The sequence below is a fragment of the Oncorhynchus keta genome, chromosome 6, assembly GCF_023373465.1.
Source record: "Oncorhynchus keta strain PuntledgeMale-10-30-2019 chromosome 6, Oket_V2, whole genome shotgun sequence".
NCBI classification, from domain to species: domain Eukaryota; kingdom Metazoa; phylum Chordata; class Actinopteri; order Salmoniformes; family Salmonidae; genus Oncorhynchus; species Oncorhynchus keta.
Genome location: NC_068426.1, coordinates 14,842,084 through 14,914,172, shown reverse-complemented (window position 1 = coordinate 14,914,172; position 72,089 = coordinate 14,842,084). Strand labels below are relative to the sequence as shown.

General features: G+C 42.7%; 2 protein-coding genes across 3 annotated transcripts; both read left to right on the top strand.

The window, feature by feature from the left end:
- Nucleotides 1-12,282: 12,282 nt before the first annotated feature.
- On the top strand, nucleotides 12,283-19,109 carry LOC118385029 (transcription factor IIIA). 2 transcript variants are annotated; one of them, XM_052520830.1, is made up of 10 exons: nucleotides 12,283-12,709; nucleotides 13,220-13,320; nucleotides 13,400-13,505; nucleotides 13,629-13,721; nucleotides 13,940-14,021; nucleotides 14,122-14,205; nucleotides 14,334-14,563; nucleotides 14,762-14,812; nucleotides 15,013-15,124; nucleotides 15,534-19,109. In XM_052520830.1, the coding sequence occupies exons 1-10, from the start codon at nucleotides 12,593-12,595 to the stop codon at nucleotides 15,716-15,718; spliced, it is 1,161 nt and encodes a 386-aa protein (XP_052376790.1). In that variant the 5' UTR covers nucleotides 12,283-12,592; the 3' UTR covers nucleotides 15,719-19,109. The 2 variants fall into 2 exon arrangements, with proteins under 2 accessions (XP_052376790.1, XP_052376791.1); XM_052520831.1 differs by having other exon boundaries at nucleotides 12,286-12,709; nucleotides 13,629-13,720; nucleotides 13,948-14,021.
- Nucleotides 19,110-49,561: 30,452 nt separating this feature from the next.
- LOC118385634 (GS homeobox 1-like) lies at nucleotides 49,562-50,991 on the top strand. Its single transcript, XM_035772855.1, has 2 exons — nucleotides 49,562-50,016; nucleotides 50,156-50,991. Exons 1-2 carry the CDS (start codon nucleotides 49,641-49,643, stop codon nucleotides 50,506-50,508), a joined length of 729 nt encoding a protein of 242 aa, XP_035628748.1. The 5' UTR covers nucleotides 49,562-49,640; the 3' UTR covers nucleotides 50,509-50,991.
- The last annotated feature ends 21,098 nt before the right edge of the window (nucleotides 50,992-72,089 follow it).

The following is a 72,089-nucleotide window of genomic DNA, read 5'->3' as shown; positions in this document are numbered from 1 at the left end:
TCCGACTGGCGAACGCTAGCACTTCTTCAGTGCCAAGTCCAGTCTGTTGGACTAGGACAGCACCAAGTCCAACATCACTTGCATCAGTGTAAACAACAAAAGGGCAATCAAAGTTGGGATGACCTAAAATGGGAGGTGTGACGAGATGTCGTTTCAGGGTTTCAAAGGAAGTCTGGCACTCTGCCGTCCATTGGAATTTCGCTCCTTTTCGCTTCATCGCGTTGAGGGTTCTGCCACCTGGGAGAAGTTAGACACAAACCGATGGTACCATCCAGCCATACCAAGGAACCGTTGAAGGGCCTTGAGTGTGGTTGGCACAGGGAAGTCTTGTACAGCCTTTGTCTTTTCAGGATCCACATGAATGCCGTCGAAAGACACAATATGGCCAAGGAACTTCAGGGAGGTTTGGCAGAAGTTGCTCTTCTTCATATTTAAGGTCAGACCAGCTTCTCTTAGCTTGTCCAACACTGCTTGAAGATCTTGAAAGTGTCTTTCTCTGTTCTGAGAGTAGATAATTATATCGTCCAGGTAGACGAAACAGATCTTCCCTTTGAGCTCACCTAACGCAATCTCCATGAGTCTTTGGAAAGTGGCAGGGGCATTCTTTAATCCAAAGGGCATCACCTTAAAGGAAAACAAGCCCTCGGCACAGACAAACGCAGTCTTGTCCTTGCTTTCCTGGTCCATCTCAACCTGCCAATAACCACTATTGAGATCAAGGGTAGTGAACACAACAGCGCCAGACAATGACTCCAGGATCTCATGGATGGTGGGAAGAGGATAGGCATCAGTCTGGGAAACATTGTTGGTCTTCCTATAGTCCACACAAAATCTAAGACCACCAGTCTTTTTTGGGATGAGGACAACAGGAGCAGCCCAGGGAGAGGAGGAACGTTCTATTATATCTTGGGTTAACATATCATTTATGAGTCCCTTTTGGATGATTAGCTTCGCTGGGGACAAACGATATGGCTTTTGCTTGATCGGCATTTCCTGTGTAAGGAATATTTTGTGCTTCAGGAGCCCGGTGCGTCCTAGCTTTGAAGTACATACATCAGCATTATTCTGCAGCTGCTCCAACAGCCTTAACTCCTCTGGCTGTTCCAGCTGAGCTCTTCTCACAGCCTGTAAAAGGAGATCATCAGAAGGATTATCAAGGGTTAGTGGTACCGGAGCAATGGCAGAGAAGACTGCCACATTTGAACCCCAATCATGTAACTTTTTAGCTTCCGATTGGTGCGGTATTAACTGAAAGGAAGGGGATGTCGATGGGGGGCGTAGGCAGTGACTCTTGGGGTTTCAGCTCTGGTTAAAGCACCCAGAGAAGGATGGTCATTCCTGCGAAGAGAGTTAGGTGTGTTGGCCTGTTGTGATTTGTGGTTTCTGGAAGGGTTTACTTGATACGGTCTTGGACATTCAGAGGTGCCAGCTTGGCCCTCAGTGGTCTGAACTGAAGTGGACACCAGGGAAACTCTGTGTAAGGAGTTGTGCCTAATGGAGGCCATGTCCACAGACACGTCATCCAACATTTTAACACAATTAGAGTTCTGTCTGCAAGTGGTCTACAGTGTTAACCATGGGAGAAAAACAGAATTAACATCCTTGAGGACCTCAGTGTGGTGATGTTGCAGGCGCCATTGGAGAGTGGCAGTGAGTTGGTTTCGTTGGTAGTCAAACTGCCTGTCCATGGCACCAGTCATTTCCCGTCTTCCACTCTCACTGAGCTCTTTCAGCGTGTGGGTTAGAGTGCTCAGTGAGTTTCTGAATTCCATGGCACTCTGTTGTTGCTCTTCCCTCAGACATTTGAATTTATGGTGGATAAGAGTTTGGAGATGTTGTTGAGTCCGACGAATATCAAGGATGTCACCTTGAAGTTGTAAGACTACAACCTCTGGAGATAAACCAGACAATGGAGGAAGGTTGGGTGTCAGAGGGAGGACTAGCTCAGTACTTCCACACAGATCCATGTCAATAAGTGAGTAACTGGTTAGACCGCCTGTGGCCTGTGGCTCAGGCCGAGCATTCAGATTCCCAGGGCTCTGGCCCAAATCAACTCCATTATCTCCATTCACATTATGATTTGTATTGTCAGCTTGATGGTCAGAATGGCCCTGTGTATTCCCATTGACAGGTATGACATGGATGAGCACATTATCTTGGGGTGAATCCATTGTTTTAATTCCACACAAAATATTTGCTTTGGTTAGTTCTCAATGTTGAGCTGTCCCATCTGGGGTGCCATTTTTTTTGTAACGGTTTTGACTTGAGGTTATTATTTATAGGGGTGCCAGGTAGGTTGTGCCTACCAGAGAAAACATTGGTTTCTCCTTTTAGTTTGGGTGGGAATGAGTCCCATCTGGTCCGTCAAGTCTACACCAATACAAAGGACTTATGTAAAAGTCAGGATGGAAATAAACTTTTCATAAACCCTTAAAACATTGGAAAGAACTTAAAAAACAACTATATTCTGTTGCGTGGGTTGTATTAGCAACAACAATGATTACACACACACATATAATAATATCACAATGAGTTCTGGTTCCTCCAGAAATGTCCTGTACCTCGGGCCTAAAAGAGTCCTGCCCGGTAAAGGAGTTCAGTGAACTCAAGTGACTTTTGTCACGCGATGTTTGTCCGTTCATTCAGTGTAGCGTAAACCCAGTATTAAACATACAATCAATATAACAATTACTTTACCACAGAACTTTAAAGCGGATCAACTCTTACTTAAGTCCTCAACTACCACTAACTACACAAATCACAGTATACATCACATCCAAACAAATGAAATACCGTATACAAAAAGGTGGTAGTCAGTCGGTCAGTCAGACAATCCAATCCGCCAATAGATCTCCAGCGGAGAAAGGCCACGAAGAACGGAGAGGTGTAGTCCAGGGACGCGATGAGTGGATCCGATCCTGGGTAAACTCTCTTAGGCTACAAAACACACGTTTAACGGCAACAAAACAAACGGAATAGAGAAGCTTCGGAACTGAGGGTTGAACACATCCTCATGCACGTCTCCATCACAACCCCCCTTTCCCACAGCTGATGCTGGCTATTTAATTGGGAATTAAAGGGAAAGCGCCCTATTGCAAGGAGCTGCACTGAGACGGTTCAGAAAAATTCAGGGCCGTCACAACGTCTAGGAGCAACAACGGCTCAGCGGCGAAGTGGTAGGCCACATAAGTTCACAGACTTGTAAGACTTAGCCTAATGGCGCCGAAGGAGATGGCTGCCGTTTTACTATCCCGTAACCAATTGTGCTTTTGTGTATGTTTTTTTGCATTATTTATAACTTTATTTAAAAAATAATCCTTCTGCAACCGTGTCTTGTGACCAAAAAGAGCTTCTAGATATCAAGACAGCGATTAATCACCTCATACTGGTGGAATACTTTTTCTTCAACGAGTCGGACGGGAAGAATTTACTTCAGATGCCCGACAAAGTCCTCATCCCCATAATTCGCAAGAAAAAAGAGACTGAGGAGACTGGAGAGACTGGGTGCCTTGTAAGGTTCTGGGTGCCTTGTAAGGATCTGTCGCCGAGAGGGTAATCTACCTTTACCGTCGGTCCTATTAGCCAACGTACAATCAGTCGATAATAAAATAGACGAACTACGATCATGTACATCCTACCAATGGAACATTAAAAAATGTAATGTCTTGTGTTTCACTGAGTCGTGGCTAAACGACGACATGAATAACATGCAGCTGGCGGTTTTAAGTTTTTTGGCAGGATAGAACAGTGGCCTCTGGTAAGACAAGGGTTGGCGGTCTATGAGCTGTATACGGCCATAAGCAAACAGGAAAACGCTCATCCAGAGACGGCGCTCCTAGTGGCCGGGGACTTTAATGCAGGGAAACTCAAAAATGTTTTACCTAATTTCTACTAGCATGTTAAATGTGCAACCAGACGGAAACAACTCTAGACCACCTTTACCCCACACACAGAGACATGTACAAAGCTCTCCCTAGCCCTCCATTTGGCAAATCTGACCATAATTCTATTCTCCAAGCAAAAACTAAAGCAGGAAGCACCAGTGACTCGGTCAATAAGAAAGTGGTCAGATGAAGGAGATGCTACGCTACAGGACTGTTTTTCTAGCACAGACTGGAATATGTTCCAGGATTATTCCGATGGCATTGAGGAGTACACCACATCAGTCACTGGCTTCATCAATAAGGGCATTGATGACATCGTCCCCACAGTGACTATACCTACATACCCCAACCAGAAGCCATGGATTACAGGCAATATTTGCACTGAGCTAAAGGGTAGAGCTGCTGCTTTCAAGGAGCGGAACTCTAACCCAGAAGCTTATAAGAAATCTCGCTATGCCCTGCGGCGAACCATCAAACAGGCAAAGCGTCAATACAGGACTAAGATTGAGTCGTACTACACCGGCTCCGATGCTCGTCAAATGTGGCAGGGACTGACTGAGTCTGTAATACCAACATGTTTCAAGCAGACCACCATAGTCCCTGTGCCCAAGAACACTAAGGTAACCTGGCAAAATGACTACCGACCCGTAGCACTCACGTCTGTAGCCATGAAGTGCTTTGAAAGGCTGATCAGGGCTCACATCAATACCATTATCCCAGAAACCGTAGACCCACTCCAATTTGCATAACGCCCCAACAGTTCCACAGATGATGCCATCTCTATTGCACTCAACACTGCTCTTTCCCACCTGGACAAAAGGAACACCTATGTGAGAATGCTATTCATTGACTAGAGCTCAGCATTCACCACTATAGTGCCCTCAAAGTTCATCACTAAGCTAAGGACCCCGAGCCTAAATACCATCTGCAACTGGATCCTTCCTGACAAGCCGCCCCCAGGTGGTAAGGGTAGGTAACAACACATCCGCCACGCTGATCCTCAACACGGGGGCCCCTAAGGGATGCGTGCTCACTCCCCTCCTGTACTCCCTGTTCACTCATGACTGGACAGCCAGGCACGACTCCAACACCATCATTAAGTTTGCTGATGACACAACAGCCTGATCACCAACAGCGATGAGACAGCCTATAGGGAGGAGGTCAGAGACCTGGCCGGGTGAAGCCAGGACAACAACCTGTCCCTCAACGTGATCAAGACAAAGGAGATGACTGTGGACTACAGGGAAAGGAGAACCAAATACTCCCCCATTCTCATCGACAGGGCTGCAGGGGAGCAAGTTGAGAGCTTCAAGTTCCTTGGTGTTCATATCACCAACAAACCAGAATGGTCCAAACACACTAAGACAGTCGTGAAGAGGGCATGACAAAATCTATTCCCCCTCAGGAGACTGAAAAGATTTGGCATGCTCAAAACGCTCCACAGCTGCACCATCGAGAGCATCCTGACTGGTTGCATAACTAACTGGTATGGCAACTGCTCGGCCTCCGACCGCAAGGCACTACAGAGGGTAGTGGGTACGGCCCAGAACATCACTGGGGCAAAGCTTCATGCCATCCAGGACCTCTATAACAGCCGGTGTCAGAGGAAGGCCCTAAAAATGTCAATGACTCCAGCCACCCTAGTCATGGACTGTTCTCTCTGCTACCACAAGAAAAGCTGTACCGGAGCGCCACGTCTAGGTCCAAAAGGCATCTTAACAGCTTCTACTACCAAGCCATAAGACTCCTGAACAGCTTCTACCACCAAGCCATAAGACTCCTGAACAGCTTCTACCACCAAGCCATAAGACTCCTGAACAGCTTCTACCACCAAGCCATAAGACTCCTGAACAGCTAATCAAAAGGCTACCAGACCACTCTTTTACACTGCTGCTACTCTGTTTATTATCTATGCATAGTCACTTTAACTCTAACTATATGTACATATTACCTCAATTACATCGACTAACCGGTGCCCCTGCACATTGACTCTGTACCGGTACCCCCTGTATATAGTCTCGTTGTTTTGTTTTTTGTTGTTGTTTTTTTACCTGTATATAACTAGGCAAGTCTAAGAACAAATTCTTATTTTCAATGACGGCCTAGGAACAGTGGGTTAACTGCCTGTTCAGGGGCAGAACGGCAGATTTGTACCTTGTCAGCTCGGGGATTTGAACTTGCAACCTTTAATTATTTGTGACTTTTATTTTCTATTTTTTACTTTTCTTAACTTCTAAAGTATTGTTGGTTAAGGGCTTGTAAATAAACATTTCACTGTAAGGTCTACCTACACCTGTTGTATGTGGTGCATGTGACAAATACAATTTGATTTGAATGGTTTGTTTGCATCCCAATATAACACAACCATTTGACATAGAAACACCAGATTTTCAGCAGGTTTAAAAAAATAATTGTTATTAATTTTGATATTATTAAAAGTATTAATAACAATCCACCCATCAGGCCACTAGGTTATTTGGTTGCAGGAAAGAGCTGCAATAGGGAAAGGGAGCCAACATCTGTCACATACACTTTCTGACAACAGAAAAAAACAAAAACAAAAAACAACACTTCAACTACAATAACATTCTCAGTAACGGTTACAGTAAGTCTGTAAGTCGCTCTGGACAAGAGTGTCTACTAAACGGCCAAAATGTGAATGTAAAAATTAACACTTGCAAAGCATGCTGGATGTTATTCTAATAAGCTCCGCCCCAATGAAAGACCAAATTTGGTTGTTCCGGACAGGACCAAATCTGAACCAATCATAGACAACTACAGTATGTTTCACAAGTTTGGACAGCACAGTACAGATCAGCACAGTATAGTACAGTAGAGTGCAGTAGAGTGCAGTGCATTGCCATACAGTGCAGTACAATACAGTACAGTACAGTACACTATAATACAGAATGTTATACTGTACACTACTGTGCTCTACTATACTGTAATGAACTATACTCTACTTTTCTTTACTATATTTAACTGTACTGTACTCAGGGACTGCTCCAGAAATAATCAGTTGGAAGGGCATTTGATTTCCATGTTTCTTTTTTTCACGGGACATGCATTCACGTGTACACATTTTTATGGGTTTGTGGGTTTTATAGTAAAAACGTAATTGGACTGTAAAATTGTATTACATTTTAATGTGTCTCTGATGCTGTCTGGGCAAAAAGAGTGTGACATGCCATACTGTGGGCAGCAGGTAGCCTAATGGTTAAGAGCATTGGTCAGTAACCAAAGGTTTGCAGGTTTGAATCCCTGAGCCAATAAGGTAAATACATCTGGCAATGTGCCCTTGAGCAAGGCATTTAACCCTAGTTGCTCTGGATAAAAGTGTCTGCTAAAATATAATACTATTTTTGGCCAGACAGCATCAGATACATGGCTACACATACTGAGACAGAGGGGTGCTTTTTCTCTCGCTCTAATGCTTTATCTGAGATTGATTAGTAATTCTGTCGGCGTGTCTCGTTCAAATAAATTATCAATATTAAAATATTTTATTTGGATGGGCAAAGATGTACGGTAGGGAGGGCCAGGCCCCCTAAGGCCCACCCACAATCCCGGCCCTGACTGTACTCTGCTCTACTCTACTGTGCTGTACTGTGCTGTCCAAACTTCAACCAAACCTGAACCAACCATAGACGTCTAGATATGGGCCAATCCAAGTCCAATTCGGGTGTCTATGTATTTTTATTTATTTAACCTTTATTTAACCAAGTAGGCTAGTTGAGAAGAAGTTCTCATTTGCAACTGCGACCTGGCCAAGATAAAACAAAGCAGTTAGACACATACAACAACACAGAGTTACACATGGAATAAACAAACATACAATCAATAATACAGTAGAAAAATCTATATACAGCATGTGCAAATAAGGTAGGATAAGAGAGGTAAGGCAATAAATAGGCCATGATGATGAAGTAATTACAATATAGCAATTAAACACTGGAATGGTAGGATGTGCAGAAGATGAATGTGCAAGTAGAGATACTGGGGTGCAAAGGAGCAAGATTAATAAATAATTAGAGTATGGGGATGTGGTAGATTGGATGGGCTATTTACAGATGAGCTATGTACAGGTGCAGTGATCTGTGAGCTGCTCTGACAGCTGGTGCTTAAAGTTAGTGAGGGAGGTAAGAGTCTCCAGCTTCAGAGATTTTTGCAGTTCGTTCCAGTCATTGGCAGCAGAGAACTGAAATGAGAGGTGGCCAAAGGAAGAATTGGCTTTGGGGGTGACCAGTGAGATATACCTGCTGGAGCGCGTGCTAAGGTGGATGCTGCTATGGCTACCAGTGAGCTGAGATAAGGCTGGGCTTTACCTAGCAGAGACTTGTAGATGACCTGGAGCCAGTGGGTTTGGCGATGAGTATGAAGCGAGGGCCAGCCAACGAAAGCATACAGGTCGCAGTGGTGGGTAGTATATGGAGCTTTGGTGACAAAACGGATGGCACTGTGATAGACCTCAACAAATTGGATGCAGAGTGTTGGAGGCTATTTTGTAAATGACATCGCCGAAGTCGAGGATCGGTAGGACGGTTATTTTTACGAGGGTATGTTTGGGAGCATGAGTGAAGGATACTTTGTTTGCGAAATAGGAAGCTGATTCTAGATTTAATTTTGGAATGGAGATGTTTAATGTGAGTCTGGGAGGAGAGTTTACAGTCTAACCAGACACCTAGGTATTTGTAGTTGTCCACATATTCTAAGTCAGAACCGTCCAGAGTAGTGATGCGGGTGCGGGCAGCGATCGGTTGAAGAGCATGCATTTAGTTTTACTTGCATATAAGAGCCGTTGAAGGCCACGGAAGAAGAGTTGTATGGCATTGAAGCTTGTCTGAAGGTTAGTTAACACAGTGTACAAAGAAGGGCCAGAGGTAAACAGAATGGTGTCGTCTGCGTAGAGGTGGATAAAAGAATCACCAGCAGTGAGAGCGACATCATTTATGTATACAGAGAAGAGAGTCGGCCCGAGAATTGAACCCTGTGGCACCCCTATAGAGACTGCCAGAGGTCCGGACAACAGGCCCTCTTGACATACTGAACTCTATCGGAGAAGTAGTTGGTGAACCAAGCGAGGCAATCATTTGAGAAACCAAGGCTGTTGAGTCTGCCAATAAGAATGTTGTGATTGACAGAGTCTAAAGCCTTAGCCAGGTCGATGAATACGGCTGCACAGTAATGTCTCTTATCGATGGCAGTTATGATATTGTTTAGGACCTTGAGTGTGGCTGAGGTGCACCCATGACCAGCTCTGAAACCAGATTGCATATCGGAGAAGGTACGGTGAGATTCGAAATGGTTGGTAATCTGTTTGTTAACTTGGCTTTCAAAGACCTTAGAAAGGCAGGATAGAATAGATATAGATCTGTAGCAGTTTGGGTCTAGAGTGTCTCCCCCTTTGAAGAGGGGGATGACCGCAGCAGCTTTCCAATCTATGGGAATCTCAGATGATACGAAAGAGAGGTTGAACAGGCTGGTAATAGGGGTTGCAACAATTTCGGGCAGATAATTTTAGAAAGAGAGGGTCCAGATTGTCTAGCCCGGCTGATTTGTAGGGATCCAGATTTTGCAGCTCTTTCAGAACATCAGCTATCTGGATTTGGGTGAAGGAGGTTTGGGCGAGTTGCTGTGGGGAGCGCAGGGCTGTGGGGAGCACAGCCGTAGGAAAATGCTTATTGAAATTCTCAATTATTGTGGATTTATCGGTAGTGACAGTGTTTCCTAGCCTCAGTGCAGTGGGCAGCTGGGAGGAGGTGCTCTTCTCTCCATGGACTTTACAGTGTCCTGGAACTTTTTTGAGTTTGTACTGCAGGATGCAAATTTCTGTTTGAAAAAGCTAGCCTAAGCTTTCCTAATTGCTTGTGTATATTGGTTCCGAACTTCCCTGAAAAGTTGCATATCACAAGGGCTAATGCAGAACGCCACAGGATGTTTTTGTGTTTGTCAAGGGCAGACAGATCTGGAGTGAACCAAGGGCTATATCTATTCCTGGTTCTAAAATTTTTGAATGGTGCATGCTTATTTAAGATGGTGAGGAAGGCACTTTTAAAGATTAACCAGGCGTCTTCTACTGACGGGATGAGGTCAATGTCATTCCAGGATTCCCCAGGCAGGTCGATTAGAAAGGCCTGTTCGCTGAAGTGTTTTAGGGAGCATATATATATATAGGGAGCGTTTGACAGTGATGAGGGGTGGTCGTTTGACCGCAGACCCATTACGGATGCAGGCAATGAGGCAGTGATCGCTGAGATCTTGGTTGAAAACAGCAGAGGAGTATTTGGAGGGCGAATTTGTTAAGATGATACAGTATCTATGAGGGTGCCCGTGTTTACAGATGTGGGGTTGTACCTGGTAGGTTCATTGATAATTTGTGTGAGATTGAGGGCATCAAGCTTAGATTGTAGGATGGCCGGGGTGTTAAGCATGTCCCAGTTTAGGTCACCTAGCAGCACGAGCTCAGAAGATAGATGGGATGCAATCAATTCACATATGGTGTCCAGGGCACAGCTTGGGGCAGAGGGTGGTCTATAGCAAGCGGCAAAGGTGAGGGACTTGTTGCTGGAAAGGTGAATTTTGAGAAATTGAAGCTCGAAATGTTTGGGTACAGACCTGGATAGGAAGATAGAACTCTGCAGGATATCTCTGCAGTAAATTGCAATACTGCCCCCTTTGGCAGTTCTATCTTGGTGGAAAATGTTAAAGTTAGGGATGGAAATTTCAGGGTTTTGGTGGTTTTCCTAAACCAGGATACAGACACGGCTAAGACATCCGGGTTGGCAGAATGTGCTAAAGCAGTGAATAAAACAAACTTAGGGAGTAGGCTTCTAATGTTAACATGCATGAAACCAATTATTTTACGGTTACAGAAGTCAACAAATGAGAGCACCTGGGGAGTATGAGTGGAGCTAGGCACTGCAGGATTAACCTCCACATCACCAGAGGAACAGAGGAGAAGTAGGATAAGGGTACGGCTAAAGGCTATAAGAATTGGCCGTTTAGCACGTAGGAACAGAGAGTAAAGGGAGCAGGTTTCTGGGCATGATAGCATTGATTCAAGGCATAGTGTACAGACAAAGGTATGGTAGGAAGAGAGTACATTGGAGGTAAACCTAGGCATTGAGTAATGATGAGAGCGATATAGTCTCTAGAGATGTTTAAACCAGGTGATGTCATCGCATATGTGGGAGGTGGAACAACATGGTTGGTTAAGGCATATTGAGCAGGGCTAGAGGCTCTACAGTGAAATAAGACAGTAATCACTAACCTGGACAGTAATGGACAAGGCATATTGATATTAGGGAGAGGCATGCGTAGCGAAGTGATCGTATGGGTCCAGAGAGTTGTTGGGCTGGCTGGGGACACGGCGATTCAGACAGTTAGCAGGCCGGGGCTAGCAAGCTAGCAGCTAGCATAAGGGCTTTAGAGGGATATTGTGATGGGGTAAAAGTCTGTTTTTGCCTCCACGTGTGGTGGGGTCGATAGACCAGTCGTGGAATTAGTAGGGTTCAAAGTAGCAGGGGGGTCCAAGTCCAATTGGCAAAATGGGTATCGTGGTCCAAGAAACTGGCCGATGGATCAGCTAACAGTCCAATATGCTCTAGATAGCTAGCAGGCCACGGTTAGCAGAATGGGCCTTCAGGGGCCTGTTGGGATCCTCTGGAAGATTATGTCAGTATTTCAGTCGTGAAGGATCGGCGGGGTTCCGTGCCCCGTACCAGCAGTATTGTAGCCGAGGAGTGGGCTTCAGGAGTAGCCCAGGAGCCCTAGCTGGGAGTTGGGTCTAGCATGGGCTTGCTAGTTGGTGCTTGCTCCGGGACGGAAACGTTAGCCAGGAGTAGTGAACCTGGGTTGTGGTTAGCTAGCTGCGATGATCCAGATGAAAAGGTTCAGAGTTTGTGGTAGGAATTCAGGGATATGGAGAGAAAAATAGGTCCGGTATGCTCTGGTTTGAAACGCGTTGTACGAACTGGCGAGAGCTTTCAGAGCTAAAGGTTAGCTGATGACCGCTAGCAGTGGTTAGCTAGCTAGCTTCAGTTGAGGATTCCATGTTGAAATCAAGGCCGGTCCAGACCGGATAATGACATCTATGGACTTGAAATCAAGGCCAGGGCGGGCGGGCTGAACGTCTTTTCAACGTTCATGGACGTCGGTGTCAGAGGGTGCTCACTGGGGTGTCTCTTGTCTACTTCCTACTCTTAGACCAAAAACATAAAATGTGTTTACATCATTGGTCTCAATACTGCTTAATATAACAATCAATTATTTGAGAAACAATATACATTTGTGTCTCAAAAATGTGTTTAGTTTTTTTTTACTTGCGTTCAATACTGAGCAACTCACTCCGCATATGATTCCCGTCTCCACAGGCGCCGAGAATGCCGGAGTCAGAAACGGGGCACTCCGTCTACCAAAACAAGTGCAATGGCTTGCTGGGTCAGCCTATTTTAAACGTCGAAAGAAAAATACCCAAATGTGTCAACAAAACACAGAAACAACGTGTCCGTTTCGACGTAGTATTACAATTTTTAACAAAAATATACACTTTACTGACGCGATTGGTGACTGGAATAGTATTTAGTTTTCTTAATTTTACAACCCCCCTCTTTAGAGCCAACATGGTAGCGGCGTAAGGTTTTCTTCCTGTCAACGCCGCACGCGTGTGGGTCAACGCCACATTGTAGTCCTCGCTTTTTATTATTATAATGGAATTAAGTCAGCAAGTACCGCGCAAAAGTTTTATATGTTCATTCTCTGATTGTCATGCATCGTACAACAAAGCATGGAAACTAGATGCTCATATTTGCAAGCACACAGGGCTGGTGAGTACAGCTTTACTGGTCAGCTAACCGCTAGCTAGCAACATTTTGAGACATGCCATGGACACCGGCAAGTGAATTTTGTATTCCCTGTATTTGGTCTGTAGTTAGGCGATTCCGCTGCCAAAATAGGTTTTGATGTAATGCTGGGTAGTTAAAGCCTGAGTTCGTGCCTCCGCACAACTGCAGTCCCGCTACGTGGTTTGATAAAGCTCTTGGGGGAATTAAACCAGTCTCAAACTGATAGACTGTGCTGTGAATGCAAGGACTGGCAGTCTCTGAGATCGACGTTGTGAAACGTTATACAGACTTCAATGACGATATAAAAAAAACACCAGAGTAATACGTTTTTTTCTCGCTCAAATGAGACTAAACCAAGCTTAGTACAAAACTAGCTGCCTATGTTTTCTTGTTCTTCAAGAATCAATGGGTATTTATTGTAATGGCAATTGAACAGGAAATATCCCACGTTGTCCATCTACAAATGCTTCAATTTTGTTCTGTATTCTGCAGAAACCATTTGTGTGTGAACATGACGGCTGTGACAAGTCATTCTGCGACAAGTACCACCTAGCTCGGCACCAGTTGAGCCACAGTGGAGAGAGACCCTTTAGGTAGTATTTGTGTTATTTAGCCAGCTAGTGCGGACATTCCAGACAAATTGGCTACAAGTGGTGTTCTGTTTGTTGACAGATGTACAGTAGATGGATGCACAGAGGCCTTCACTACAAATTACAATTTGAAGAAACATGTTAATCGCAAACACAACCATGATGAGGAGAAACTGTATGAATATGTGGTGAGTTAATCTGACTACATTTATTGGTTTTAGTCAGCCAAGGTATTATGAAATGCAGTACTTAGCTAACAGGTGTGTAATTTGCATTGCTGCCTTAATTGTTTTACTCTTCCGTGTTTATAGTGTAGCTTTGAGGGATGTGGGAAAGTGTTCAGGAAGAACAATCAGCTCAAGTCACATGAGTGCCAGCAGCACACCAAACTACCTCCCTTTCAGTGAGTAAATTAAGCTGTTTGTTATGCTAATGTTATTACCCCATGTTGTTGGTTGAAAACAATGTCCTGGAGCGAATGTAAATTTATTTTTAAATGTGAAAGATTTGAGCCCTGTGAACTGAATATCCAGGAGATTGTAACCCAGTACAAAACATGCCTAGCACTCCGAGCTTTGGTCTAGAGAACAACACTTCTGCCTTTGTCTTTCTTGCTCACTGGCTTTATAGCTGTACCTTTGAGGGCTGCGAGAAACAATTCACTTTCCCCAACAAACTACGGCTTCACGAGAAGGTGCACAGAGGTAAGATTTATCTCCTGATCCTGCAGCTGGATTGTCTGGGAGTGACACTGAGCCCTGTAGGAGACTAACTGCTAAAATGTTGTTTTTCTCTCACACACAGGCTACCCCTGTGAAAAAGATGGCTGTTCTTTCATCGGAAAGACCTGGACTGAGTATACGAACCATAGGAGAGATGTACACAGAGGTATGCTGTCTCACACCTTTACGATTGACACATTGCTTTCAGAATAGTGTGTGTACAAAAACCATTACAACAATGTATGTCTCAGAGGTCAATGAAGGTCACTGCAAGGTGATTGTTTATTTCTCCAGCCCTTTTTCAGTGTAATGAGTGCAACAAGGTGTTTCGCGACACCTGGTTCCTGAAGCAGCACCAGCGTGTCCACGCAGAGGAGCGCCAGGTGTTTATCTGTCCCAGGGAGGGGTGCCAGAGGTCCTTCACTACGCCATTCAACCTGCAAAGCCACATCGGCTCTTTCCATGAGGAGCTACGGCCTTACACCTGCCCCCATGAAGGCTGTGGAAAGACCTTTGCCATGAAGGTATGGATACCTGACCAGAGTCTTGTTGTGTTGCTACCAGATTCACCTCACTCTTATTAGTCAAAATCAGCTTCTGTATCTGAAGGTCAGTTGTATGGGAGAGTTGTCCTCACAAATTTTCCTAACAGTGAAAATGTCAGTGATGACATGGATATATGGACCTATGTTCCCTGTAATAGAAAACTCTGTCTTTTGCAGCAAAGCTTACAACGCCACAGTGTTGTCCACGATCCAGAAAGGAAGAAACAGGTTAGAATAGGCATGCCATGTATGCTTGAATACGTTCATTTTGTTTGAACACACTTCTTGTAGCCAATACTTAAACCTTACATTTTGTGCTGTTCCTCACATCCTATGAAAATGGTTAATACATGTTATTGTTTATTGATTTGTAACTGTTAGTGTTTCAGCCCTGTATTAGCTAACGGATCAATTTTTCATGTTTGCAGAAGAAACCCCGACCCAAGCGATCCCTGGTTTCCAGACTGAGTGGTTACGAGCCCAAGAATAACAGTCGTCCAAAGCCCCATGCAGCTTTGCAATCAGAATCCATTGCAAGGGGTCAGTCAGAGCAAACGAACACTGTTGGATCAGAGCCTATTACCCTGGTATCCCTTCTTCAGGACACAGTCTTTTGCAACTCTGGTTAAGAAATCAAACTGTGACCATCTGACTGGATTTTGCCATATGGCAGTATTACTTTCAGTGCCAATTAGCGTACATTTACTCCAGACACCCCCCTCATAAAAACATGATATTGCCTTCGCTAGTCTAGTTCACTGTGCGTAGATCTTTAATTTGTACTTGAGCTCATGAGTTTACATGCACAACTGTTAACTTAATACAATCAAACTGAAGTGCTGTGAGGTCTGTTGGGAGAGCTGTAGGTGACGTGTTGGGCATGGTGGGCTGTGAGCTGGTATCAGGATGGTGCTGCGGCAACTGTTCATTTCTTTGACTTCCTTCGCAGGTGGACACAGGATGCACATGGCAGCTCTTCCATATTGGATGACTTTGGGTTTGGAAAGAATTCCTGTCAGCACCTCTGTTGCACTATCTGCTCCATGGTTGTGTCCTGCTGTCAAAATCATAAAAGTATGGAATGCGTTTGGGTCTTTGCGTGTCAAAAAAGATACATGTCGAATAACACTTTGACGCATTAAATAAGATTTTAATTTGACACGTCAATTAATAAGTAAATTCTATTATTTGCACAAGCGCCACAACTACTATCAGTAGCACTGTCAAAGTTGTACAAAAAGAGTGCAAACAAGCACACGCAGACCACGAACGATGCGTTTACAAGTACCGCGTTGGTAATAAGGCATTATTTGTTCGACCGCTACTTCTGGGTTACCAATACAACCAGCCTGAAAACAATGGCCAGTAGAAACTGCAGTCATTTAAATTATTCTTAACAATGATTTAGAAATCCTTGTAAGTATTAGCTTCGGTATCCAATTGTTCGCCTATTGAAACGGAATTTAAATTCATGAAAATAAATAGCTCGCCAACTACTTAATTAACCCTGTTGCCCAAAGCTAATGTTATAAGCAGCCAGTTAGTTTAATAATCTGGCTAGTAAGGCTCAACCGGACCGGGGTATGTGTTGTGAAGATAGCCACAATAGGATTAGGCACAATAATGGAATATGCTGTTTGCCTTCAAAATAAAAGTACCCCTGAAAGTGATGCAGAAGGTTACAATTGATGGAATCCTATCTTGTCTAATATTTAGACTAGATAATGTTAAACAAGGTTGGAATGTGAAGCAATGAAATGGGATATCAGTCTACTCTGTGACATCCACATAACACAAATGTGAAGAGTTTACGCAAATATTAGCATTGTAGCTCTTATCGTGTGACTGAAATCACCTCCCCGGTCAGCCTATTGTGTGTATTGAATTTCATATTGCTCTGTAGAGCTTTACCTAAGGATTGGGGATCAATGAAATTGGGTATCAGTTTACTCAATACCCAATTTTTTTTTTTCAATGTCCTCGAGTTATCAGACTCCAAAACATCCATGCAGTATTGTTTCTCCTAGGGAATGTTCAATACACATAGGAGGTTGACAATAAATGTGGCTCAATTCAGTTCTCTCGCAATAAGAGCTAATGTTCTCTGGGTGTCAAAGGAGTAGACTGATACCCCATGCCATTGATCCACAATCCATAGGTAAGGCTGTACTTCTGTAGCTCAGTTGGTAGAGCATGGCGCTTGTAACGCCAGGGTAGTGGGTTCGATCCCCGGGACCACCCATACGTACAATGTATGCACACATGACTGTAAGTCGCTTTGGATAAAAGCGTCTGATAAATGGCATATATTACTGTACAGTGAAACAAGTAAACCCCAATGCAAGTCTAATACATCCAGTGTTATTTCAAAAGATTTGTCAAATTATTGTATTTTGTTGACTTTATATAACATTCCAACCTCGTGCATAATGATCTATTCAATTATGGCATAATTATACAAGTTGTATTCATTTGTGTCATTGTCAATAACACTTTAATTCTGAAGGCTAACTGCAAAGTCCACTATTGTGGCTAATCCTTATTGTGGCTAGCTTCACAGGTGGGTCTCGACCACCATTAATCAATAAGAACGGTTTTATAAATAAGGGTTATTTTTGATGACACCTAGCTATAGATACTGAAACAGATGTCGTTTTGCTATGTTTTTGGGGAAGAACATTGTTTGCGTCATCAGCTAGCTAGCTTTTTTTAATGACCAGCACTGTAGGTGCGCGAGACAACTTTACCAGCATCAGAGCATACGTATTGATGAACCGTTGTGACATATCAAACACAATTGAGAGTGTAATGGATGTGTAATAACTACATACAAAATTATTGAACGTGTTGAATTGTGTAACGTGCAGTCATATTCAGGTCCTGATTGGTCAACAAGCTTATTTGACATGTTAAATAGTGTTATTTGACGTGTATCTTTTTTTGACACGCGAAGACTCAAACAGCGGTCCATATAGAAATACAACATTAACATTTGGCTTATTCCGCATTTGCACATCTCAGGAAAATCAACATGGAGTCCTTGTACAGACAATAGGGCACACTCCTTTTTCTGTCCAAAAAATACATTTTTATTTATTTATGCATGTCTGAGCCTAGTTTGTTGCTAACAAGTCTCTTTGTTCTGCCAAAGGAAAGTTGTTGTACATATACAGAATTGAATGTGTATTTTTGCAATAAAAATAGACTTAAAACCAACTAACTATTTTGCTGGTTTCAACTACAGAATAGTGAAGAGGTTTCGGGTTTGTCCAGGTTGACACATTTTAGTCTGAAATGGGAGGTTTATTGGTTGCAATACTAATGGATACCTGTTCTCTAGTTCCATGAGCTCGTTAGGGAGATGACGTACATGAAGATTGTAGTAGTCGTTATGCATACAATTCAGTCATCTCTACAGTGTCTTTGAAACAACAGAATGATGTGCATCAGACAGGTAAAGGTAAATCAATCCCTGATAGATATCTCACCAGTGGCTGTACATGTTCCATACATCCTGTTCTCAGAGTGATTCTGACACGGTGCTTTTTATCCAGCCAATTCTGGACCTGCCGCAGCTTGGTTAGAAGATCATGGTTACCAATGTCAGAGGAAAAGGTGAGCTCCTTTACCTGCACAGGGCCTCGGCTATGGGTAGTAGTTTTTGTTCTTATTTTAGATCAGAGGGGTATACTACAAAGCAGGTTCAATGAGTTAACCAGCTAACTTCGATAAACAACCAGAAGTAACTGGATTTTTGGGGGGTTCATTAAGAAGGCTAAACTCTATTTTGGATTTTTTGGGGGTTCATTAAGAAAGCTAAAGTCTATTTTCTTTTGGTTGTTGAGTCAGAGGCCATGCCCATTTCAAGCTTACCTTTCCAAAAAATAGTTATTTCAGAACATAGCTGACTAACTCATTGAACCTGCTTTGTAGTATGTATATACATCACTGTGTTTTATATAAAAATGTGGGTTGGACTTCACGGTCTGTGAGATGAGAACAACATGCTCTCGTGTTTGTCTATAAAGCACTTCTGAATAAACTACATTATTTATCATCACTCATCAATATTAGAATTAGAATTCCTAAAACCAGGTCTCAAGCATGGATTACATTTGAGGCCCATGGGATTTCCACAGAGTTGGGTTTGGCTGCCTTTTCCTGTTATGCTCCTTGCCTATGGAATAGCCTGTAGACTAAACTTAAACTTGAGACTCTTGTCCCCCTTGCCCAATTTAAATATTTATTGGAGGATTTGTATTTTTGTATTGCTTGTAACTGTTTCGGGTAATGCAAGTTCTAGTGCTGTTAGGGGAATAACCTATGTGTAAACGTAATCTGTTGCTGTATTTTTGTGTGTTATCTGTGATTGTTTTGTTTGTCTTGTGTAGTTTCTTAATCATTGTACCTAAACTGTATGTGTAAACATGTATACGGAGGGCCCAGCTGTAAAAGAGACATTGGTCTCAGTCTGTGTTCCTTGTTGAAATAAATGTATAATAAAATAATAATAATATCGCTCTTATAGGAGAAAAGGCATTTATTTTAGAGAATTCGGATACAACCATTGTGTGCAAGGTAGCGATGTACATGTGTCTGGTGTAAAACAGTGGTTGTATATGCTAAATGTTACACACCTGTCTTGGCATTCTGTTTCTCACCGAGTTTGAGCTGCTCCTCGTGGATATGTTTGCCAGTCATTAGACGGGTGGATCTTTTGTTTTCGTTGAGGCACCAGTTTTAGCCCATTCCCGTCCATCAGTCTGAGGACATCAACTCGATGCATGGTAACCATGTTCTGTCCTGTCTCACTAATCACCTGCAGGTGGCGCTGGTGGATCTTCCGGCCAACCTGCCAATGGCACGGGCTCGAGGATCCTGCTTCTTCTTGTATGTATGTATGTGCCATTTAGCAGACGCTTTTTTGTTAGGCACCTGCCCTTCTCCAGCTTCATCCACTGTGGTGGACAGTGGAGACCATCCAAAACAACGGTGCAGTTACACATTTCCATTGTATGATAGGAGTCCAGACCCAGAGGCTATTCTCCAGGAGCTGGGAGTACCACCACATGCACCTCTAGGTGCATGACAGAGACCACCTCAGACAAGCACTAGGCATTCTGGGCAGAACACAGAGTGGTTTACAAACGTGAACAGGTTACTAGGCATATTGCCACAAGAAATAAGCTGTCTAGAAGATATGTTTACAAGCTAGAAAATGCATGTGAAGGTCCATCGACAACTCTCATAGTTGACAAACATGGGAGTCTGGCTAGCTACTGCTAGCTAACTACGTTTGACAGGGAGAATTAGCAGCCTGTACGAATACATAGAGCGTAGGCACGAGACAATCAGCTTCCAGATCGAACAACAGGAACAAATACGTTTTTTTTAAGTAGCTTTTATATTGTATATTATTTTAAATACGTTTTCGCATTGTTTTACGAGAGGCTTTCTTTTCCATACTGAATGAAAATGGGGTCCTGTCTCCTTAACGGTTTTTGGCGCAGCATGATGACATTGTCGCAGAATGAATGATGATCTTTCTGTATTCGTTTTGTAGTTTTCTTTATTAGACGTTGTTGCAGTCACTTTCTTATTATGTTGATAGCTGAACTTGGGCTATAATTAATAATGGATATGCCACTGGCATTGGGGTACTATAGACTAGGCTACAGCTGCTGTTTATATTCGCCTGATCATGGGCTAGACTAATAGTTATCAAATGGTATTCTAAGCAAACCTTGTGATTCCACATCTAAGTTTGATTTTGAATAGGCCTAGTCATTTGAAGGCAATTGGTCTTTCAAACGAAAGAACAAATCTCATTGACATGGCATATATTTTAAATAAATTCCATTCATTTGGCAGACAATCGAAGATATAATGACATAAAGGAACTGAAATAAAAGCGGGGTCTTTAAAACAGACCAGTGCAAGCGTAGTGCGCGCACGGGTCAGCTTTCGCTCGCTCATCTGAACGTAACTCGGGTTGACACAGTTTGACCCGTCAATACCCTACTCTGCCAGTCTTTGTTTTGCACTTTCTTTCATAAGCACTACATTTTAGCCTTTATATTTAGCCAAATTGATGTTATATGCTCATGTTTATCAATACCTTACTATCTATTTTATATCCTTACTTTTTTTTCTCCATGTGTTCTTAATTTATTTAGTCATAGGAACTTGATATGTTCCGTGGGGCCTTTATTTAAAGAGTCCCTTTTATGTGTTTAATGTACTCTGCTAGAGCTTAGTGAGGGAAAAAAGCTGACTGATCAACAAAGGTGCTTTTCTATAGCTCTCAGAGGAGAGCACTTTGAAAGGAGGAGGCGGTCATGTTTTTGTTTATATTGCTTTGGATGTTTGCAAACATTGTCAGCCTATTTGCTAAATTAGCCTATATTTTCTTCCTTAAAATTCCACTGGGTAATGATCTGGATTGTAATTTCTGACACATACTTGAAGTCTGCAGTGATAGACTCATTGTCAACAAAGTTTTCGAGATGTTCAGTGGGCTCTGCGGTGTGGGGTTATCCCCTGCCCAGGCCTTGGTCTATAGAAATAGTAAATCGAGAGATTTTACAGTCAGATGAGCAGCAATAGATTAATTTGTTTAACGCTGCCTGGTACAAAGAGAGTCTAATCTTCGCTTTCTTCAATGGCTTTAACCTCAATGTCAGAGAGCGGAGCAACGTCTTGGAGACCCGTCTCTCGAAGGCGCACGCAGTGTCACCTGCCCAGCCACAGGTGCACCCCCTTCACTTAGGCTGCTTCTCAATGTTTTAGCTGCAGGAAATGCAAAAAAGCATAGGTCAGAGGTTGCAAGGGAGGCGGTTGCTATGTTATAGCCTGGTTTGAGGATAAGAAAGCGAGTGCTCGTTGGTGGGTCGTGAGAGAGGAGAATAGAGGCAGCGCTTGAGAAAGCTTTGGGGCTTCATTTGTTACAGAAAACACAAAAAAAGACTCAAAGTTAAAAAAGAGACCTCTGACAGAGCGAAATGTCTCTGTCACTCAATGCTGTGTTACTTATGTGTGTGGGGGTGGGGGGTGAGTGTGAGTGTGTAGCCTGTAGGGTAAGGGGTGTTGGAAATAAGCTACATTGCACTTTTTGTATATTTACAAGTTCTTGTCCTGAAGGCATGTATCTGGAGGAAAAACAAAACTTAAACACTTCTCGGCTTTGCCTGCCCTGTTTCACAATGATAATTTGAGGCCTCAATCTCCAAAGTTGTATATCCTTTCTACAAACCAAACCATGAATTTGTATAGACCTCTAAGTCTGGTAACAGTGTGAAACTTATTAGGAACCTATAAGCATTTTATGATGAGTAACATAGTAGGAGGCCAATTGCATATAGGCTGTTTGTAGTGCTGTGGTGTCTGGGCAGCTAAACAACATAATGATTGAGCTCAACCATTCAGCAAGCTGGGCAATGGTAAAAATGTAGAGAAACGTGGGGGTACTAACTGCCAATGTTAAAGAGAGGCCTATTTAAATATAATTCTTTAAAGGGGAATCTGAACAAAAAAAGTGCGTCGTTTGCGAGTAGCAGGTGGATGATTGTACACGGTTGACTGACTGGAAAGAAAGATGCGCTCCCCGAAAGAGCATTCATGGTGGAGAACGCGAGCTTCCTCATTTCCTAATTAGCGCACAAATTCTGGCACCCTGCGTTGCAGCGACACCCCAACAAAAAGGTAAGTTACCACAAGGGAACTTTTCTGTATCCCCTCAAAAGAGACTGTAACAATTCAACACAATGTTTCTTTTACATCTTTCTTCTGGTCTTCATCCCATTGGCCTTCTATGGGTGAGGCTGGTTTTCCCAAGGACAAACCTTCAACCATGTTTCTGCAAATATACAGAGATGTAGCCAGGCTGTGGTGCTGTCTAGCAACGGAATGAGTTGCTGATCAAATTAAACGTAGCATAACACCCCCACCCCTCTCTTGCAATTCATGTCTCAATTCATTCATACATTGCAAAAAACATGTATAGGTCTCTATAGCTTAGTCTACAGTAAATGGGAATGATTGTTATGTCCTTCTTGATTGGCATTTTTTTATTCACTTTTCAAACGAATTATTCCCTTTGTCGCCCTAATAATCCACCATTCAACGGATTAGTCTGGTTTAAGAACTAGACTATTCTCACTTGCGTCTATCAATTCCATAATCATTTATATTTTATTGTATGTTTAGTGATCAGAAGTTGAGGTTTGAAGCCACATGAAACAGGTCAACAATGTCTTAATATTTATTTTTAAGTATACATTTCAGTATAAAACCTATAGTCTATTACTACTGTAAAATTCTTATTCTAAGTAATGATGTCGGCTAATGATTTAGAAAATGATTTATATTATGCCGTAGTCACTCTATTGTTCTTCTGTGCTGCTATGCTACATGTAAGCTATGTACTGTATCTGCAGGTACAGAACAAACACAATGAACTCATTTATTATTGGTGTGTTATACAGGGCTCATCAGAAAAAGAGACCACGGTCTCAGCATGACTCCCTGTGAAAATAAAGTGAAAATAAAAATGTAAAGTAGGTATATTATATTGAAAGGAAACTTCAAAAAGCAGTTCGTTTACATAGCTGTTATTCGGCTTGTAAGTACATTGTAACAATTATTCTTTTGATGCATTGTACTTGTCAATAACCCTGATTAGACAACCCACTTGTAGGCTACTTCAAAAATAAAAATGACAGTAATAGGAATATTGTGTATTCTACATTTTGTCCAAATTCTGTTTCAAATGACGTTCTACTGTATATACTGTTAATTTATACAGGTAATTTAATTACACAATAAATTTAGGATTTATCAGAGATGGTATTTATGTTCAGAAATGATTTACATTATTTGCGTGATATTCAAACTTGGTACAAGTATTTTAATCCACTAGCCTGTCCTATGTATTCATGTAACACAAAACATTCAGACAAACTGTCCTCTTGTACCATATGATTTAATGTGTATGATGATTTACACCATACTCAACATGTTCAGATGGTTATGCATTGTGATCTACTTGAGCAATCTATTACAAATTAAACAGTCACTTCTTAAGCAAATATAAATAAGCTTCAAACAATTGTGGTTGAGACAAATTGTCTTGGGAAATGTTACAAATCATCATATACCTCAATGTTTTGTAGAAAACTGACAAAACAAGTGTCCAGATGTGAATTTATGAGCCATAAAATGAACCAATTTCAGAAACTATTGTCACTTACCACAATAGTTATTTTGACTTTATAGTTACTCAAATGGTCCTTCTATTTAGCACCACCGCACCACAACAAAATGTAACAAGATATATGAATTTGCATTTGCATTACAGTTTATCAACTTCATATATCCATACCACTAGTTAGAGGTTGAAATTTGTCTCAGGGAAACTCCTGGACTGTTAACCTCCAGGGTGTTTTTTCAGAAAAAAATATTCTCCTGACATTGTCTCTGTGCACTCTCACTTCGGTGTGTTTTCTAGGTGTTTTTCATTCAAATAAAATCAAGGCTAATGCTTCATTAGCAGTTATTTTTACATAATGATCATCATGATGTTAACGCAATTACCAGGCTCTCAGTGTACAGGGTGTGAAAGGTATAATTACCCTGTAGCATGCTGGGAAATAGTTGGAGGTGTCTTTGGGCAGGTGGTCCGGGAAAAGGGAGTCACGCACAGGGTATGCCGAGGCAGGCAATTACTAGATAAATGTCACTTTAATAAATGTTGAGGTACATTTGGAAATGCAGAAAACAGAGCTTGCTGCCTAATGGGTGCTGCACTGAATCCACTTGAACAAGGGAATGATCTGAAAGAGGGTTTAATTAACACAAGCTACATGATCCAGAGAGGGACAGACATAATGTTAGAGTGAGGGGGAGAACGCTACAGGGATAATGTGAAAATTAGAGTAGGAGAGGGAGGGAGGGAGGGAGCGAGAGATATGAAGGTGAGCATAATGTTTTGTACCACCTGTTTTCACTCGTTTATAATCCCTCACGCATATTTGACATAGACTTACATATCAATGACACACACATACAGAACCAGTCAAAGGTTTGGACACACCTACTCATTCAAGGGTTTTTCTTAATTTGTACTATTTTCTACATTGTAGAACAATAGTGAAGACTTCAAACTATGAAATAACACACATGGAATCATGTAGTAACGAAAAAGTGTTAAACAAATCAATATATATTTTAGATTTTAAATTCTTCAAAGTAGCCACACTTTGCCTTGATAGCTTTGCACACTCTTGGCATTCTCTCAACCAACTCCACTTGGAATGCTTTTCAAAACAGTCATGAAGGAGTTTCCACATATGCTGAGCACTTGTTGGCTGCTTTTCCTTCACCCTGCAGTCCAACTCCTCCCAAGCCATGTCAATTGGGTTGTGGTCGGGTGATTGTGGAAGCCAGGTCATCTGATGCAGCACTCCATCACTCTGCTTCTTGGTCAAATAGCCCTTACACATCCTGGAGGTGTGTTGGGTCATTGTCCTGTTGAAAACAAATGATAGTACCACTAAGCGCAAACCAGATGGGATGGCGTATCATTGCAGAATGCTCTGGTAGCCATGCTATTAAGTGTACTTTGAATTCTAAATAAGTCACAGACAGTGTCACCAGCAAAGCACCATCACACTTCCTCCTACATGCTTCCCGGTGGGAACCACACATGCGGAGATCATCCGTTCACCTACTCTGCGTCTCACAAAGACACGGCAGTTGGAACCAAAAATCTCAAACAGATTTCCACCGGTCTAATGTCCATTGCTCATGTTTCTTGGCCCAAGCAAGTCTCTTCTTCTTATTGGTGCAGTAGTGGTTTCTTTGCAGCAATTCGACCACGAAGGCCTAATTCACGCAGTACTTCTGGACAGTTAATGTTGAGATGTGTCTGTTATTTGAAGTCTGTGAAGCATTTATTTGGGCTGCCATAATATGGACTTGACCTTTTACCAAATCGGGTTATCTTCTGTATACCACCCCTATCGTGTCACAACACAACTGGTTGGCTCAAAAACATTAAGAAGGAACGAAATCCCACAAATGAACTTTTAACAAGGCACACCTGTTAATTGAAATGCATTCGAGGTGACTACCTTATAAAGCTGGTTGAGGGAATGCCAAGAGTGTGCAAATCTGTCATCAAGGCAAAGGGTGGCTACTTTGAAGAATCTCAAATATATCAAATATATTATATAAAATATAACACTTTTTTGGTTACTACATAATTCATTTACATTTAAGTCATTTAGCAGACGCTCTTATCCAGAGCGACTTACAAAATTCCATTTGTGTTATTTAATAGTTTTGAAGTCTTCACAATTATTCTATAGATGTAGAAAACAGTACAAATAAAGAAAAACCTTGGAATGAGTATGTGTGTCCAAACATTTGACGGGTACTGTACATATACACATACACACGTATACACACACAGGCGCACACACACACACACAAACACACAAATTAGCTAGTACATAGAAATTCCGATACAGCCACTGAATTTACATTATATACATTAAATATTGTGTAAAACCCTTACATGTATCAATGCTCAACTATATTACACTTATATTCCCCCCACAATACTTGTGCGTGTGTTTGTGTGTGTTTGTGTGTGTGTGCACGCACATATTATTATTGTGTATATAGAATTTCTCAACAAGCTCTTACATTCTGATGTCAAAATTAAACATTCATCCATCAAATTGTTTTAAATTGTTTTAAATGTCAATTTTAGAAGTGTTTATGGTTAGGTTTCGGCATTAACTCCCTATTTTTTAAGGTTAGGGTTAAGTTTAGGAATTAACTCCGAATGGTTAAGTTAAGGGTTAAGGTTTGGGAAAGGCTTAAGACAAAAATCTGAAAAACAACTTTCCATCGCTGGATTTGAATTTGCTCGCCCATTCTCAATCCCCGTCCACAACACCCTAGCAAAGTCGAAACCTACTTGGAGGTAACAGCGCTCACTGTTGCCCCTAGTGGCCAGTTTCCACGTCATCTCCCAACATCCTCAGACATGGATGGATGTCGAATACTGACTTGTATCACGGTCGACCTGGCCGGAATTTCTATAGGGATGTATGGTCCCTGAATATAACATTTTATTATATATTATCTTATTATCTTATTGTAGGCCGTCATTGTAAATAAGAATTTGCTCTTAAACTGACTTGCCTAGTTAAATAAAGGTTAAATATATTTTTAAATGATAATAATTTAAAAAATATAGTCCTTGCATACAAAGTAGTTTTTATACAAGTTGTATTTGTTATTCCATAGTGTATTGTGACGACCCTCCCACTCTGTCTGCCGTATTCTCTCTTTGTTCTTGTTTCCTTATTAGGATGCCTGTGGGCGGAGTTGAGAGGGTCGTCAGCTACATGGGAAACACCTGGGCCTGGTGTCTCCCAGGATTAACACACCACTTCCCCATCCATGGAAGAGACTCTCTCCATGCAGACACCTTGACAGATTTTGTTGTGTATCTTGATGGTTTATTGTCTATGTGTTAGTTGCCTGTGTCTGCACTATATATTTAACTTCAGTTTCTCGGTCACTTGGATTTTCTTTTTTCCTTGTCTTGGAAGAGAACGTGTGCCGGGTGCCCCATTCTCCTTGCGGAGATGGCGCAATATCCGTCAACGCGGTCAGTCCCTGGGATTGGGCTGGCCAACACGATTCGGTTTGCTTGGAAGGAAAAGGAGTTGGAGCCTTTAGGACGGGAAACTTTTGGAAGGATAATATTGATGGGGATTCTAAAGCTGACGGTGAAGGACGTATTTTGCTTCCAAGGCAACTCGTTGGAGGGAGCATACGACGTGGCACGACATACAGAGGAGAAACACGATGATATCCTGAGAAGGGCAAGAGCAGTGGGAGGTGAGAGGCTGATGTGCCACTATGAAATAACAAGCCTGGCGAGGAACAACTTTAGAGTTGTAACTGTCAACATTTACAACCCTTACGTTAAGGACGAAGAGGTGAGGGCCTTTCTGGGGAGATACATGGATAACATCTCAGCAAGGCACCTCAAAGACTCCCTTGGGTTTTGGAATGGGAGGAGAGGCTTCCAGGCCCTCCTCAGGGAGGACCCAAAGGGACATGGTGGCTACCTCCATCCTCCTAAGGCGTGCCATGGGTGTGGCTCGTCAGCACACCTGTGGCGGGGGTGCCCGGCTCGTCAGAGGTCATCTGCGGCTGGGTGGGGGAGCAGGAGCGGGGGATGGGGGAAGAAGAGGAGGGGAAGGAAGGACGCCTCATGACCAGAGTACAGGCCCAGAGGGGAAGGCCGCAAGGAAGAAGGAGGAGCAAGAAGTGGCGAACGGAAGAGAGAAGGAAACGGAAGGCACGGGAGTAGGAGAACCGGGAAGAGAGGAGGGAAAAGCGTCAGAAGAAGGCAAGCGAGTGGAGGAGCATGAGAGAGAAGAAAGCAGGGGCCTCCCGGGTGGTGCAGTGGTTAAGGGCGCTGTACTGCAGCGCCAGCTTTGCCATCAGAGTCACTGGGTTCGCGCCCAGGCTCTGTCGTAACTGGCCGCGACCGGGAGGTCCTTGGGGCGACGCACAATTGGCCTAGCGTCGTCCGGGTTAGGGAGGGCTTGGTCAGTAGGGAAAGTGCCCTGGTGGAAGAGATGAGGGGTATGGTGGAGGAGCTGGCGGGGGGAGGGTGGTATCTCTCCACTGCCGCCATCACCAAAGAAGAGAGTGAAGAGGAGGGTGCGATTGGCCGACAGTGAGAGGGAGGGGATGGCCAAGAGATCGATGGGGTTGCTGCTGCTTTCCCCAGGCCCTCAACTCCTGTTGGGTGGGGACCCACCTAACAAGGCCCAGGACTGGGTAGAGGAGGAGGTGGGGAGTTTTTTGTTTGGGGACTCAGCCTCCCCTATTTTTTCCCAAACCAGCTACAGCGGGGTTGATGAGATGGAGGAAGAGGGGGGGACGTCGGGAGTACGGATGGTGTTCCCACCGGTAGATATGGAGCAGGGGAGTATCGGGGGAGTCTCCTGGTTTTTTTTCTGTCTGGGTTTAGTATTTGAGTGAAATTTTTGATGTTTTTATTTTATTATTTCATGGGGTCTAATTTAACTTTTGTTAGTTTAAATGTAAGGGGTTTAAGGTATTTTGTTAAGAGGAGGGTGGTTTTTAGTTATTTGGGGTTTGATTTTTGTTTTTTACAGGAGGTTCACCTGAGGGATGGAGGGGATGTTAGTAGGTTTAAGAGGGAGTGGGACAAGGGGGAGTCGGTTGGGGTTATTGGGGGGTGCACTCATCGGGGGTAGGGATTTTGTGTGGGCACAGGGAGGTAAAAGTGGAGGGTTCTTTAGTGGTGATGCAGGGAAGGGTTATGGGGGTGGATGTTACGATAAGGGATTGTAAATTTAGATTAGTGGTGGTGTATGGGACACAGGTGGCGGCAGACAGGAGGGAGATGGTGGACTGTCTGGTGCCCCTGTGCGTCACAAATAGGTAATTAGTGATAGGGGCTGATTTTAATATAGATTTAGGAATAGGGGGGGATAGCAATGCAGGCGCCAACACCGGGCTAATGGCTTGCCATGGTCTGGTTGATGGTGGCCTGCACACTACTCCGACAATGGCTGGTCCTACATGGCGCAACTCTAGGGGGGTTGCGCGGAGGCTCGACTATTTTTGTACCCAGGTCTTTGGGTAAGTTGTCTGGGCGGCTGTTGCCTGTTTTTTTTTTTCAGATTACGATGGGGTGCTCCTGCAGGTGGGGTCGCCAGTCTGCCTCTTCGGTAGGGGGTACTGGAAGTTAGATCGGGATGTGCTAGAGGAGCAGGCTTTCGTTGACGCTTTTTTTAGTTTCTTTTGGAGGCTTGAAGGTGTCCGGTCCATGTGTGAGGGGGTGTTAGAGTGGTGGGAATTAGTTAAGGTGAGGATTAGGGCTTTTATAATAGGGTATTGCAAGAGGAAAAAAAGGGAGGAGAGGAGGGAGGTGGATCGTATCCAAAGGTTAATTGAACTCGAGTACGAGGCAGGCAACCTCGGCGGGTCTTTTGACTGGGAGAGATCCGCAACCCTAAAGGCGCAGCTCAGGGAGCTGCAGGAGCGGAAGGCTCGAGCTTTCCTGGAGCTTGCGCATAGTGGCTTTCTAGAACACAATGAGACTTGTTCCGTTATGTTCTTTAAGTCGGTTAGTGCCAGTCAGAGTAGGAAGGTAATATATGGCGTTAGGGAAGAAAATGGTAGTATAGTTAGAAAACCAGAGGAAATGGTCAGGGTGACAACTGACCATTTCCAACGTTTATTTAAGGAAAGGGAAATAGATGTAGAGCAGGGAAATGTGCAGGGAAGCGCTAGATCAGGCGAAAGCCTTTGATCGCGTGAATAGATCTTTCCATTCAGAGTGTTAGGTAGATTAGGATTTGGGGAGAAGTTCATAGGATGGATCCGTACATTATATGTCGGAGTGGGGTGCCGAGTTAGTGTAAATAGTCACTTGGGTGACGTTTTTGACCTCTCGTCTGGGGTCAGGCAGGGGTGCCAACTCTCGGCTCTCCTCTTCGTTCTGTTCATGGAGCCTCTGGGGGCTGCCATTAGGGCAGACACAGGGGTGGAAGGCTTGTTGATCCCTGGAAGTGGTGGGCTGCGTGTTAAGATGACGCAGTACGCCGACGACACTTCCTTGCTGCTGTGCAAGGATTCGTGCCTGACAAGGTCCCTTGCCATCATTGGGGATTTCACCCGAGCGTCGGGAGCGGTTCTGAACCATGTAAAGTCTTCCGTTAAGATTTTCGGAAGATGGCGCGGTAGGACGGATGTGCCCGTGGGGTTCTCTCTCTGCGAGGGGGCCCTGAGGATTCTCGGGGTCCATTTTGAGACCTCCGGCTCAGCGACGCTGAACTGGAACATGGGTATCGCAGTGGTACGGAGAAAGCTAGCGATGTGGAGGGCTAGGTCTTTGTCTTTTATGGGCAAGGTCCTGGTCATAAAGGTGGATGTGTTGCTGTCTCTTTTGTATTTGGCGTACATCTACCCATTGCCGGCTTGTCTGAGGAGGCCTCTAGTGAGGCTTGTGTTTCAGAACATGGTTAAGACAGAGAGATTGGGGGGTGGAAGGGATAGTGAGGAGGGTGGAAGGAGACTTGAGTGGGAGGATGAAGAAGGAGGAGAGGAAGTGGGGGCAGCATGCTGTCCGGGAGAGGTGGAAGGAGGGTTTAGGGCTGGGTTTCATTTAGATTTGTAAGGGGATAGATTAGGGATGGGGAGATAGGGAAAGGTAGTTTGTAGGATGACGGGAAGGGAAGATGCTCCCCTGAGGTTTTGTTTTGGGGTTTTTGTTTAGTTAAATTAAAATATAATAATAATAATAATGAATGTTATTGAACGTAATAAATTATTTTATTTTTTAAAACAAAAAAAACATCTTGGTGGCCTTTTGGTTGTTTGCTTTGGCACCTTTCAACACTCTGCATTATCACATTCATGCATGCAAAACACTCACTTACACTACTGTTTACTATTACACACACCATTGTATATTGTACTTAGTTTACTTTATTTAATAAATATATGTTTTGTTACTCCTTATCTCCACATTGTCTCCCTTTTGTTACAGGCTTTGAGCCGGTTCGTGACAAGTGGGCGCTCGTCCGGGATTTTTTTGAACATATTGGTTTGGGAGAATGTGGAGGTACGTGTTTGGTTTGCATATTTTGTTTGTTTTGAGTTTGATAGGCCCCGTATTGGTTGCCTTTGTTTTTTGGTTTGTGTGCTGCGTTGGAGAGATAATGGTTAGTTTCCAGGCCCTGCCTAGCCTGGAAACTCTTGTTCTACTTTCTGTTGGGACATCAGTCTGAGGAGGTGAGTAATCGGCTGTGTACCTCGGTCTGAGATTTGGGTAGGGTAGTGGAACTTGCTACCCGGAGCTATAGCTTTTGTCCCCTGATAGGTTTAGCGAAGTGTTTCATTTTTGGACATGTTGAGCATGGTTAAATGTTTGTCATTTTTGTGTGGTGTCAGTGGACTGAGCAGTTGTCTCGGGGGCAACTCCGTGGCTTGGTGGAATTTGCCAGCATGCTGGAGAGCTTTATTTCCTTGCCAGCTGGCTACAGTGTGTAAATACCCACCGCAAATCTGCATGAAGACTAGGGTTGAGTTATTGTAGGTTTTGGGGAAGCTCCGTATCTCATCTCTCTTCTGTGGTTCTCAGGGTGATTGGCATTTCTCTGGTTGTGGTCTGATGTGCTCAGAAGAGGGGTTGAGCAAGATTATTTACTTATGACTATGGTGTCTCATATAGACAAGTTCATTCGCTTTCCATCAGAGGAACTGTTAGAATTATGTACTACAGAACAGCTGTTGAAGATCGCTGAACACTACAAGGTTGAATGATTGAAATTAGTGAAATTCTGTTACGTAGGGAAGTGACTATGAATTGTTGGAAGTGACTATGAATTGTTGGAAGTGACTATGAATTGTTGGAAGTGACTATGAATTGTTGGAAGTGACTATGAATCGTTGGAAGTGACTATGAATTGTTGGAAGTGACTATGAATTGTTGGAAGTGACTATGAATTGTTGGAAGTGACTATGAATTGTTGGAAGTGACTATGAATCGTTGGAAGTGACTATGAATCGTTGGAAGTGACTATGAATCGTTGGAAGTGACTATGAATCGTTGGAAGTGACTATGAATTGTTGGAAGTGACTATGAATCGTTGGAAGTGACTATGAATTGTTGGAAGTGACTATGAATTGTTGGAAGTGACTATGAATCGTTGGAAGTGACTATGAATCGTTGGAAGTGACTATGAATTGTTGGAAGTGACTATGAATTGTTGGAAGTGACTATGAATTGTTGGAAGTGACTATGAATCGTTGGAAGTGACTATGAATTGTTGGAAGTGACTATGAATTGTTGGAAGTGACTATGAATTGTTGGAAGTGACTATGAATTGTTGGAAGTGACTATGAATCGTTGGAAGTGACTATGAATCGTTGGAAGTGACTATGAATTGTTGGAAGTGACTATGAATCGTTGGAAGTGACTATGAATTGTTGGAAGTGACTATGAATCGTTGGAAGTGACTATGAATTGTTGGAAGTGACTATGAATTGTTGGAAGTGACTATGAATCGTTGGAAGTGACTATGAATCGTTGGAAGTGACTATGAATCGTTGGAAGTGACTATGAATTGTTGGAAGTGACTATGAATTGTTGGAAGTGACTATGAATTGTTGGAAGTGACTATGAATTGTTGGAAGTGACTATGAATTGTTGGAAGTGACTATGAATTGTTGGAAGTGACTATGAATTGTTGGAAGTGACTATGAATTGTTGGAAGTGACTATGAATTGTTGGAAGTGACTATGAATTGTTGGAAGTGACTATGAATTGTTGGAAGTGACTATGAATTGTTGGAAGTGACTATGAATCGTTGGAAGTGACTATGAATCGTTGGAAGTGACTATGAATCGTTGGAAGTGACTATGAATCGTTGGAAGTGACTATGAATCGTTGGAAGTGACTATGAATCGTTGGAAGTGACTATGAATCGTTGGAAGTGACTATGAATTGTTGGAAGTGACTATGAATCGTTGGAAGTGACTATGAATCGTTGGAAGTGACTATGAATCGTTGGAAGTGACTATGAATTGTTGGAAGTGACTATGAATCGTTGGAAGTGACTATGAATTGTTGGAAGTGACTATGAATTGTTGGAAGTGACTATGAATTGTTGGAAGTGACTATGAATTGTTGGAAGTGACTATGAATCGTTGGAAGTGACTATGAATCGTTGGAAGTGACTATGAATCGTTGGAAGTGACTATGAATCGTTGGAAGTGACTATGAATCGTTGGAAGTGACTATGAATCGTTGGAAGTGACTATGAATCGTTGGAAGTGACTATGAATCGTTGGAAGTGACTATGAATCGTTGGAAGTGACTATGAATTGTTGGAAGTGACTATGAATCGTTGGAAGTGACTATGAATTGTTGGAAGTGACTATGAATTGTTGGAAGTGACTATGAATTGTTGGAAGTGACTATGAATTGTTGGAAGTGACTATGAATTGTTGGAAGTGACTATGAATTGTTGGAAGTGACTATGAATCGTTGGAAGTGACTATGAATCGTTGGAAGTGACTATGAATCGTTGGAAGTGACTATGAATCGTTGGAAGTGACTATGAATCGTTGGAAGTGACTATGAATCGTTGGAAGTGACTATGAATCGTTGGAAGTGACTATGAATCGTTGGAAGTGACTATGAATCGTTGGAAGTGACTATGAATTGTTGGAAGTGACTATGAATCGTTGGAAGTGACTATGAATTGTTGGAAGTGACTATGAATTGTTGGAAGTGACTATGAATTGTTGGAAGTGACTATGAATTGTTGGAAGTGACTATGAATCGTTGGAAGTGACTATGAATCGTTGGAAGTGACTATGAATCGTTGGAAGTGACTATGAATCGTTGGAAGTGACTATGAATCGTTGGAAGTGACTATGAATCGTTGGAAGTGACTATGAATTGTTGGAAGTGACTATGAATTGTTGGAAGTGACTATGAATTGTTGGAAGTGACTATGAATCGTTGGAAGTGACTATGAATCGTTGGAAGTGACTATGAATCGTTGGAAGTGACTATGAATCGTTGGAAGTGACTATGAATCGTTGGAAGTGACTATGAATCGTTGGAAGTGACTATGAATCGTTGGAAGTGACTATGAATTGTTGGAAGTGACTATGAATTGTTGGAAGTGACTATGAATTGTTGGAAGTGACTATGAATTGTTGGAAGTGACTATGAATCGTTGGAAGTGACTATGAATTGTTGGAAGTGACCAACAGGTGAGGTTGCTACAACCTAGCCTATGAATGAAAGTTTACAACACAGGCCGAGAGAAATTTGAGATGACGGTGACACTTGGACAGACAATACCACCTTGCACACTCTTGCCTGCATCTATCTTATCTAGGGTGTAATCATTAATCCAACAGTTGCAAACCAGAGTTTATATTGGAAAAATACAGGTATTGTTATCCCCGTTTCGTTTGCTTCTGTTTAAGAGAAGTTTTTCAACAGAATCGGCGGAATGAATACACCCCTGATCATTCATAAACACAGAGCTTTCATAGCAGCCACATTGTATTCCTTCTCGTCTCTATGCACTCTCCTCTCACCTTTGTTGATTTCAATGAACAACACAGCTGTATGTGACCAGGCGGGAAAAAAAACGTTCCAAGCCAAACCGTGTCATAACCGCTACACACAGCCCACATCGTTGTCCCCATATTAGCTAAAGTAACGTCCTAGTCAACATAGCTAATAGAACTAATGCGTTAATAAACCCACTATGATCATGCAGTGTATATTCAGTAAGCAGTTACACCGGCAAGCCCCGGTGGCGATAAATGAACCATACAACCAAAAGTTTACCTTGACTTGGAAGAGTTCCAGTGTTGTGTTGGATAGTCATAGCCACTTAGCTAACATACAGTAGCAACCCAGTGTTTGAGCTGGGTGTTTGACAGCTGCATTTGCTAGCTAAGTAAGGGAAACTAAATGTCAAAAAAATATTCTCTCTCTCTCTCTTCTCCATTTTTGAATACATACATTTTTTTAAAACTGTTCAACTATTGTCTTTCTCTTTGAGTCAACTAGCTAGCTGTAGCTTATGTTTTCAGTACTAGATTCATTCTCTGATCCTTCGGTTGAGTGGACAACATGTCAGTTCATGCTGTAAGAGCTCTGATAGGTTGGAGGACATCCTCCGGAAGTTGTCATAATTACCGTGTGAGTCTATGGAAGGGGATGAGAACCAAAAGCCTCCTAGGTTTTGTATTAAAGCTGTCCTCCGGCTACACCATGGTGCTACTTTAGACCTTCATTGAAAAACAGTGTTTTAATCAATTAGTTCGTAACGTGAATATATTTAGTATAGTTTTAACTAAAAAGGATAACTTTTCAACTTTTTAAAAAGTTTATTTTTATGAAATTCACTGAGGAGGATGGTACTCCCCTTCCTCTTCTGAGGAGCCTCCACTTGTGTATTACATGTGTGGCTTTGTGGGTTTACCATGTGTGGCTTTGTGGGTATACCATGTGTGGCTTTGTGGGTATACCATGTGTGGCATTGTGTGTATACCATGTGTTCTTACACGTGGGTAATGTAAAGCCTTCAATGTATGGTGTGTGGATGGTGTGTGTGTTTGAGTGAGTAGTGTAAACGTGTAGTTTTGTGTGTGTAGGGTGCTCCTAGCTGTGAGCGGCCTGGTCTCCTCCACTCTGCTGGAGCTAAAAGCCCTGAAACGGGACGGTAATTGCCCAATTAGGCCCCTCTCTCTGTGGGCCGCAGAGCCCTACGCGCCTCCACGCGCTCACAGAGTCACATAATTGAGCTGAAAGCAAACGAACGGACGGCAGACAAACAAGCTACTAGAAAATAATTACTTGGAGTGTTTCTTTTCAGTACCTGTACAGCGGATTTCATTATCGTCAATAGCCTCTAAAGCTGCTCGAAACGCTGGTAGTTGTCATTTTCATAGAGATTTGATAATGACATTAATTTGTCTTAATGGGTGGTTCTATTGTTATAAATAGTCAAATGAGCTGAAATTGTCTTGCCATGGCAGGCAGAGAGGACTTCACCGCGCTCCCGACAGACACGAGGAGATAATTTGGTGTGCTTGACAAATTTCCAATAATTTGTTATATGGAACATGAGTAATGCTAGTGCCATTAATGTTCAGTTTCCTTTAAATTCATTACTGACCCTTTTCCCTTTCATCTTTTACTGCCTCTGCCCATTTTTACACACACACACACACACACACACACACACACACACACACACACACACACACACACACACACACACACACACACACACACACACACACACACACACACACACACACACACACACACACTGAAGACTTGCATACACTAGCACATACTTCTGAACAGTGAACACAAACATCACATTTTATACATTGATTTATTCACCGATTTAAATTGATAGTTTCCTCAGTTCATTTTCCGTCTACTTTAATCAGTTACAGCCATGCAGCTGAGATGGGATTGAACTTCTAAGGCACCAGCAGTCTTGTAAAATAATGCAGATTTTGGTCCCAGTCAGGTTACCTCCCAAATTGTCTACAATCACCCCACTACGTATGGTAACATCATATCACTGAATCAAGGTAATTTGAGTAATTTGTAAATATCTAAATGTTCAAACATTGACAACATCCCATTGTTTTATGCTGTGCTTTTAACCCTGTCTCTTAAATCATTAAATCATTCACAAAGTGACAAGCTCCTGTAGTTGTGTGTCTTTTTGAAGTGACGAGTGAGAGTTTTAGAGTTGGTGATAGATCTCAGTCTACGTGATGAACAGTACCAAACAGCCATATGACGCAGAAGCAAACATCTTCAATGAGCTTTGGGATGCCTGTTCCCCATTGGTACTATTGATAAACCCTAATATCAAGTTCATATGTGAAATAACAATATGTTTTATGATAGATACTCAAACATTTGCTCAATTGTGTGCTTCATTACATTGATTGATATATGCATTTTCTATTATCTTGGTGTATGTGTGTGTCATTTGAGAGTGTATAGAATATAATTTCTAAGTTATCTTAGAGAGGGTCCATAGAGGTTGGGCGCAGTGACTCAGGAGCTGATTGGTGATTCAGGGATGAAGCCATACTCCTGCTGGTAGCTTATTGCGTAATGTTATCTCATAATAGTTTTTAAACAGCCCTCTTATAACTTTTCAACAAGCCTCGCAGCAGACCAGTAAATATACTATCATAGACATATGAGCTTTTAAGAATACGTCACTAGTAAGGGTGTATAAGCCTGTCTCACTCCCTTGCCACTGAACAGCACAACACCAGACTGAACAGCACAACACCAGACTGAACAGCACAACACCAGACTGAACAGCACAACACCAGACTAAACAGCACAACACCACACTGAACAGCACAACACCACACTGAACAGCACAACACCACACTGAACAGCACAACACCACACTGAACAGCACAACACCAGACTGAACAGCACAACACCACACCACACTGAATAGCACAACACCAGACTGAACAGAACAACACCACACTGAACAGCACAACACCACACCACACTGAACAGCACAACACCAGACTGAACAGCACAACACCAGACTGAACAGCACAACACCAGACTGAACAGCACAACACCACACCACACTGAACAGCACAACACCACACTGAACAGCACAACACCACACCACACTGAACAGCACAACACCACACTGAACAGCACAACACCACACCACACTGAACAGCACAACACCACACTGAACAGCACAACACCACACTGAACAGCACAACACCAGACAATAGAGTAGTTAATGGAGTGTAAATGAGGGTCAATAGAGCAGGGGAGAGGAGAGAAACTTCTACTATGGATACACTCATTTTTTTGTTGTGTTTTTAGTTGTTGTCTTAGTTTATGTGTGTGAATGTGGTGTGTTTCTGTGCATTTCTGTGCTGGCGTTGGTTTATGTGCATGCGTGTGTATTTGTGTGATGATGTGTGACACACTCCAGATGAAAAGTCTCAGAGCCTCTCAGATCCACACAACAGCCAATGAAGAATCAGTGACTTTTATTGGTGTAGAATAAAAGGATGGGATGAAAGAGTCAAAGCCTAAAAGAGAGAAAGAAGGGATTCAGAGGGAGGGGCAAAGGAGTGCAGGACAAGGGCTCTATCCATCACGGCCGTGGAGGAGAGGAGACGCATTCCACCTCTCAGAGCAGGAGGATACACTCACTCAAGCCACAATGGAGGGGGAGGCTGGGAGAGACTGGGAGGGGCGTCCATCAATACTCAACCTCACCCATGGACTCCCTGTCCACACAATCTCAATTCAGCTCCCAGTCCAATTCACTGCCCTCTGTGGGCATGACAAATGTACATTTCTGATGCCAAAAGCATTCCTACCCACAACATAGCAAAAACAAAACCACACTTCACTAGCTCATGGTTTACACTCTAGGTTGTTGGTTTCAGTGTCACTCATGTCTTCTCCAGGTTTTACTTTTTTTATAAAATCTCTTCTATTCAGTCTGTCCCTGTGTTGGTGTCATTATTTTGGAGGTCTCTCTCTCTCTCTTTCTGTCTGTCTCTCTTTCTCTCTCGGCTCTCTCTCATTCTCTCTCCTTTCTCTCTCTCTCTCTCTCTCTCTCTCTCTCTCTCTCTCTCTCTCTCTCTCTCTCTCATTCTCTCTCTTTTTTCTCTGTTTCTCTTTTTCTCTCTCTCCCTTCCTCCCTCTCTTTCTGTCTGTCTGTCTGTCTCTCTTTCTTTCTCTCTCTCTCTTTTTCTCTCTCCCTTTCTCTCTTTCTCTCTTTCTCTCTATCTCTTGCTCTCTTTCTCTCTCTCTTTCTCCCCACCCCAGTCAGTCAAAGTAGGCAGTGAGGAGCAGAGGGTGGTAGGATGGTTCGGAGGTTGGGGGGGGGTTAGTGGGGATTGGAGGGCGGAGGGAGCAGGTGATGGCTTTCTGGAGTGCACCCTTTCACATCTCTCTCTTTCTCTGTCTGAGCAGCGTGAAGAGGTGGGAGAGATGAGGGGCCTCCTCCTCACGCCCCCAGGGGCTGCACCTGCCAGGGGTGAGGGCGGTGAGTGTGAACTCTGACATTGTACCCTCCGGGCTTGCTCATTTGATGCCCATACACAGGTAAAATACGTATACAAACGCACACTGTTACACACACATGTTGAGTCCCTATCATCCAAACAAGCACATATTTTGTGTACACTTCACACACACACATTTCACACACAACTCAGCATGCTTACTGATGTGAAATTACTAATTATCATTTGAAATATTTGGAAATGTATACATTTTCAGAGTTATATTTAGTGTTAAGGAATTAAGACTTGTTGAGCTCTTGTTTGTTATCTAGCACTGTTTTGTGAATTACTTTTAGCTCTGTTTTGGGTTGGTTATTTTCTGTACAGATGACCTGTCTCGTGGCTGTGTATAGTTCTAAATGTAGTGCTGAGAAGTCCCGTACCTGAGAGTTCTGCTCCATAATGTAGGGTTTGGCCCTGTACTGGTTTGTGTCATCTTGGAGTGGTTCTGTTTGGGTATCTTCCAATTAATTTTATTAGTCTGTGGTCCATCATGGGAGTGGCATCCCAAAAACTAGGTCTCATTTATTAAAGTGATCTGTGCACAGGCTGTCATAACGGTGCTGGCAGCTCTTGTTATGTTTGACAAACTGGCAACAAATTAGTATTATTCAGTGTGCAGAGGTCCGTTTGGGTTCTGTCAGGACTCAGATCAGTGCGAAGGTCGGTGTCAGTGGACCCCTGGCCCGGGCCAGCTGAAAGCCAGTGTATTGGTTTCTATGGTAATGGAGGAGTAGTAACCCCCCACTCAGCAGCGTCCCGCCGCGTGTCGCCTCCTCAATAGAGCGCATCTGCAGAAAACTGGGGACCCTCTGAAATGGGCAGTGACCCGTCCCCAGCAGCCACAAAAAAAGCAACAAATTTTATACCCCAGAACCACAGAGTTGGGCTTTTTCTCAGCGCTTACGTCATAACTCAGAGACAAAAAAGCTGGGACAGAGCCCTGCACTGTCAAATGCAGAGAGAGGGAGAGAGAGGACTGGGGGAGGGGGGGTGGTCACCCCGGTCATTAGGGTGGGGGGAGAAGTCAGATGCAGGAATGAATGAGAGGAAAAAAATCAAACGAAAACTTAAACAAAAGCTGGCTCCAAAACACAATGACGGCCATAGAGATTTGGTAAGAAAAGGGGATATTAGGTTATGAAAATGAATCAGGGGGCTATTCTTACTCACGTCCCCAAATGTCTCATTCATTACCCTGAAAGTGTCGCTCTCGCCTTGGCAACAGCTCACTCATTTCAGGACTGGGTACAGTTTTACATTTTCATCAGAATTTACACTGAATTGAGCAACTCAACCTTCACCACAGCATTTCCCCACAACATGTGTTCTGCTATAGCACCACTTCAGAAATAAAATAGCCAACAAAAAATATGCTCCTGCCTCAAACATAATACTGTTTTTACCATTATAGTGCAAAGTAACAATGCAATTCACTCAACACTGCTCATCTATTCTAAAACACTGCTCCAAAATACTTGTAAAAGTACTGAATTTAAAACAATGCTAACATTAATATTGCATTTTCTCCATCACAATATCTTCTCTTAAACTAATAAAAAATGATACTAACTGTTAAAAGGAGAATGATGGGAGAGAGGGGAATCTTCAGGGGGTGGGAAATGAACAGGATATAAGAGATGATAGAGCCATCCAAGCAGCAATGCTATCCTGAGAGCTTAATTATACAATCCCATTATTGCAATTAAACCACGTTACGTTGAGTAAGAAATGGAAATAAACAAGTCAATACAAATGCAATAGTAATGTTGACAGTTTGCAGGCAGTGGCAGCTTCCCACCCTCCCCAACCCCTCTTCTATTCTCCTCCTCCCTCCCATGGCTCAGTTGTCAATCCCAGGGGGGATCCAATTAATTGAATTAAGCGAATACACAAGTACTGTGGGACTCTATCAAATAGCCTATGGTTTACTTGTTCAAGTATATCTGAAACTAGTTAGCTAGTTCACTAAGAATACATGTTTTTTCAAAATATTTAGAATTTCAACCTGTATTCTCAACTTCCAGCTTTCATCATAGGACAATGCTGTGTGATTGGAAATTGATTTCAGATAGCATCGCAATCTTGGAAAAGTGCTTGAAGTTTAACCAAATTTCTCCCTCCTTCCTGTACGGTCTATTCTTCTTTTCAAGCACATCTCCTCACCCCTCCCTCCCCCTCCCTCCCGCTTTCTCCCCCTCCCCACCCCTCCCTCCCGCTTTCTCCCCCTCCCCACCCCTCCCTCCCGCTTTCTCTCCAAGAGCCAATGTAGCCAGCTCACAGAGAGACATGAGAGGAGCTGAAAGAGGGACGATGAGAGAGCGAGATGGCTACAATGAAGGAGGGGAAGAAAAGAATGAAGGGAGGGAACTAGGGAGGAACAGAAAAGTAAAACGATTAAAAGGAGGGAGGAGTAGAGAGAGACAGGCAGCACTCGTTTGGGTCATAACTCTGTGCACATGACTAGTTTCTGTGGGTTTCTTATGACTTTTTCTAAGGAGAGGGAAGGAAAGTGGTGGAGAAAGTGGTTTGCCATTCTTTCACATATTGTTGTTAGGGAGTGTTTGGGTGTGATAAAAGGACAGAAACAGAGAGAGGAACAAAGGGGGGGGGGGTACCTTGGCTGAAGGCACTGTCACTGACGTCCCCAACACTTTGAACAACTTGTCAATGGAGATGCTGAAGTGGCCGCATTCTAAGCATTCTGTCACACATTTGTGTACAAAACGTTGAAAGAGCTTGCTGACCTGCCCATCGCCCTTTATTGCAGTTCAAATGGCAAGGCGCATGCATTGTGCCTGGGAGTTCATTAAATTCATTGGTTTGACCTGTTATTTTTAAAGCCGAAAAGTCTCTACTGAATCGGAAAAATCTGAGTCAGCCATACAAAATGGCCTGATGACCTCCATAGGGAAACAGACCCCTTTGAGCAGCATGTCAAGGCTTTTATATGGGAACGAAAGCCAAAGGGGACATTTTAAAACATATCTATACCATAACAAATGTATTCACATCAAAAGGTTATTATGTATGCAGAGTGTCGTTATCAAACGTCCATTAGCCCTATACTTCACTATAGTTTGATGGGCATTTCGTCAAAAGGCCTTTAAGGCCTCGTGCAGTAAAAAACTAGATTTCCCTATGTTTTATACAGTATGCATTTCCACACTATGAGGTTGGAATAATACTGTGAACTCATGAAAAATGATGATAATGCCCTTTTAGTGTAAGAATTGTTTGAAAAGACCACCTGAAATTTCAGCCTGTTTTGGTGGGATGGAATTTTGGCCTGCTTGGTGAAATCACCAGGCCGTAAATGAGTAAATAGACCAATAAGCAAGAGAGTTACAAACCTCTCTGCAAATAACAGTTTGTTTTCAGTTTTCCCCTTCCCACTCAGACCACTTCCAGACAGACCTAGCTAAATTCTTGCTTGAGAAATTGCTTTTTACTACAAAGCCATTTTTAGTTATTTTTGACCATTTTGATTGAAAACATTCACAGGTACTTAATTGTTGAGATAAGGTACTTAATTGTTGAGATGCATTGGAGCTTTAAGCGAACATGAGTTTCCATATAATCTCACTGACTGTATTTATCAGACCTCAGGATGCAGACAGTTCGAAGTAACAAAAGTTATTTCAAAAACAGGGGGCAGGCAAATGACAGGTCAAGGGCAGGCAGAGGTCAGTAATCCAGAGAGGAGTCCGAAAGGTACAGAACGGCAGGCAGGCTCAGGGTCAGGGCAGGCAGAGGTCAGTAATCCAGAGAGGAGTCCGAAAGGTACAGAACGGCAGGCAGGCTCAGGGTCAGGGCAGGCAGAGGTCAGTAATCCAGAGAGGAGTCCGAAAGGTACAGAACGGCAGGCAGGCTCAGGGTCAGGGCAGGCAGAGGTCAGTAATCCAGAGAGGAGTCCGAAAGGTACAGAACGGCAGGCAGGCTCAGGGTCAAGGGCAGGCAGAGGTCAGTAATCCAGAGAGGAGTCCGAAAGGTACAGAACGGCAGGCAGGCTCAGGGTCAGGGCAGGCAGAGGTCAGTAATCCAGAGAGGAGTCCGAAAGGTACAGAACGGCAGGCAGGCTCAGGGTCAGGGCAGGCAGAGGTCAGTAATTCAGGGCAGTGTCACAAGGTACAGAACGGCAGGCAGGCTCAGGGTCAGAGCAGACAGAGGTCAGTAATCCAGAGAGGAGTCTGAAAGGTACAGAACGGCAGGCAGTCTCAGGGTCAGGGCAGACAGAGGTCAGTAATCCAGGACAGTGTCACAAGGTACAGAACGGCAGGCAGGCTCAGGGTCAGAGAGACAGAGGTCAGTAAATCCAGGACAGTGTCACAAGGTACAGAACGGCAGGCAGGCTCAGGGTCAGAGCAGACAGAGTTCAGTAATCCAGGACAATGTCACAAGGTACAGAATGGCAGGCAGGCTCAGGGTCAGAGCAGACAGAGTTCAGTAATCCAGGACAATGTCACAAGGTACAGAATGGCAGGCAGGCTCAGGGTCAGAGCAGACAGAGGTCAGTAATCCAGAGAGGAGTCTAAAAGGTACAGAACGGCAGGCAGGCTCAGGGTCAGGGCAGGCAGAGGTCAGTAATTCAGGGCAGTGTCACAAGGTACAGAACGGCAGGCGGGCTCAGGGTCAGGGCAGGCAGAGGTCAGTAATCCAGGACAATGTCACAAGGTACAGAATGGCAGGCAGGCTCAGGGTCAGAGAGACAGAGGTCAGTAAATCCAGGACAATGTCACAAGGTACAGAACGGCAGGCAGGCTCAGGGTCAGAGCAGGCAGAGGTCAGTAATCCAGGACAGTGTCACAAGGTACAGAACGGCAGGCAGGCTCGGGGTCAGAGCAGACAGAGGTCAGTAATCCAGGACAGTGTCACAAGGTACAGAACGGCAGGCAGGCTCAGGGTCAGAGCAGACAGAGGTCAGTAATCCAGGACAGTGTCAAAAAGTACAGAACGGTAGGCAGGTTCAGGACAGGCAAAACGGTCAAAACTTAGACTAGAGCGAAAAAAGGAGTACAGGAAAAATGCTGGTAAACTTGACAGGACAAACTGGCAACAGATGTACAGAGAACACAGGTATAAATACACAGGGGATAATGGGGCAAATGGGCGACACCTGGAGGGTGGTAGAGACAAGCACAAAGACAGGTGAAACAGATCAGGGTGTGACAGTATTAAAAAGGGTCTGACCTCAGCAAGGACAAGATGCTGAATTAATTCAATCTTCTGTGTACTAATTGGTTCCTACAGTGCACAAATTAGTTCTCTGCTATTTGACCATAGGAAAAACAGCTACTCTGTAGATACTGCAATACGGGTTTGATTGAATTGAGCACTGTTGACTATTGTTGAATACTATTATTCTCTTATATTGGTTTATGAATTACATTTACATTACATTTAAGTCATTTAGCAGACGCTCTTATCCAGAGCGACTTACAAATTGGTGCATTCACCTTATGACATCCAGTGGAACAGCCACTTTACAATAGTGCATCTAAATCTTTTAAGGGGGGTTGAGAAGGATTACTTTATCCTATCCTAGGTATTCCTTAAAGAGGTGGGGTTTCAGGTGTCTCCGGAAGGTGGTGATTGACTCCGCTGTCCTGGCGTCGTGAGGGAGTTTGTTCCACCATTGGGGGGCCAGAGCAGCGAACAGTTTTGACTGGGCTGAGCGGGAACTGTACTTCCTCAGTGGTAGGGAGGCGAGCAGGCCAGAGGTGGATGAACGCAGTGCCCTGCCTTATTAGTGGATTAGCTTAAATGAATGCATGTATAGCAACTTATTGATGCATTCATTGATTGGACATTATGAAATGGTATAGTGCTGTTATGATTAGTCATAATGATATCACATGATTTTAAAAGTATTCAGTTCACCTGACTTTAGGGACTTTAACCAAGTTTGGTAGGCTACTAACAACCATCAGCGCCATTCATATACAGGGCGCCGTTTTGGAGAAGCCTAGTTACTGTGACTCAACAGCCATATGGAATTTGACTATGGTCATGATTGTGACTGCAGATGTGGCGGTAATACGGTCACCATAACAGCCCTCTTCAGGTGACTTTCACTCTTGCTGTAGATTTACAACCCACCTCACACTGCATGGTAGATATTTGATGATACTTCCCATACATAGCTAACTTGTGGTGGGCACTAAACCCATACGTTACGTTTATATTCTTCACATTCCTTGGATGATTGCACTTTACTGTCAATCGCTCTGAGTAATAGTGTCTGCTAAATGACCCAAATATAAATGTAAATGCAAGAAATTGTGTGTTCGTCTATGTTCAAGTTCATCTTGATAACTCGTAATGCTACCAAATGGAGCAGGACACACACACACACAGACACACAGACACACACACACACACACACACACACACACACACACACACACACACACACACACACACACACACACACACACACACACACACACACACACACACACACACACACACACACACACACACACACACACACACACACACACACACACACACACACACACACACACACACACACACACACACACTTAAGGATTCATTAGTCCCCATGGTGTGCTGTACATATTGCACTACTCAGCTGGTAGTTGGGTTAGCAGTGTTGTCTGTTGGACTGGTGGCTCTGCTGAGCATATGAATGATAATCAGGCCTTTGTGTGCCTACCCATAGTGGTGCAGCAGGACCTGCAGTCTGTGCAGTCGCCTCAGGGGAAGATTAGGAGGGGCAGCCGGCCCTCTGTGTCACATCGACAGTCACAGCGCCCGTCCGGCTCGGCCAAACCCCACTGGGACCCTAAATCCTGTTACACTGTCAGCTAAGACCATCCCTCCTACTAGAGATGTGTGGCTGTAAAATGTGTGTACATATTAAGTAGGGGGGCGGAGTGTCTCAAAACGATGAATAATTCATACTAGAAGAAAAGGAAATATTGACTACATCCCCATGAACAGAGTGCCCTCTTTATTTTATCAAATGGGAGATCTTTAGACTCACACACAAACCCATGAAAATATCATTTTCTGGTGGCACAGCGGGTGCTGGCCAATAGCATCATCAGCATCATGCATAAAAGATGTTCAACTGGAATCATGACTATTGTTTATTGGAATATTTGATTAATGGTTTGGCTATTTTCAGTTGTTGCTTTTTCAGTTCTATGGTTTGTGACATCACACTATTGGATACTTATTAGTGGATTTGCTTAAATGTTTATCAGATTCTTATTCTATTTGTTGTTTGACTTGAGTGAGTAATCTAATGATTGTTGTTCTTGTAGATGTTCACTGCTTTTGTTTCTAGTTTCACAATTTATGTCATTGATTCATCTTATATGAATTTTAGGCTGTAGCCTACTTTATGAAATGAGGACTTCATAACAGTGTCTAGAGTATCTATGAGGATGCTGTTTTGCTCAGACAGGGAACTGCAGAGTAGCTGTTTGATTTGTTTCAGTAACAAAGTCATTATACTAGATGAGATTTCTTGCACTTCTGGCCTGCGCCTCCAGAGGGCCATGTTTTCTGAGGTCAAAGCTATTTGTCGGTCTCCAGTTGGGATTACAAATGAGGATGAGCCTCCCTAAGTAGCGACCCCCAGCACCCCTATATTCCTACCCACGGGATGACAGCTATGACCGTTATTTTGAAAACGATTTCCTTTGATAATATATTTAAGCAACCAGCCAAGCAAATGTCACTGTCCTAATAGTGACCAGATAATTAAATGTAACCCTCCACCTGTTGAAACAGCACCAATTCCAGACCAATTGTATTGTGCCAACAAACTCTGAGCCTCTAATGTTTTACATTTTTGTTGTGAAAATAAGGAAATGCCTTTAATTAATGAATTGTTACATTAATACAACATTATTAACCCATTTTGTAATTCAAATTTAGAAAACAGCATATAATTGAGAGGGGATGTGGTGGGTCAAGGGACTGGAGCGAGATTGGCCTATTAGTTAATGGAAGACGCCTGGCATACGGCGTCCAACAGAATGAAAGGCCTAATCCCACTCTGTTGCAGATAACAGGCTCTTGTCCGCATGACTCTGTACCTACAGCTTGTTTAAGGGTTTAATTGCTCCTAATTTGTGCGGTAAATACCTGCTATTATGGCGCTGCAAAGTTGCGACCAAATTATACCCTTAATGTAAGTCGAGTGGTATTTTCCACGGAGCAGAGTCCCTGGTCATTTTACCGGAGATAAAACAAATAGGTTTGTATGATGCATATGGGCGGGTTTTGCTTCTGGACTGAAAAGCCATTATGTGAGCGGCTCGGTTCTGAACTGAAAAGCATGAGCGGTGAGCAGACAGGTAATTGTCACGCTTGTCAAGGACCACCAGTGACACCAACATTTTACTCTGCAACGTCGCAGCCATAAAGGTGTCCAGTGTGTTATATGTGGTCATGCACACATGACAAGTTGTGGATTTTTTTTGCACCTTGCAAAATTAACAGACTCTAATAATAAGATTTAATTTATACACAGCTCATTGCAACATATTTCCTTAGCCTAAGAGTTAGTATTGTCATTCGTGGGAAAGATTCCTTGCCCATGGAAATTCGAAAGTTCTAGACATCCTGCCGTAGCGCACTTGTTGCAGAAAGCACACTAGCAACCTGGGTAGAAAGCATGCATGTAAAATATAAGATTTTAGATACAAAAAATGTGTAAACTCCAGTCGTAGCCCAAACTGGTGACAAAACCTTATATATTCATGTTATGGTTTTATCCAGTTGCTATCTGATATGTGTTTATAAGCTTTATAACCAATTACCCATCTTATTTTTTCTCTCTTCCTCTGAGAAAGCACTGTTTGAATTTTGAAAGAATATTTACATTTGCGTCATCTACGTTTTCAGAAAAATAAGAAGTAATGTGAATAGAATAGGGAAGCTTTTTAGGGACAAATCAAAAACAAAAAATAAAAGAAACGCAATACGGCTGGGAGGAATATAAACGACATTTCACTGTTTACTCAAACATTAATGGTTCCCATCTCTTTGAAGGTGTTGTTTAGAAGACCTAAAGTGAAAGAAAATGTTTTCCTATTGCTTAATTCAATCAGAGCGAGGCGGGGGCTTTCACGCGCACGCATTTGGCCTCTCTGTGACAGAGTCGCCTTTGTGTGCGTCTATCCGCCGCTGTCACACACTTTAATTCGAGTCTCTTTCTCTTGCATTGAAAACACTCCACAATGACATTCAATAAGGGCCGGCGAGTGAAAACCTGGTTATTTTTATATATTCTTTCCCGGACTCGGCGGGGGCCCGGGCACAGGAATTAATCACTGGTTTGAACCGCATTGCCTTCAGGCTGTGACTTGTCCTTTCTGTGTCTAGAAATGATACATTGGCCTCAAAATGGACAAGTACATTCACACGTTTTAAATTAAACACTTATTTGTTTGCAGATAGTCCTGCAGATAGTCCTACCTTTAGCAGCAATCAATAATATATACTCTATATATAATATAGCCTATACTTAATACTTATATTTTCACTTGTATAGACAAATAGGTCCTAGTATGTCATGTAGGGCTGTATGTCATGTGTTCACAAATATTACGACATACTTGCAAGTTCAACATAGAAGCCTTAACGATGCCAATTAAGGAAGGTCCTTTCCAGCATAAATTAGAACAAAATGCAAACGTTTTATTGTATACTTAGACTAGGAGGCTATTGTGTGTCCTGCATCTTTTGTATGGCATGCATATGTGCTTGGATTCCAGAAAATATTAACTTACAGCTTATTTAACGTAAGCATTACAGAGCAAATACCACTCAACTCCCCAACTGTTACTCACGATTGATCAACTTAAACACATTCTCTGTTATGTTATGCGGAAAGTGTAGGCCTAGTTGGATAAGTGCTGATGGTGTTCCATAAATGAGTAGATTTTCTGAAAACAGACAGACCAGTAGAAATGGCTACCCCAGTACATTGGCAAAATGTTTATTTCTCAAATTATAGATCTGAAAACGTAATATAATAAATAAGAGCGAAGCTAACATGTAGAAGGGGTAGTGCCGCCTCTTGCGGCGTGGGTGGGGCTGACAAGAATAGACCACATTATGCAGTTCATTTAGTTAACAAGTGAAATAATGGGGAAGCGTGCAGTGTGAATGCCAAGAGAAAAGGCACAAAACCCTATTGAGAGCTCTTAGACGCTCACCGCGTAACCGTCACATGGCCGGACCGGGACTACAACTATTTAAAGAGCGTCAGTGTCCTTTCAGCACCACTCCGCTGTCCACCCGCCAAGCAAGCAGTTCTGAACGAAACAACGCGCTGACTGAAAAAGTTTACCAAGTACTGAGCAGCAAGTTTGCAAAGATGCCGAGGTCCTTTCTTGTGGATTCCTTGATTTTGAGGGAGGCAAATGATAAAGGGAGGGAAAACAATCCACCTTTATTTCCTTACGCTATGCACCCGTCTCACCCACTCCATGGGCTGTCCGCAGGCTCTTGCCACTCACGGAAGGCTGGCTTGCTATGCTTCTGTCCGCTATGCGTATCCCAGCTCCACCCATCCCCACCGACCTTGCCACTCCTCAAGGCATCCTTCCCTACCTTCGGCTCCCAGTACTGCCATTCTGCACTATCGAGGCACCACACGTCCTCCACCGGCGTCAACCTCAACCACGGTCCGGGGATATATCAAGCAACCTATTCGGTTCCAGACCCACGACAGTTCCACTGCATCTCCATTGGTGAGTAAAACGTATTGAATGCACAATTGATACTTTTACACAGAATGAGCTTCATCAGCTGAATGAACATTTACTCCGGTGTTTTATTTAGCATTTTGGATAACTTAATTAAATGTGTATATTTTTTTGGCTTTTACAGAAAACAACAACAGCCAACTTCAGAGCAGCAAGCGCATGCGCACAGCGTTTACCAGCACGCAACTTTTGGAGTTGGAGAGAGAGTTCACTTCCAACATGTATCTCTCCAGACTTCGGCGCATTGAGATCGCCACATATCTAAACCTGTCAGAGAAGCAGGTCAAGATCTGGTTCCAGAACCGCAGAGTCAAACACAAGAAGGAGGGGAAGAGCGGCGCGCACAGATCCGGTTCCCACAGTTGCAAGTGCTCGTCCCTGTCATCTGCACGGTGCTCCGAGGAGGAAGAGGACATGCCCATGTCTCCCTCCTCATCAGGGAAAGAGGATGATGGAGACCTGTCCGTCTCTCCCTGAACTTCCCCTGATCTTCCCCGATCCTCAACAGAGACAATTCCATAGCACCTGTGGAATTCTGAATGCAGCCAAAAAGTCGACTGTTCTTATCGTGTTCAGTCACCTGTACATAGGAAGAGAATAAAATATATAAACAGGGAATTTCTCTGGAATGTTGTATAATTGTATACATGTTGTTCGTTTTATATGTAGTTTTTTTCTGATAACGGTCCATTCGTTGTTGCCAATGGATTCTATTACAGCTAGACAGGTCGATATTGGTTTTATGATATACCCAAATGAATAGCAACATTTGTTAGTATTATTTTTGTAAAACAATAGCTGTATTTTGTATAATGGTGAATACTGGCTAGCTTTAAGCACATTATTTGGATGGAAATGTGACGGAGATATTGTGTGCGGGACGAAAAATAAATCCTCACAATGTTACATCACTAATAGCCTATCAAACTGTTATTATATCTTCAGTGTATTTGAAAATATTTATTTATTTAAAAATGTGAATACTTAAATAAAGAATATTTCTTAGTGATATACTCATGACTCTGTGTGAAATTGTTTACACTTGCGCACCACTGGGAGCGCAAACACAGACACTAGGAGCGCAAACACAGACACTAGGAACGCAAACACAGACACTGGGAGCGCAAACACAGACACTAGGAGCGCAAACACAGACACTGGGAGCGCAAACACAGACACTAGGAACGCAAACACAGACACTAGGAGCGCAAACACAGACACTAGGAGCGCAAACACAGACACTGGGAGCGCAAACACAGACACTGGGAGCACATACACAGACACTAGGAGCGCAAACACAGACACTGGAAGCGCAAACACTGGGAGCGCAAACACAGACACTGGGAGCACAAACACAGACACTAGGAGCGCAAACACAGACACTGGGAGCGCAAACAGACACTTGATTCGCACATACAGAGCCGTTGCGCACTGACTTCATTCGTACAACCAACAGCACAGCACCGTGTGGAAACGTTAACAGGATATTAACTTAAGACATCATTAATAAAATAAAATGAAAAACGACTCACCGTGGATACGTTTAGTTCAAAATATGTTACCAACTACTTTATGCAGAGTTGGATATGGCATGGCATTTGGGTCAGTTTACTGGTGATACTGTGCCACCTTTAGAATGCGTGTTGTGTTTGTGATGTCCATTCCACATTTATTTGTGTGTGCATGTTCCCATAACCTATACATAAAGTCTATATGTAGCCGATGCTATACTGCACCTCTGTAACTCTGTGGTTGATTGAGACTATAAACGTGGACTTTGGAGATCAGGTAGTTTTAATCAAGCAGAACTCACTCTCTGCATCCTGATCTGCATCCAAAAGGAAATAAAACATTTGTAGAGCACATATGTTCTGAGAATCGTCGCCTCTTTCTACATTATCCTATACATTCATTTATGAATCCAAGGAGATGGTATATATCAGATAGCTCATGTTCATCATTTACGCGCACGGTCTGTTTACTTTCAAGAGTGGACAGAAGAGAAAAAGCGGGCAGCTGAAACGTTTTTCTGTCCAGGGAAAAATCTAGGCACTTTTCCGTAGGTTGATCTGAGTATTACGCACAAAGACACTTGGTAATGCATGCTTTTTGCCACATGAAAATGGTGCAGCTCTACATTTTAGATGCCCGTTTGAATACAGTTATTGTGCTAAAGTGTTTCAAAAGAAAGGTTCCCCTCTCTCAAGAAAAGTGTTTCAAAAGAAAGGTTCCCCTGTCTCAAGACAAGTGCTATGGGGACGGTAATCTCTGTCAAGAAGTCTTAACAGCCAGACATTCATGCTTTCCCTGGGGAGAGCTCTCAAAGCCCGCGTTAGCATGCAGGGGCCCTCGGAGCTCCACATTGCGGCTCTCGCTCTTGTCATATCAGAAATCCGCTTCATCCCAATCTCCTGATCCGTCTCGTGCCAGGGAGTTAATAACCACTACGGGGTGTATTAACGAGTGAATGAAAGTGAGCAAATGAATACATTCATCACTGTGTCGGCTATTTAAATAAACAGACAAAAACAAAGGCTCATATGCTATCCATATCATTCCTGTTGATCTGTAATTCTGTTGGTAACGTCGTTGATCTCCAAGGTTGTTTTTATTTCTGATAACTCAATTCTGAAGGCAACTCCAGGCTATATCTATGCCTATGTGTTAGGCTCCATTCTCCATTCTAGAAATACATTAAAATGTACTTCAATGTAATGTATTTTAATTGGAATGATTAGACCATTTTCAAATATAGCTAGTCTATACTCCACGATGTTGCTGCTCAAATGAAGGGACAAACAACCCAAAGCATAGGTTTTTTTGGAAAGGCTCTTCAATTAGTAGCCTATCTGTCAAAAAGCAATCATGATGAAAAAAAAAACACTTATTATAGAGAGAACGCATATCAAGTGACCGCATATGAAAAAAAAATCTCAAACGTGCGTGGTTTGGGAGACTATTGGGTGACAACGGGACCAAGACGGTAAAAAAAGCCTGCCATGTAGCCTACTCGCGCTACATGCTCTCCTTGTTCATTACTGGCTTCTCAAAACTATATTACATTTATTAAAATAGGATTTAAATGCTATTTACTTATCTGGAAACGTATCATCAGCCCTCGGTGACAACAAAGACTCTTTTAGGACTGCACATTTACTAAATTATTCACGTTATTGTGCCTTTGGGCGAGAAGTTGCACTTGTAAACTTTGATTTAATTGTTCACTTAAACATTTTAACAAAACTCCAATATTTGCATTTGTTAAGATATGGGATTAGACCATTTTGTTAATTGCACCATAGAGACCCATTTTGCTCACTGCGTCCTCTGTAAAGCGCCCTTTATCCATTCAATAGCCCGAGGGTATGCGCCCTGGGGGAGTTTATAAGCCCGGTGCTCCAAATGCTACATTTATTTATTCTTAATTTTGTGCTGATCAATTCATTGAAGCAAAAAGGCTACAGTGTCTTTTTAAGAGAAGAAAAGCGAATTGTTGACGTGACATTGACGGGGCTGCTGAGAGCGCTACCCGACGCTCGAGGGCCGCTTGAGTCAACAGGCGCCCATCTAGCAGACTTTCCCTTGTCTTTATTCCAACAAATTTTTCATTTACGGCTTTTCTTAGACATGTCTCTTATCTATCAGATTAAAAGAGCAGCTTGTAACAAATCAGTCTGCCCGATTTACAAGAGCATTATGCGCGGAGTCGCGGACAAAGGGAGCAAGCCGTCAGTACCTGAGTCTGGTAGACGGTGCGGCGCTGCAGCTGATTCGATGGTTTGAAAATGCGCACGAAACAAAATACTTGAATCCTGAAAAAGAGCCTTTGTACGTTTCTTTAGAAATCAAGCAATTCTACATGACAAAGGACAATTAATAAGCCGTCTTTTCACGACCAGCAGCTGGTTTCCACGTCAAGGAAAGTTGGAAAAAATTCAGACTGAATGCGCGCAAAAGCCCTTTGCGCGCAGACAGCTACCCAAGGTGACCCATTTGGCACAGTTAAAATAACCAAGCCGAAGCAAAAGCGAGGGAACTGTCAAAAACATTTAAGCTGGGATATCTTGAAATTGCAAATCCCTTTATGTGGAGGGACGCTGCCGATGTGGGTTAGTCTTACAATGGAGGTGGTTAAGTTGGAGAGGCTTTGGAAACGGACACGTGGCTTCTCAATGAGCGCTCCTTTGGACTCGCGTGGCTCGCAGGGGCACTACACATTCAGATCAAGTTTAAACATTATATTTAATCAAATAAACATATAAATACTATGTAACGTAATTTTACTAACACATTTGAAGATATTATATTTTTTTAAATCTTAAACAAAACATGTTATTTACACAGAATTGTAAAGGAAAACCATAGACACATTGTTTAAAAAAAATCCTCAGCCTTGTAGACAATTGTTGTGAATAACTGGATCTATGCTGCATCTTTACCACTTCATTTCTAAAAAAAAGGGAGATACATGTTTTCTTGCCTTTTACACCAACAAAATATTTAGTGAATAATATGTTGTTTTCTCCTCAAGCAATGGAGCCCTTATTTGAACAATGGTGCAGTTGGATATGTGAAAGCATCCATGTGAAAAACATCTTAGCCTACTGCAAAAGTTAACATTTTGATAGGCTGTTATAACAGTTATATAATTCCATCTTACTTTGTCCTAATATATTTAAAACCAATTACCTTTAGACATATTCAGACGTGTAAGCGACTATATATATTTTTTTACAAAGCCTGCTTTAGATTAAACAGCAAGTGAGCTTCATGGGAGACAAGATAAATAGTATTTCACTAGGGCTGTTATATGGTATGTTTTTGTACCGGACTGTGGTAATGATGGTTTCTGCGCCAGTAATTTAAATTGTGGGAAGCCTGGTTCAGATTGCAACTGTGTAATGAGATCTTTTTCCATTTCGCTAATTGTTGTTTAAAATGCCTCGTGGGTATTGGGGGCCCGTTGGTTGGGGACATCTACAAAGCAGGGTGTTCTGATTGTGGCGACGCACCCAGTCAGGTGATCGATCCCGACAGGGCAATAGTCATCGATCATGACCTTGTAAACTCAATCTCATTTGACTGTCAGCCTTTCCTTGGAAGTTATAGCCACAAGCCCAATAGCCTTTAACTAAGGATAGACACCCTATTTCCACAATCACAGAGAAGTGTGCGTGTCTGTGCGAGAAATGACACAATACTTTTATTGTAATAATATCCTAGGTATAATTCTCTGTTACCATCTTTCAACAATATCGGAGCATCAGGTCCTGGACCAACAGGCTCTGAGACAGCTTCAACATGCAGCCAGCAGCATACCACCTAGCATCTCACTGCTGGCTTGCTTCTGAAGCTAACCAGGGTTGATCCTGGTCAGTCCCTGGATGGGAGACCAGATGCTGCTGGAAGTGGTGTAGGAGGGCCAGTAGGAAGCACCCTTTCCTCTAGTCTTAAAAAAGATATCCTGGGACAGTGTAGGGTGCCATCTTTTATTAAATGGGTGTCCTGACTCTCTGTGGTCACTAAAGTTCCCATGGCACATATCATAAGAGTAGGTGTGTTAACCCCTGTGTCCTGGCTAAATTCCCAATCTGGCCCTCCTACCATCACGGTCACCTAATCATCCCCAGTTTACAATTGGCTCATTCATGCCCTCTCCTCTGTAACTATTCCCCAGGTAGTTTCTGAAAATGAGAATGTGTTCTCAATCAACTTACCTGGTAAAACAAGTCTACCATCAGACTGCTGAACAGCTAACCCTAGCTGTCTACTTGCTCAGACCTACACCTAGACTCTCCAGTGCTTAAGGCTCCTGGTTGATTTTGTTTTAGGAACTCAGTCAGGGTCTCAACTTGCTATTGAGTGTAAGAATAGTAGAATACACCAGGCGCAATTTCGAAATTTGACAGTCACTCAATTAGCCATGTAAACGAACAATTTTTAGATTTGTAGTTAGTCTAGCCAGCAATCTAAATGTGTAATCAAGGCCGAAAACAGACTGGGCACGCAGGGTACGTTCCCAGGGGCCCTGACCTCAAGGGGGCCGCCATTTTCATTCAGATATCATATTAACATGGAATAGGCTGTCATAGCAAAATGTGTAGACATTGGCTTTAAAACTGAAAAAATGTACCTCCACCACATGGCAAAATGTGTAGAATTGCAGGTTCTCTCCGCTGTCAAGAGGGAGGCCACTAAAAGATTTTGCCAAGAGGTGGGGGGAACCCCCAACACACATACATACACATAGGCTACACACACACACACACACACCACACACACACACACACACACACACACACACACACACACACACACACACACACACACAGTCAGTGCTGGTGTTCTATTATATACTAGTTATTTAACTGTGCGACCATGACACTTTCCATTTTATATTTGTAAATACAGTTATACTTGACATAGCACATTCATAATCTATACGGTATATATTATTGTTTATATGTCAGTTTATTACTTGCATACTACCTTGTAATTCCTTTACTTTTTATTATTGATATTGATTACTGTACTGCAATGTTGCGGGAGATAGCACGTAACTCAGCACTGCAATGTTGGGGGAGATAGCACGTAACTCAGCACAGCAACTTTGATACATTCTGTAAACTGTGTACGAATAGCATTTTATTTGATTTAGTTGGCCAAGCATTAAATAGTGAAATCAGTTCATGTATGTATTTAATACGTTTACATCTTCAAAATGTCATTCTACTGTTGTTCAGTGTACGGAACGAGAATCTGCAGCTATTTGAGTCTGCACCTGCAATGTCAAGGGTCGTGAAATAATGAACTGCGCTGACTTGGAACTGAGCTTTCAAGTGTTAACCTTTGTAAGCGATATAAAGAGACACGAGAACAATTACCACCGGGGTGCAAAAAGAATGTTTCGCTCCCGTTTCCGCCCGCATGTACATCGAGAGAAGGCCACGCCGAAATGTTCATTTCAACATTTATCTTTTTGGTAGAATTTTGCACAGCTAAACAATTCTCACTACCTCTGCTATTGATATCTTTCTGACCTGATAAAGCGCGCTTGGCTGCTGTCAAATGGGCCTGTTTCGCCCGTTCACATTTAAATATGAGAATGAGTCATGAGGCTTGACACAAGCTGCAGAAGTTGTTAAATTGTTTGAATCTTTTCACCGTGGAGCAGGGGGGTTACTGCATTCATTTTCAATTTAGCGTCGAGGTGAGACCTCCAATTTGCAATCTTTTACCGGGATGTCATAACAAGAAAGTGATCTGGAAACGAGATCGTGCGCATGCAGCCAAGGAATGATAGCTACCACAAGAGAATAGGCTATTTTAGCTTCCCATGATCTTGTTGCAGTTACTCACTCATCAACCTTTTGTGGTATACCTAAAATTTTAGGTATACCACCGCCGGATGGCGCTATTATTCAATTTAAGGAATAATAGCGCCATCTGGCGGCGGTAGCAGCAGGGCTGGAGAATGGAAAGATAAGAGAGAAATGTGGCAAGCAACAAGTGACAAGCAACAAGCCTTTATTTAATCACAATACATTACATTTGATAACATACACATTAACAGTAGACTGGACCCACGACAAATACTAATGAAAAAACACAGACATTGCTGGATTATAACATTTACCTTTTGCCATTCCACAAAAGCACAAGTCTCTGGGTCTCAGCACATCGTCATTGTCGGCCAACATTTTCCAAACTTCTTATTGCTCAAAATAGTAAAGAAATCGTCCTGCTCAGAGACTGGATGGAGTAGGAGCGTCATCTAGTGGCGATATGCAGGTAGACTTTCTTTTAAATAAAAATGGTTAAGGCTGAAACAAGGGAGTAAAATATTGTGTATATACAGTACAAGTCAAAAGTTTAAATAAACCTACTCATTCAAGGGGTTTCCTTTATTTTTACTATTGTCTACATTATGTAATAATAGTGGAGACATCAAAACTATGAAATAACACATATGGAATCATGTTGTAACCAAAAACGTGTTAACCCATTCAAAATATATTTTATATTTGAGATTCTTCAAAGTAGTTACCCTTTGCCTTGATGATAACTTTGCATACTCTTGGCCGAGTGGGTGGCAAGGAATGTTAGCTCTAAATATTTTTTAAACCCTAAACCTCAACTAAATATTGTAATAAATAATGTGGAAATTGAGCAAGTTGAGATCACTAAACTGATTGGAGTAACACTGGATTGTAAACTGTCATGGTCAAAACATATTGATGCAACAGTAGCTAAGATGGGGAGAAGTCTGTCTATAAAAATGTGATGCTCTGCATTATTAACAACACTATCAACAAGGCAGGTCCTACAGGCCCTAGTTTAACAACACTATCAACAAGGCAGGTCCTACAGGCCCTAGTTTAACAACACTATCAACAAGGCAGGACCTACAGGCCCTAGTTTAACAACACTATCAACAAGGCAGGTCCTACAGGCCCTAGTTTAACAACACTATCAACAAGGCAGGTCCTACAGGCCCTAGTTTAACAACACTATCAACAAGGCAGGTCCTACAGGCCCTAGTTTAACAACACTATCAACAAGGCAGGTCATACAGGCCCTAGTTTAACAACACTATCAACAAGGCAGGACCTACAGGCCCTAGTTTAACAACACTATCAACAAGGCAGGTCCTACAGGCCCTAGTTTAACAACACTATCAACAAGGCAGGACCTACAGGCCCTAGTTTAACAACACTATCAACAAGGCAGGTCCTACAGGCCCTAGTTTAACAACACTATCAACAAGGCAGGACCTACAGGCCCTAGTTTAACAACACTATCAACAAGGCAGGACCTACAGGCCCTAGTTTAACAACACTATCAACAAGGCAGGTCCTACAGGTCCTAGTTTTGTAACACCTGGACTACTGTTGAGTCGTATGGTCAGGTGCCACAAAAAAGGACTTAGGAAAATTGCAATTGGCTCAGAACAGGGCAGCACGGATGGCCTTTAGATGTACACAGAGAGCTAATATTAATCATATGCATATCAATCTCTCCTGCCTGAAAGTGGAGAAGAGATTGACTTCATCACTACTTTTATTTATGAGAGGTATTGACAAGTTGAATGCACCGAGCTGTCTGTCTAAACTACTGGCACACAGCTCGGACACTCATGCATACCCCACAAGACATGCCACAAGAGGTCTCTTCACAGTCCCCAAGTCCAGAACAGACTATGGGAGGCACACAGTACTACATAGAGACATGACTACATGGAACTCTATTCCACATCAAGTAACTGACGCAAGCAGTAAAATCAGAAAATAAAGATAAAAAAACACCTTATGGAACAGTGGGGACTGTGAAGCAACACAAACATTTGCACAGACACATGCACACGCACACACACACACACACACACACACACACACACACACACACACACACACACACACACACACACACACACACACACACACACACACACACACACACACACACACACACACACACACACACACACACACACACACACACACACACAGAAGATAGTCCTATTTGGTAAAAGACCAGGTCCATATTATGGCAAGAACAGCTCAAATAAGCAAAGAGAAACGACTTTATCATTACGTTAAGACAGGAATATCATTCAATGCGGAACATTTCAAGAACTTTGAACGTTTCTTAAAGTGCAGTTGCAAAAAACATCAAGAACAATGATGAAACTGGCTCTCATGAGGACTGCCACAGGAAAGGAAGACCCAGAGTTACCTCCGCTGCAGAGGATAAGTGCACCTCAGATTAACTGCACCTCAGATTGCAGCCCAAATAAATGTTTCACAGAGTTCAATTGACAGACACATCTCAATGTCAATTGTTCAGAGGAGACTGCGTAAATCAGGCCTTCATGATTGAATTGCTACAAAGAAACTACTACTAAAGGACACTAAAAGCAGCCAACAAGTGCTCAACATATGTGGAAACTCCTTCAAGACTGTTGGAAAAGCATTTCAGGTGAAGCTGGTTGAGAGAATGCCAAGAGTGGGCAAAGCTGTCAAGGGTGATTGTGGGTGGCTACTTTGAAGAATTTCAAATATAAAATATATTTAGGTTTGTTTAACACTTTTTTGGTTACTACATGATTCCATATGTGCTATTTCATAGTTGTGTTGTCTTCACTATTATTCTGCAATGTAGAAAATAGTACAAATAAATAAAAACCTTTGAATGAGTAGGCGTGTCCAAACTTTTGACTGGTATTGTATATATAATTTCTTTTTTTTAACTTCAAATGCGTAATTTCAGAAGAAATGTAGGCCTATCGTAGTATGTTATGCTTTAAGAAGGGCCTAGGCCTAACACTAATGATATTCGAGAGACATTAGTTGTGCTGGCATGATGGCTGTGGTAGTGTGTGAAAAGCTCATCTCAAGACTCATAATTTCACTAGAAATTGATAACCTATCATGTTAGCTTCACAACGAACATCCACATTTTCAGTTGTCTGTTCAAGTAAGATGCAAGAAAAAACGGTAGGCTATACCAGGGTTTCCCAAACTCGGTCCTGGGGCCCATCCTGAGTGCATGTTTTGGCTTTTGCCCTAGCACTACCCAGCTGACTCAAATAACCAACTCATCATCAAGCTTTGATTATTTGAATCAGCTGTGTAGTGCTAGGGTAAAAACCAAACCGTACCGGTTTATACTACCTATACTGCCTAGGATGTTTGGACTTGGATTGGATTCACATCTGAACACTAATAATATTGACTGTGGTGGTCTACATCTGTGTTCACTGGCCACATGTTCTGGGATTCATTTTACTGTCCTCAGGGTATTTTTCCTGAGTTGTGTCTCAACTCAGAGAGAGAGAGTTGACCAAAACGGCAGACAGCACTAAGTCTCTGTCGGTCCCAATCCATTACCTTTAAGACCTTTCACAACTCTGCCCCTTATCTGTCAGAACAAAAATATATTAGGGAACTGAAACTGTAGTGATCGACACCCAAAGGATATGCTGATGATTGGTATACCTTTTACAGGTAACTTAATTAGATCTATGAGATTAATCAAGTTTTTTATTGTGCTATTCTCAGTGAAACACAGAAAGAGACGATTAACCAGTGGAAAACAAAACAGATAATGCAGCTCAATTCTGCAGCAGAAGCACCATACTTTGGGGTAGTTTGGGAGCCTGCCTAGAAAACCCAGCGATGGGTAAACAGATTGAACACAGGTGTACCAGTCAGAGGTGTGGACTCGAGTCACATGACTTGGACACGAGTCAGACTTGAGTCACAAATATGATGACTTGCAACTCGACTTTGATTTTAACATCAGTGACTCGTGGCTTAACTTGGACTTGAGCCTTTTGACGCAACCTGACTTGATACCCTCCCCAAGCCCAAATATTAAACATGATGCTATTTTTAAAAAGTGTGCAGCGCATCAACTCTTCATTTAAAGGATTACAGTTTGAATCGGACAGCAGCCAATCAAATTGTGCCAGCTGAGAAAAAGTTGTGCTTTGCAGTGCAGAGGAACATCGGCGGGTGAATTCAGATGGAGCCCTTGGAAAGATGATACCCCAAATAATTATTTTCAGATATAAAGACGAAGCTGTATCAACAAAAAATGGATTGCAACTTGCAAAACATGCTGGAAGAAAATTACAGACAGATGCGCAACAATTTCCAACTATGTTCGACATTTGAAGCTGCACAAAGAACGGTAAGTTGTGGCTAATATAGCTGACAGCTATATCATTTATAACTTTGCTAGTGTAGCATGTAGGCTAACATAACCTTAAACCAATGAGCCTCCACACAGTCAGTCAGTGCGGAACGTGATCATTGCACCCAAGATTGAGCTACAACTGGCTAGGCAGTTGGAAGCCTAAATCCTGCCTGATGTTACTGCTGTTCCTAAAACCATTGACATACGTTAGCCTACTGTAACCACACAGAGAGTGTGTGTGTGTGTTAAGGTTGGGCGATTGTATACAAACCAACATCACCTGATTGCTCCCCATAGTGATCCTCGGTAGTCGATCACTATTTGGGGGGGGGGGTCTTTCTCGTGGCTACCCATGTTTTCCATGGAAATGTAACATTTGTTTGAAAAGTAATAAATATATAGATATTTTTAAAAGCATTCATGATTTGCGTAAATGTAATATAGGATGCCATGGTCAACTGTAAGTGCTGTTATTCTGAAGTGGAAACATCTAGGAGCAACAACGGCTCAGCCGCAAAGTGGTAAGCAACACAAGCTCACAGAAGGGGATCGCCGAGTGCTGAAGCGCGTAGTGCTTAAACATTTCTGTCTTCAGTTCCAACACTCACTACTGAGTTCCAAACTGCCTCTGGAAGCAACGTCAGCACAATAACTGTTCGTCAGGATCTTCATGAAATGGGTTTCCATGGCCGAGTAGCCGCACACAAGCCTAAGATCACAATGCGCATGAGTCGGCTGGGGTGGTGTAAAGCTCGCTGCTATTGGACTCCGCAGCAGTGGAAACATGTTCTCTGGAGTGATGAATCACGCTTCATCATCTGGCAGTCCGGCCGACAAATCTGGGTTTGGCAGATGCCAGGAGAAAGCGACCTGACCCAATGCATAGTGCAAACTATACATTTTGGTGTAGGAGGAATAATTATTTTCATGGCTTGGGCTAGACCCCTTAGTTCCAGTGAAGGGAAATACATATATATACCTTTTCCATTTCATGGTATCCAATTGGTAGTTACAATCTTGTCCCCTCACTGCAACTCCCATACGGACTCGGGAGAGGCAAAGGTCGAGAGCCCTGCGTCCTCTGAAACACAACCCAGCCACGCAGCACTGCATCTTGACACAATGCCCACTTAACCCGGAAGCCAGCCGCACCAATGTGTTGGAGGAAACACTGTACACCTGGCAACCATGTCAGCATGCATTGTGCCCGGCCCGCCACAGGAGTAGAATGTATGCACACATGACTGTAAGTCGCTTTGGATAAAAGCGTCTGCTAAATGGCATATATTATTTATTATTATTATTATTATTATTATTATTATTAGGAGTCACTGGTGCGCGATGGGACAAGAACATCCCTGCTGGCCAAACCCTCTCCTAACCCGGAAGACACTGGACTCTCCCAGTCGCGGCCGGGTGCAACAGAACCTGGACTCACACCAGGATCTCTAGTGGCACAGCTAGCACAGCGATGCAGTGCCTTAGACCAATGCACCACTTGGGAGGCCCTGTAAAGGTAAATCTTAACGCGACAGCATATAATGACATTCTAGACGATTCTGTGATTCCAACTTTGTGGCAACAGGTTTGGGACTGCCCTTTCCTGTTTCAGCATGACAATGCCCCCGTGCAGAAAGCGAGGTCCATACAGACATGGTTTGTCGAGATCGGTGTGGAAGAACTTGACTGGCCTGCACAGAGCCCTGACCTCAACCCCATCAAACACCTTTGGGATGAATTGGAACACAATTTTGCACGCCCAATTTTTCAGTTTTTGATTTGTTAAAAAAGTTTGAAATATTCAATAAATGTCGTTCCACTTCATGATTGTGTCCCACTTGTTGTTGATTCTTCACAAAAAAATACAGTTTTATATCTTTATGTTTGAAGCCTGAAATGTGGCAAAAGGTCGCAAAGTTCAAGGGGGCCGAATACCTTCACAAGGCACTGTATATACATTTGGTCATTTCTAAGGACATAAAAACCCTGGATGAATATGGTTTAGTTAATTTACCCAAGTAATTGATTACTTACTGCAAGTTATTTACCTCTAAAACTATAAAGTTAGCGACAACACTAGATAGCCAGATCAGTTAGCTAGCTCAAAAACTAGCTTGTCTACATGGAAACTTCCAGAACCAAAAGAAAAGAAATTGAGAAATCCTTAGATGTACAATTAACAGCAAAAGATTGTATGATTTTGGATACTCCTCTTCAGAATGTAACTGTGGAGGGGTGCTATGGGTGATGAAAATATGGTGAGCACGGACAACAATGCTCACAATTTGTGCCCATCCAGCCCCCACCTCGGGCCGTTACCTTACGACCCCGGCACTACAGTCAAGCCCCAGGGGGAAAAGATGAGGGAAGAGGGTATGTCATTTCTTGAAATGCAAAATAATATTGTGATGCTTTTGATAGAAAAGATAGATGAAATGGCTTGGAGGACATGGTTAGGGAGAATACGATGAAAATTGAGGCCATAAAAAAACTTGACTTTATCTATGAAGAAGTGAAACCCCTCAAATGTGACATGAAGAAAGTGGAAGTTATCTGCCAGGAAAATGAAAAGAAGGTGGCTGAACCCGAGCAAAATGTGAATGAGGCGGATAGATACCAGCGCAGGTAGAACCTGAGGCTCCATGGAATTTCAAAGCAGGCGTGTGAGGACATCAAATGCAGAGTTGTTGACATCTGAGGAGCTGTCATTCCCGAATCAAAAGCCAAACTTCAGGAAAATGTGGACATCGTTCATCGTTTAGGAAGACTCAAAGATCAAGACAAGTGACAACCATCACCCGGATCACCAATAAATCTAACTTCCTATCGGACCTTGTAGTCATGGCAGATAATATTCACTTTTTTGGTGACTTTAATTATGGCTGCAGGGGCAGTATTGAGAAGCTTGGATGAATAAGGTGCCCAGAGTAAACGGCCTGCTCCTCAGTTCCAGTTGCTAATATATGCATATTATTATTATTACATTTGGATAGAAAACACTCTGAAGTTTGTAAAACTGTTTGAATGATGTCTGTGAGTATAACATAACTCATATGGCAGACAAAAACCTGAGAAAAAATCCAAACAGGAGGTGGGAAATCTGAGGTTTGTAGTTTTTTAACTCAGGCCTATCGAATACACAGTGGGATATTCGTTATGTTGCACTTCCTAGGGCTTCCACAAGATGTCAAACGTCTTTAGAAACTTGAATGATGCGTCTACTGTGATGTGGAGCCGGATGAGAGCTCTTTGAGTCAGTGGTCTGGCAGAGAGCCAGGTCCTGGTCATGCGCATTTCACATGAGACCGACCAGCGTTCCATGGCTTTTCTATAGACAATTGAATTCTCCGGTTGGAACGTTATTGAAGATTTATGATAAAAACATCCTAAAGATTGATTCTATACTTAGTTTGAAATGTTTCTATGACCTGTAATATAACTTTTTGAAATAAACTTTTCGTCCGACGTTTGGCTGGACCTGCACGAGCGTTTGGATTTGTGTACTAAACACCCTAACAAAAGTAGCTACTTGGACATAAATAATGGACATTATCGAACAAATCAAACATTTATTTTGGAACTAGTATTCCTGGGAGTGCATTCTGATGAAGATCATCAAAGTTAAGGGAATATTTATAATGTTATTTCTGATTTCTGGTGACTCCAACATGGCAGATTAAAAAAAAGAATTCTGAGCGCCGTTCTCAGATTATTGTATGGTTTGCTTTTTCCGTAATTTAAAAAAAAAAATTCTAACAAAGCGGTTGCATGAAGGAGAAGTATATATATAATTCCATGTGTAACACTTGTATTTTCATCAACATTTATGATGATTATTTCTGTAAAATTGATGTGGCTATGAAAAATCACTGGATGTTTTTGGAACTAGTAAACGTAACGCGTCAATGTAAACTCTGATTTTTTTAATATAAATATGAACTTTATTAAACAAAACATACATGTATTGTGTAACATGAAGTCCTATGAGTGTCATCTGATGAATATCATCAAAGGTTAGTGATGAATCTTATCTCTATTTGTGCTTTTTGTGACTGCTATCTTTGACTGGAAAAATGGCTGTGTTTTTCTGTGGCTTGGTGGTGACCTAACAATTGTTTGTGGTGCTTTCGCTGTAAAGCCTATTCGGAATCGGACACTGTGGAGGGATTAACAACAAGATTACCTTTAAAATGGTGTAAGATACATGTATGTTTGAGGAATTTTAATTATGAGATTTCTGTTGTTTTGAATTTGGCGCCCTGCACTTTCACTGGCTGTTGTCATATCGATCCCGTTAACGGGATTGCAGCCCTAAGAATTAATATTCACTTGGAAAAGTCTACATACCCACTCCAAAATGCTTTCGGAACCATCATCGACTCAGTGGGTTTTGTCCAACATGTCTCCGGACCTACTCACTGCCACAGTCATACCCTGGACCTAGTTTTGTCCCGTGGAATAAATGTTGTGGATCTAAATGTTTTTCCTCATGATCCTGGACTATCGGACCACCATTTTATTATGTTTGAAATCTCAACAAATAATCTGCTCAGACCCCAACAAAGGATCCTCAAAAGTCGTGCTATTAATTATTGGACAACCCAAAGATTCCTTGATGCCCTTCCAGACTTCCTCCGCCTACCCAAGGACGTCATTGTATAAAAATGAGTTAACCACCTAACTGAGGAACTCAATTTAACCTTGCGCAATACCCTAGATGCAGTCGCACCCCCAAAAACAAAAAACATTTGTCATAAGAAACTAGCTCCCTGGTATACAGGAAATACCCGAGCTCTGAAGCAAGCTTCCAGAAAATTGGAACGGAAATGGCGCCACACCAAACTGGAAGTCTTCCGACTAGCTTGGAAAGACAGTGCCGTGCAGTATCGAAGAGCCCCCACTGCTGCTCGATCATCCTATTTTTCCAACTTAATTGAGGAAAATAAGAACAATCCAAAATGTATTTTTGATACTGTCGCAAAGCTAACTAAAAAGCAGCATTCCCCAAGGGAGGATGGCTTTCACTTCAGCAGTAATAAATTCAGGAACTTCTTTGAGGAAAAGATCATGATCATTAGAAAGCAAATTATGGACTCCTCTTTCAATCTGCGTATTCCTCCAAAGCTCAGTTGTCCTAAGTCTGCACAACTCTGCCAGGACCTAGAATCAAGGAAGACACTCAAGTGTTTTAGTACTATATCTCTTGACACAATGATGAAACCTTCAAGCTGCATACTGGACCCTATTCCAACTAAACTACTGAAAGAGCTGCTTCCTGTGCTTGGCCCTCCTCTGTTGAACATAATAAACGGCTCCTTATCCACCGGATGTGTACCAAACTCACTAAACGTGGCAGTAATAAAGCCTTTATTGAAAAAGCCAAACCTTGACCAAGAAAATATAAAAAACTATCAGCCTATATCGAATCTCCCATTCCTCTCAAAAATGTTAGAAAAAGCTGTTGCGCAGCAACTCATTACCTTCCTGAAGACAACAATGTATACGAAACGCTTCAGTCTGGCTTTAGACCCCATCATAGCACTGAGACTGCACTTGTGAAGGTGGTAAATTACCTTTTAATGGCGTCAGACCGAGGCCCTGCATCTTTCCTCGTGCTCTTAGACCTTAGTGCAGCTTTTGATACCATCGATCTCCACATTCTTTTGGAGAGATTGGAAACCCAAATTGGTCTACACAGACAAGTTCTGGCCTGGTTTAGATCTTATCTGTCAGAAAGATATCAGTTTGTCTCTGTGGATGGTTTGTCCTCTGACAAATCAACTGTAAATTTCGGCGTTCCTCAAGGTTTCAGACATAAGGACGTGGATGGCTGCAAATGTTTTACTTTTAAACTCGAACAAAACAGAGATGCTTGTTCTAGGTCCCAAGAAACAAAGAGATCTTCTGTTGAATCTGACAATTAATCTTGATGGTTGTAGGACAGCTTTTTTCCATCTATGTAACATTGCAAAAATCAGAAACTTTCTGTCCAAAAACTATGCAGAAAAATGAATCCATGCTTTTGTCACTTTTGTCACATTGCAGTAGGTTGGACTACTGCAATGTTCTACTTTCCGGCTACCCGGATAAAGCACTAAATAACTGGATAAAGCACTAAATAAACTTCAGTTAGTGCTAAACACGGCTGCTAGAACCTTGACTAGAAACAAAAAAAAGTATAATATTACTCCAGTGCTCGCCTCTCTACACTGGCTTCCTGTTAATGCAAGGGCTGATTTCAAGGTTTCACTGCTAACCTACAAAGCATTACATGGGCTTGCTCCTACCTATCTTTCCGTTTTGGTTCTGCTGTACATACCTACATGTATGCTACGGTCACAAGACGCAGGCCTCCTTACTGTCCCTATAATTTTTTTAAACAAACAGCTGGAGGCAGGGCTTTCTCCTATTGAGCTCTATTTTATGGAATGGCCATGTGAGAGACGCAGACTCGGTCTCAACCTTCAAGTCTTTATTGAAGACTCATCTATTCAGTAGGTCCTATGATTGAGTGTAGTCTGGCCCAGGACTGTGAAGGTGAACGGAAAGGCACTGGAAAGGTACTGGAGCAACGAACCGCCCTTGCTGTCTCTGCCTGGCCGGTTCCCCTCTCTCCGCTGGGATTCTCTGCCTCTAACTCTATTACAGGGGCAGAGTCACTGGCTTACTGGTGCTCTTCCATGCCGTCCCTAGGAGGGGTGCGTCTCTTGAGTGGGTTGAGTCACTAACGTGATCTTCCTGTCCGGATTGACGCCCCCCCTTGGGTTTTGCCGTGGCGGAGATCTTTGTGGGCTATACTCTGCCTTTTCTCAGGATGGTAAAGTTTTTATTATTATTTTTTTTTTTTTTTACCTTTATTTAACCAGGCAAGTCAGTTAAGAACATATTTTTATTTTCAATGACGGCCTGGGAACAGTGGGTTAACTGCCTGTTCAGGGGCAGAACGACAGATTTGTACCTTGTCAGCTCGGGGTTTGAACTCGCAACCTTCCGGTTACTAGTCCAACGCTCTAACCACGAGGCCACGCTGGTGGTTGAGGATATCCCTCTAGTGGTGTGGGGGCTGTGCTTTGGAACAGTGGGCGGGGTTATATCCTGCCTGTTTGGCCCTGTCCGGGTGTATCGTCGGATGGGGCCACAGTGTCTCCCGACCCCTCCTGCCTCAGCCTCCAGTATTTATGCTGCAGTAGTTTGTGTCGGGGGGCTCGGGTCAGTCTGTTATATCTGGAGTATTTCTCCTGTCTTATCTGGTGTCCTGTGTGAATTTAAGTATGCTCTCTCTAATTCTCTTTCTTTCTTTCTTTCTTTCTCTCTTTCTTTCTTTTTCTTTCTTTCTTTCTTTCTTTCTTTCTTTCTTTCTTTCTTTCTTTCTTTCTTTCTGAGCCCTAGGACCATGCCTCAGGACTACCTGGCCTGATGACTCCTTGCAGTCCCCAGTCCACCTGGCCGTGAAGCTGCTCCAGTTTCAACTGTTCTGTCTGTGGCTATGGAACGCTGACCTGTTCACTGGACGTGCTACCTGTCCCAGACATACTGTTTTCAACTCTCTAGAGACAGCAGGAGCGGTAGAGATACTCTGAATGATCGGCTATGAAAAGCCAACGGGCATTTACTCCTGAGGTGCTGACCTGTTTCACCCTCGACAACCACTGTGATTATTATTATTTGATCCTGCTGGTCATTTATGAACATTTGAACATCTTGGCCATGTTCTGTTATAATCTCCACCCGGCACAGCCAGAAGAGGACTGAAGAGGACTGTCCACCCCTCCACCCCTCAGAAGAGGACTGTCCACCCCTCACAGCACTTTGTGACATCAGCTGATGTAAGAAGGGCTTTATAAATACATTTGATTGATTGATGGAACTTACACAGGATCCTCTCTGGAGCCAAGCGAAAAATTGTGCGTTCCTCATCAAGCAAAAATTGAGGTTCACGGAAGATCTGACCTCAGCTGACAAAATTACATGAGAGAAACTGTGGCGGATGGTGGCTGCAGCTCGAAAGGCAGGGGAAACAGAATTTTTTGTCAGTGCAAGAGTGATCATCGATGGGAAAGAAATGCGGACAAATCAGAACATTTGAGAGCCAGAGTCTAACTCAGCAAGAACTGCTAGGCCTAAACACTGCCTAATTGCCAGGCGAAAAGCAGCTTTTTATTGGAATGAATTTACACAAACACTTGAATGAGAAAAGGCTGACCTGAAAACTGGTAGACTAAACACTAACTATGGGTGAATAACTGCTTATTGTAAGGTCTACACAATGTATCCCCCTTTTGTGGGAGTAAGAATAATATGGTAACTTTATGACCAGTATCTCTTCGTTTTTTGTTGGAGGGGTTATATATCCTTAGGAAAAGCTTATATTGGCATAACAAGGTTGTTTGTTGAAGTTTGTCTTTTTCTCTTTGTTCAATTAATATCAGGGGTATTCATAATTTATTAAAATGTAAGGCTATTTTCTGGTATTGCAAATGGTTTAATGCAGACTTTTACTTTCTACAAGAGACTAATGGGTGGCAGGTAGCCAAGTGGTTAGAGCGTTGGGGCAGTTATCGAAAGGTTGCTAGATCTAATCCCGAGCCGACATGGTAAACATGTGTTGTTCTGCCCCTGAACAAGGCACTTAACCCACTGTTCCTAGACCAGTAAACCCACTGTTCCTAGACCAGTTAACCCACTGTTCCTAGACCAGTTAACCCACTGTTCCTAGACCAGTTAACCCACTGTTCCTAGACCAGTTAACCCACTGTTCCTAGGCTGTCAGTGTATATAAGAATTTCTTCTTATTAACTGACTTGTCAAGTTAAATGTAAAATAAAAAAATAAAGACTCATGCTTGTTCTTCCGATCTAGTTTTTTGAAAAAATCAATAGGGTGACAGTATCTGGTTATCGTATGGCAACAACCACTCTGCAGGTGTAGCAGTTTTAAGAGGTGCATTTAAAGGGAAGGTCATCAGTAGTAAGACTCACCACTCTGGATGTTTGAGTCAAATGGGCGTGTACCTGTGGATGTATTTCAAGGCCTACCTTCAAACTCAGTGCCTTTTTCCTTGACATCATGGGAAAATCAAAATAAAGACCTCAGAAAATAAATTGTAGACCTCCACAAGTCTGGTTCATCCCTGGAAGCATTTTCCAAAAGCCAGAAGGTACCATGTTCATCTGTACAAATAATAGTACACAAGTATAAACACCATGGGACCACGCAGCCGTCATACCGCTCAGGAAGGAGACACATTCTGTCTCCTAGAGATGAATGTACATTGTTGCGAAAAGTGTAAATCAATCCCAGAACAACAGCAAATGATCTTGTGAAGATGCTGGAGAAAACAGTTACAAAAGTATCTCTATCCACAGTAAAACAAGTCCTATATCGACATAACCTGAAAGGCCACACAGCAAAGAAGAAGCCACTGCTCCAAAACCGCCATAAAAAAGCCAGACTACGGTTTGACTAACTGCACATGGGAACAAAGATTGTACTTTTTGGAAAAATGTCCTCCGGTCTGATGAAACAAAAATATAACTGTTTGGCCATAATGACCATCGTTATGTTTGGAGGAAAAAGGGTGAGGCTTGCAAGCCAAAGAACACCATCCCAACCATGAAGCATAGGGGTGGCGGCATCATGTTGTGGGGATGCTTTGCTGCAGGAGGGACTGGTGCAATTCACAAAATAGATGGTATCATGAGGAGGGAAATTATGTGGATAAATTGAAGCAACATCTCAAGACATCAGTCAGGAAGTTAAAGCTTGGACGCAAATGAGTCTTCCAAATGGACAATGAACCCAAGTATACTTCCAAAGTTGTGTTAAAATGTATTAAGGACAACAAAGTCAAAGTATTGGAGTAGCCATCACAAAGCCCTGACCTCAATCCTATAGAAAATGTTTGGTCAGAATTGAAAAAGCGTGTGCGAGCAAGGAGGCCTACAAACCTGACTCAGTTACACGCTTTGTAAGGGGGAATGGGCCAAAATTCACCCAACTTATTGTGGGAAGCTTGAGGAAGGCTACCCAAAACGTTTAACCCAAGTTAAACAATTTAAAGGCAATGCTACCAAATACTAATTGAGTGTATGTAAACTTCTGACCCGCTGGGAATGTGATGAAAGAAATAAAAGCTGAAATAAATCATTTTCTCTACTATTATTCTGACATTTCACATTCTTAAAATAAAGTGGTGATCCTAACCTAAAACAGCGAATTTGTACTAGGATTAAATGTCAGGAATTGTGAAAACCTGAGTTTAAATGTATTTGGCGAATGTGTATGTAAACTTCCGACTTCAACTGTATTTATGCGTCCAACAACAAACAAAACAACAAGAATTTGAAGAAGAGATTAAC

Coding starts and splice junctions, on each gene's coding strand:
- LOC118385029 (XM_052520830.1), top strand. CDS start 12,593: ATGGAATTAAGTCAGCAAGTACCGCGCAAAAGTTTTATATGTTCATTC. Junction 14,022..14,121: donor TCACGAGAAGGTGCACAGAG/GTAAGATTTATC, acceptor TCTCACACACAG/GCTACCCCTGTGAAAAAGAT. Junction 14,206..14,333: donor TAGGAGAGATGTACACAGAG/GTATGCTGTCTC, acceptor TTATTTCTCCAG/CCCTTTTTCAGTGTAATGAG.
- LOC118385634 (XM_035772855.1), top strand. CDS start 49,641: ATGCCGAGGTCCTTTCTTGTGGATTCCTTGATTTTGAGGGAGGCAAAT. Junction 50,017..50,155: donor GTTCCACTGCATCTCCATTG/GTGAGTAAAACG, acceptor TGGCTTTTACAG/AAAACAACAACAGCCAACTT.